This window comes from Homarus americanus, unplaced genomic scaffold (assembly GCF_018991925.1).
Source record: "Homarus americanus isolate GMGI-L3 unplaced genomic scaffold, GMGI_Hamer_2.0 scaffold25827, whole genome shotgun sequence".
Classification (NCBI taxonomy): domain Eukaryota; kingdom Metazoa; phylum Arthropoda; class Malacostraca; order Decapoda; family Nephropidae; genus Homarus; species Homarus americanus.
The window spans coordinates 694,255-762,760 of record NW_024738300.1 but is presented as its reverse complement, the minus strand read 5'-3'; the positions used below and the strand labels follow the sequence as shown (position 1 = coordinate 762,760).

At 42.1% G+C, this 68,506-nt stretch overlaps 1 protein-coding gene across 1 annotated transcript; it reads right to left on the bottom strand.

The window, feature by feature from the left end:
* Positions 1 to 7,770: 7,770 nt before the first annotated feature.
* LOC121873771 lies at positions 7,771 to 46,860 on the bottom strand. Its single transcript, XM_042377471.1, has 12 exons — positions 46,745 to 46,860; positions 45,629 to 45,890; positions 42,455 to 42,685; positions 40,586 to 40,791; positions 39,811 to 39,939; positions 39,392 to 39,554; positions 31,704 to 31,945; positions 30,806 to 30,990; positions 29,664 to 29,894; positions 10,473 to 10,651; positions 8,359 to 8,512; positions 7,771 to 8,092 (listed from the first exon to the last, which is right to left on the bottom strand). Exons 2-12 carry the CDS (start codon positions 45,883 to 45,885, stop codon positions 7,922 to 7,924), a joined length of 2,148 nt encoding a protein of 715 aa, XP_042233405.1. The 5' UTR covers positions 45,886 to 45,890; positions 46,745 to 46,860; the 3' UTR covers positions 7,771 to 7,921.
* Between the last annotated feature and the right edge of the window lie 21,646 nt (positions 46,861 to 68,506).

Sequence of the window (68,506 nt, the reverse complement as noted above, 5' to 3'; positions counted from 1 at the left end):
AAGCTGCGGGGAACTAAGTAACCAATCACCGATCACGTTTACATTCATTCATAATTTTTACTACGTAGTATAGTAAACAAACGGCCTTGAGTTGCCAGCTGTCTCCAGCAGTGTTCGAAGAATCTTGAACGTGACTGTACATTCATATAGAAAAATTAATTCATCCCGACCGTCTATAATCAATATGGAAGGTAACATAGGAAGTGGAAAATCAACTTTGATTTCCTATTTAAAGGAAAAACTTTTTCTTACATATTTTGAATTTGTTTCTGAACCTCTTGGAAATTGGGGAAATGTTTTAAATTTAATGTACGAAGATCCCCAAAAGTCGGCATCCATTTTTCAATTTACGGTTTTGATTTCATTTATGCCAACTTATTTTAATGTGCATATGAAAAATGTGAAACACATTATCATAATGGGAAGATCAGCACACAGTGTAATGTGTTTTGTCGACTCGTTAGTTCGAGAGGGAAAAATATCAAATACCGAAAAGACCATTTATGAACACGCGTACAAAATCCTAGAACCATATTGCGATTCAAGTTTGAATCTCTATTTGAAGTGTCAACCCGAAATTTGTTTACAAGGAATATTGAAAAGACAACGAAAGGGTGAACAAAATATATCGGTATTATATTTAAATAATTTGCATGAGTGTCACGAAAAGTGGTTATCTTCAAAATCGACGAGAGTGGAAATACAAATTCAGGATAAGGTAGACAATGTGGGTATGAACTGGTTAATGTCTTAAGAGAGCATCAAGAATATCCTAACATAAATAGTATTTTGGCAGATACAAAAATAATAATTTTTTAAAGAGTTGTTGTGGTTGTTGTTGTGGTTGTAAGTATCATCATCAGTCATAATTCGTCATCGTTCTGTCAGTCAAGTAACGTCATCATCATTCTGTCATCATCATCATTCGGTCATCATTCTCCGTCTGCTACTTCCGGTCATCGTCGCATCATCAAGTATCTCGTCATCATCAATAAGTATCATCATCATCATCTATCTGGCCTCATTCTACCGCTGGTCAGTCATCCGGTACCGTCAGTCAGCTCGGTCGTCATTGCTATCAGCTCGCGGTCTTATCGGGTCAGTCATTCGTTATCGGGGCTCGCTCGTCAGCCCGTATTCGTCATCAAGTACTGCCGGTCATTTCGTCAAGTATCGTCATCGCTTCGTCATACTACCGGTCATACTGGTCATCGTCACCGTCATCGGGTTTCGCCTGTCAGCTCATTGCGCCGTCGGCTCTGTCATTCGTCACGTATTCGTCATTCTGTCAGTCGTCGTCATTTCGTCTGCGGTCACCGTCACTGTCGCGGTCGTCGCGGCCTGCTTCGTCGCTACCGTCGTCGGCCGTCAGTACTGGGTTGGTACCGGTCGGCTTGCCGTCATTCGTCATTGCTCACGTTGCAATGTCGTCTGCGTATTGCCGTCGTCTGCCTGCGGGTTGTTGTTGTTGTTGTTGTTGTTGTTGTGGTTGTTGTTGTTGTTGTGGTTGTTGTTGTTGTTGTGGTTGTTGTTGTGGTTGTTGTTGTTGTTGTTGTTGTTGTTGTGGTTGTTGTTGTTGTTGTTGTGGTTGTTGTTGTGGTTGTTGTTGTTGTTGTGGTTGTTGTTGTGGTTGTTGTTGTTGTTGTGGTTGTTGTTGTTGTTGTGGTTGTTGTTGTGGTTGTGGTTGAGGCTGGTGGTGATTTTGTAAAGTGTACCAGCGATAATATGATAAATAATTATTATTGTCATCTAGTGTTTTTCTTTGTATATTGAATAAATTACGGAAACGATCATCAAGAGTATCTTGGAGTTTGTTATTCTTATCAGTACTTTCCTGATACTTTTTCTCGTCTGATTCATCATTATAATTTTTAATATAGTCTTGTATATTTTTTACTCTGGGTATCTCTTATATCCTCAGTTAGATCCATGGTTGGACGTAAAGGAAATCGTGGAAGATTTTTAATTAAATCGCCAACGGTTTTATAACAAGAAAAAAATTGTCCAAATTTACAGTGTTTAAATCTTCAACATCAATTTGGGGTAATTTTATGGGAGGTTCTATAATATTAGTATAAAACTCTTCTAAATTTACAGGATTTATTGTTTGTTCCTTTCCCATGAAAAAATTTGATCCAGTTTTATATAATGATTTTTTTTCAGAACGTTTTACACTTAGTAATATGATATTAAATATATATAGATGAGAGAGAGAAAGGCAGACATTCGCATTTGAATCAACCTCCCAGTTTTAGTTAATTAATCTAGTTACCTGTACCAGAACATAGTATAATCAGAAGACTAGCGAGGCCATCCTAAAACTGTATCTTGCTCTTGTGAGACCACACCTGCATTATGCAGTTCAGTTCTGGTCACCGTATTACAGAATGGATATAGAATCCTTGGAAAGAATTCAGAGGAGAATGACAAGACTAATCCCGGGCATTAGGAACCTTGAGTATAGAGACAGGTTAAAGCATCTTAATTTGCACTCCCTCCAGAGACGTAGAGAGGGCGACCTGATAGAGGTGTATAAGTGGAAGGCAGGGCTAAAAAAGGGTCAGGTCAGGTAAAAATAAGGGACCCACTAAATAACTATCATACATCTAGATCAAAGGTTTTCAAAGCATTTTTAACCTTGGCCACTGACAAATAAATTTATGTAACATATTATCAGTTTTGAACTGACCATCACTAAGGTTTATTGATTTTAATTCCTTAATCAAACTAGCTTCAACCAGAAGTCTTTCTGTGACACAAGATGATTTGAACATCAGTTTTTTCCCAAGCAATGGGATGATTATTATTCTAACATGAACGAACAAGGCACTGCTTTCAGATGCTGTTCTGATATTGTACTTATGTTGTCTGATTCTGAACTGCAGTGTTTTTCCTGTCTGTCCTACATAATTACAGTTACATTTGCTACATGGAATACAATAAACACTTCCATTTACATTCAAACTTGGACTATTTCTTATTAACATATTGGTAATGGTTGAGTCATACTTGAAAACAACATTAATATTTAGAAGCTTGAGGGACCGAACTAACGGGACAAATTCATTTTTTACCTTACATGACTAGTCACGTCACCCCCCTTCTCTTAAGCTCCTCTACGTGTGTGTTGGTGTGGGGATTAGTAGATGACATCATTATGACCTGACCTCATGTTTTTAAAGTCACCCTGTATATTTAAGCCTCTCTCTGTCCATGTAATCCAGTTGCCTCTGAAGATGTCTTGAAAAAAGACGAAAGCTAAGGTGCTCCGTTGTTTCCCTTTTCCCGTGTGAGTTTATCAAGATATATATAAATATATATATATATATATATATATATATATATATATATATATATATATATATATATATATATATATATATATATATATATATATATATATATATATATATATTTACATATACATATATTGACAAATTCAGTATGTTTAATGCGACTGGATTCTATAATGTTCCTACTGACAATTGAATTACAAGGTAATATTGAGGAGGCATTATCCCAGCCAATGCAATGCTTATTATCTCTCATATGAATGAACAAAGCATTGGATTCCTGGCCTGTCCAAACACTATATTTATGTTGTTTAAGTCTAGTTATAAGAACTGCAGTCTGGCCTAAGTAGAATATATTACATTCCTCTCAAGAAACCTTGTGTCTGCAGCCACCTGCATTGCTGGGGAAGCTAATTATTAACATTTGTTTCACAGTGCATCAATTATTAAAGGGTTACATTTACGTTCCAGGTTTTCAATTGTACAGGAAATTGAGATTTTTTTGTGAAATGTTAAGTGTAAGAGATTCTTACGGTCATGGAGTGGTTTAGGATCAGTTTTATAAAAATATTTCTTTGCGATGTTATGGCATTTGCCCATAATAAGAGTCAAATAGTCAGTATTCTTATTAATGTTTTACGTGCTCTTAGAATATGCAATCCGGAATGCATTGATGAGGAATATAATATATATCTATAATATTGGCTAGAAACTTAAATACCCTAGCTCGTTTATAGACAAATCATTGTAATTCAATTGTCAGTAGAAACATTATATAATCCAGTCTCATTAAACATATCGAGTCTGTCAACATGAATTTAAGAAATGTCAAACTGGATAATTTTGGTATTAAAAAGAAGTGTAACCAGGTGAAAGGGTTGGGTCACTAGGGTGTGTCATAGGAGGGAAGATCAGCTAAAACTAATGGCCCATCACTTTTTTGGTAGATTTTAGTGTATATAAACACAAAATAATTTCAGTTTCAATATTTTGAAACATTTTGCTAGGTAAATTTTAGCGTGAAATTTATCGAAAATCTAACGTACAGCTGCATTAGTGCATTACAATTAAATAGTGAACATTGCTTTCTGACTTCATTCTTTAACAACCCAACTAACAATATTTTTTTCTGTTTCAGTTTCTGATGCATTTATAAGTTGATAATATTTGCGATGGCTGCTTGTGTCAGGACGAGGAACCAAAAATCCAGCCATCTCAGTCACTATCTTGGGTCTGGGAGAGAGCTCCTGAAGTCGGAGTTGCCTACATTGAGAGATGCTTTGAGATACGGTGTTTTAATCAGGCAAATCAGTGAAAAGAACCAAAGAACTTACACAAACAAAGACATTGCCAGTGATATGACCAAAGCTGTCTTGGCACAGTACACTCTGGCTAACGCTCAGTTCAAGCCTCCAGTCATAACAAGTCAGAAGAAGATTAGTGAGAGACTGCTAGCCAGTTGGGAAAAGGCAAGAGATATCTCTCTTGGGAGAGGAAAACTTGCAGTTAAGGACAGCTTTGCCAAGCAACTGGACCAGTTATTTGACATAATTACTTGCAAGTGCCCAATTGTTCTCTGTCCTGAGTTTGGATGCGATCGTGACTGTAAATCCGAGGCCCACATCTCCTGTATTTGCAAGCGTGAACTGAAGATTCCTGTGATCGAACTGGCATTTGTCAAAGCACAGAGAGAGAAGACTGGCAGTATAGGGGCTCTCATGATTTCTAGCCAAGATATTCCGGAGTCCAAGAGACAGGAGGCTGCCACAGAGAGACAGAAGAGGAGAAGAGTTGCCGAGGAAAAGAGACTTGAGAAGGCCCAGGGTGAGGTAAAAAGGCCGATGATTGGAGTCAAGCTGATTCAGAGTTTAATGACTTCCCCATGGCTGATCCGAGTGCTGACCAGGAGAATGGTGACTTTGTCCCTAACCCAGAAAATAATGATCCCAAACCTTCCAGGCATAAGATTCGAAATAGGAAAGATATCGAGCATAGCTCTGGCCAGCATACGACACCACACTGGTCTCCAGAGAAACTGCAGAGATAGCAACAGCTGCCTGGATTGACGGTGGTTTGATAACACCTGATGATGTTCACCTGGTGATGAATCATAACAAAGTAAGGAGAGCTCAGGAGAAACTTGTCAGTAACCTAGAAGAAGGATTTTGATAAGGGGATAAGAGAGAAAATGGAATCAATTGTTTGTTCTTTGATGGGAGAAGGGATGACACTAAAGTGTTCATGAAAGTTGGAGATTCTGACAAGTTGTTCCTTACCATGGTGAAGGAGGAACACTACTCCTGCTGCAGTGAACCAGGAGGGAAGTATTTGTGGCATTTCACTCCAGAGAAAGATGACATCAGGAAACCAGCTGAGATAGTGGTAGATAACATTGTGAACTGGCTCAGAGAGAGGAACGTAGACCAGAACCTGCAGGCCATTGGAGGGGACAGCACCAACACGAACACAGGGTGGCAAGGGGGGGTCATACAGTGGATAGAGCGGAAGATTGGGAGGAAGCTGGTCTGGATTGTTTGTGACCTCTACACCAACGAGTTGCCACTCAGACATCTTATCCAGGAGCTGGATGGCAAGACTCTTTCAAACAACAGATGGTCTGGTCCTCTTGGCAAGATGCTGGACTCTGCCACTGAGTTAGAAATAAATCCGAGCTTTGAAAAAATCACAGTTGGCCCTCCACTCGTTGAGCTTGCACATACTGTCATTGACGACCTGAGTACTGACCACAGTACTATGGTTACATGATTTGCAGTGCCATCAAAACTGGGGTCATGCCTGATAGACTTGCTACCTGCAGATAGGTCCAGTCTCACATTCTAGGTGGCTCACAACGGCTCTCAGGTTCTGCAGAATTTGGGTCGCTCATCATAAACTGAAAGGGAACCAGCTTCACAACCTGAGACTTATTGTCCAATTCATCGTGAGTGTCTACTTGCCAAATTGGTTCAACACCAAGGTCAAGTCATCGTTCTCCGAAGGTCCGAGGCATGTTCTCTTCCAGCTTGAGCTCCTCAGGAGTCAGCCAAGGTAGGTTGTTCAGATTGTGGAGCAGACTTTGAGGAGATCTTCCTGGTATGCTCATCCCGAGGCAGTTCTGCAGACAATGCTCTGCAGTAAGGATGAGGAGGAGAGAAGAGTGGCAGTCAAAAAGATCTTGGATATGAGACTTATGAGAGGATCTGGGCATGACGAATCAGTTGGTGACGATTCCTTCAGGGTCAGGAAGACTCCTGAAGTCAATCTAGGTGCCAAGACCCTCACTGATCTTATAGATCTGGATAACATCCAGGCTGGCAGTGAGCCCCCTCTCACCTGCAGCCTCACCAATATTCAAGTCAGAGCTTTCCTGGACAACCCCATGCATGTCCCTGCCTGGCCCTCGCACACCCAGAGTATAGAGCGTTGTGTACATCAAGTGAGCGAGGCCAGCAGTCACGAGTACAGCCAGGAGAGGAGGGAAGGCTACATCCGAGCTCAGGTGGTCAGCAGGGAGGTGATGAGTAGAAACAGAAGCAAGAAAGACATGTTCTCTATGGTGTGCAGCAACACCGGGTCGTAGTAGTAAAACCGGTTTTTGTATTTGATGATTTTGTTTTCTAAAGGAATATTAAATTTAATAAATGTGTCAAGATAATTCGTTTCACTATTCTGGATCATTTTCATCCTAATAAATTAACCTGATACATTTACTTTACTTTAAATAAGCTATTTAGTGGTGTTGGTAAAAGGGTGGAAATACTGAATTTTCATAAGATTTCAAGTTAAAATTTACCTAGCAAAAAATGAAAACTTTTCAAATCTGAAGATATCACATGATTCTGCACATAGAACTACATCATTAATACCATGGGCCGATTTTTCAAACTAAAAAAAAAAAAATTCGCCTCCGTATGACACCCTATTGGGTCACTCTACCTCATGACCTGAATATAGTGGACACCTGCTGTCCCTAGGGACTTGATCTCACTCTCCTTTATTGTATATATTATCTTTGTCAAGAATTATTCCTTTGTCTGTGCTCGCCCTGAGCTGATGAATATTTACCAATGACGCAATTCTTTTTTTGTCTTTTCTTACGGGAATTAGCCTACATGGGGGCAGGTCGAACGGCCCACAACGGGTCCTAGGGGGCAAATACATCATATATAACTTTTTCTCTGAAATACAAAATTCTCTCAGTATAAGACCATTCTTCTGAGGTGAATACTTTCACGAACTTTATTACTTAAGGATGTTCGTCCTATTTCCTGTTATTTGGTCCCATTTTTGCTGAACAACACAAGTGCCCAACTGTGACATCTCATATTACTACAGAGCAGAAACGTGTCCTAATTTAATTACGGGATCCCTTTATTGGCCAATGATATTGTGTATGTATTGTCAGGGTCTTTAGAATTCTCACTGATTTCCATAAGTAATTATTTGATGAAAAGAGTTAATATAAAACGGCATAGAATGAACTTAATTTAATTTTATTTAATTCCAGTAAGTCTGTTACATTTTAGATATTTTTACATAGTAATATAATAACTATGTTTTTTCGCCAAGTTTAAACATCCAAAAAGGTTCTTTGTATATCCAGTATCTTTAATAGTAACTGATCTATATTACATAATGTTATGTCGAGCAGTGGTAGCCAAATCTTGATCTTGTATATAATAATAGTGGAAGAAGATTTCAATAAGGAAGACACCGAAGGCGAGGCAACAACCAAGCAGCGACAGGTAGAAGGCTCCCTGAAGGTGATCCAACGTCAGCACCACTTGACCGCTCTCTTGCTGAAAGATGAGGCAAGTATAATGCGTCCCCTGTATTGAGATCTTTTATATGATGAACATCATGTCCCAGCTATAAGATCTGATGTATTGCTGCGACCATAATAGGTTGATGGATACCAAGACGTTGTCATGATTTAGTATAGTCATACACCATGACACTGTTGGAAGAGTTGATCAGTTGTAATAATCAAGACATAGTTAACAGTGAGCTTAACTATACCGAGCAATACAAGTTACTTATGGAGCTACGTTATAACATTCCTTACCTCAGTGTACAGTGGCCGCTCCTTCCCTTCTTTTTCTGTGTTGTTCCGTTTAACCTCATTCTTTATGACTTGATCCAACCAGAGGCTCAGGAGTCCAGCCTCGACGAGTCGTTGTTTCACCTTGCTGATCTGCTTCGTAAATGGTGCACCTTGTCTGTGTGAACATGTTGTCTCACTTGATGAAAAAGTTGGTGTTATTCATTTGGGTGAATATTTATATAAAGCAAAGGTGCTGTTACACCGCCCAGCCACCACCGACCGAGTTCTTCATATCAACACCCGAGAATGAGTCACTGCACCATGTGTACTTAAGCCTCTCTCGGTCCTTGTAATTCAGTTGCCTCTGAAGATGTCTTGAATAAAGACGAAAGCTAAGGTGCTCCATTGTTTCACTTTTTCCTGTGTGATTTTATCAAGATTTATCTGATTCACGTTTTCATTGTGGATCTACATGATATATATATATATATATATATATATATATATATATATATATATATATATATATATATATATATATATATATATATATATATATATATATATATATATATATATGCAAGAAAATCACTGTAGGTGCACGTGATCCAGGTATATGCTGATAACCACAGGAAAGAAGAAAACACGAAGTTCCCAAGCGCTTTTGTGTAATTCACATCTTCAGGGGTAAGTACAGACTAAGGAAAAATACATAACAAGGCAAATATATATAAAGTAGAGGAAGGTGAGATCAAGTCTACAATGGTCAGTTATTAGGTAATGACCCTACTAATCTTCAAAAAGCACCACAGCAGTTGGTAGTCAGGTCAGAGGGTAAGCTGACCCAACCTTTTCACCTGGTTACAAATCTTAATTACGAAATTATCCAGTTTGTACATACCATTACTCAAATTCATGTTAACGGATTCGGTATGTTTAATGAGACTGGATTCTATAATGTTCCTACTGTCAATTGAATTACAAGGTAATATTGAGGAGGCATTATCCCAGTGCTTTCAAGTACCTAGCTAGGAAATTCCTACAGATCAATGAAGCGAAGTTGAAATCTAGAATTTTCGTGGGACCACAAATTCGTGACCTATAAAAAAACTTCTACTATTGAGAGCAATATGAATGACATGGAGTTGAAAGCTTGGCTTGCTTTCGGGGCTGATGTCCAGAGATTTCTGAGAAACTTTAGAGCTCTGGAATAAAAACAGCTAATTCAGAATATGATAGACGGTTTTCACGATCTAGGATGCCGCAATAGTGTGAAAATGCACTTTTTGAACTCCCACTTGGAATATTTTCCTGATAACTGTGGAAAATACAGTGAAGAGCAAGGTGAGCGGTTACACCAGGACCCTCATGGAGCAGATGCATCCAGGGAAATGAAAAGGCAGCATGATGGCTGACTACTGCTGGTGCCTAAAAACGTGATGAATCGTACGCAGCAAACATTCAAAAGACAAACGGATAGCAATTCTAAACATCCAACTAACTCCGAGTTCATACATTTTATCTTAGAGTACATTTTCATATCCCATTTCAATTATAAAACAAGCAATGCTACATTGTTATTTGTTTCCCAAATACAGTACTTGCTTCAAATACACTATTCTTCTAAAAATCTAATGTGATTTTTTAATGAAAACCGGATGTGAATGACAAAATTTGCTTACATATTCTGGAAGAGTTTCCAAAAATTGTGTGAATTAACCTATTTTCGTAAAGAAAAAATGAAAGTGTTTAAATGCAGGCCAGTGTTATTTGTAGACACATTTTCTCTAGTTGTGGGACCACAAACTGTTCCAGTATGTCAATGTATCTGCGACGATGAATTGGTCAGGGTGGACTTCATCCCTGTCTGATACCACTATTAGACTTCTTTCTTTAGGGGTATGTTAAAGACATTACGTATCACACATTTGTAACAGCCATTGCGGAATTACGTTCAATACCAGGATAACGGACGCCATTGCCACTGTGACAGTGAGCCTGTTGCGACGAAAGTGGACTCGAATCGAATGTCGGACAGACGATCTGCGAACCACTAACAGTGCTAATTGGAAGTCTACTGGCATGCTTTGGAAAAAAACTTTGAGTTGGGCTACATGATTGTGAATGTAACTTACCTGAAACCCCACACGTTGCCTCCGAAAACTGGATATTCGGTGGTGCTGAAGTGATAAGGTGTGTTGCCGTTCTTGTCGGTGTAGTGCTTCGCCACTTCAATCTGGATTACCGTATTGACGAAAAAGAACGAGAAACGGCCAGCCAGTACACGCTCCAGCCATTCTTCTGTGTGGAAAACCTGTTTGCGACATTTTAAAAAAAATTCTTTTAAATGAGGGGGTATTTCAGTTATACTTTTCTTACCATGCTGTTGCAAGCTTTATACAAACAATACCTCACTAGTCAGGAATCCAACCCGGGACCATATGTGTGCGATCAGGGATCGCTACCACGGCACCACTAGGGAAACAAAAGCCTTGATAGGTTTTGTTTTATTTCCCACACTTTTTCACACTGAACCTGGACCTCGGCGAGGTACCACGTGAACATGATACTGCCATGGGGCCAAGTTAAGGTGGTTCGACAGTACCCAGTCAAATCCACCTCCCCCAAGTAACTACACCTCCTTGTCCTGAGGAACTTTTTCGACTCCTCAGGGATCAAAGGAGTTACGAAGGTCGTCCACAGACAGATGAGAAGTGGCCTTATGGCCATCTTCTCCGAATGGGGAGAGGCCAGGCAAGTGGTGGACGCCATCGTCATGAACGGCATCCCAGTCGTGGTAGAAATTCGTGAAGAAGATAATTTGGTGAGGGGAGTGACATCTCACGCCGAAATTCAACACCTCGAACAACACGAGCTGACCCAACTGATCGGTAACCAGCTCCATCTTGCTAAGAAGCTGACCAGTATAGCAGCCCTGGGCCCAGATTCTGACCTCATCAGTTGTGTTCTGACCTCACTCAGTTGTGTTCTGACCTCACTCAGTTGCGTTCTGACCTCACTCAGTTGTGTTCTGACCTCACTTGGGGAAAGTTCACGGCAGGGTTAGCTCCCAAGGGATAATTATCAGATATGGCCAGTGCTATGTGTGGTCTTGGGTGTGCGAGTTTGTTGACCAAACTAGAGTGGTCCATGGAAGAATTGGCGAGGGCCAAGGAAGAAAATGAGAGGGCCACGTTGGAGAACCTGAAATTAAAGGAAGAGCTGGCGAGGTTAAAAGGGGAGGCGGGACATGGAAAGCCAGTGTCTGACGAAAACTCAAGCGAGTGGAAGGTTGTGAGGAGTGGGAAGACGAAGCTGGTGGTGAAGAAATACACCAAGGATACGACAACAACAGCTAAGTGTACCAACTCCTTCAGTCCCTTGATACACGAATTGGACGTTAGTACAGTCAGGGACAGGGATGACAAGGAAGGTATAAAAACTTTAATTGTTGGTGACTCACAGGTAAGGTACATGGACAGGGCCTTTTGTGGTAAAAACAAAAATAGGATGAGGGTGTGTTTGCCAGGAGCTGGGGTGGGGGCTATAATTGACAGGATGGACAATATCTTGTCTGGTAATGGGAACAAACCCATTATCTGCCTCAGTGCAGGAGGCAATGATATTGGCAGGTGTAGGAGCGAGGAGCTTCTTGATAAGTTCAAGGCAGCTATAGATCGTATTAGGTCTAAGGGAGGGATCCCTCTCATATGCTGTGTCCTGCAAGTCAATATCTGTCCCATTCATTAACAACTGGGACAACTTCTAAGGCAGAAGGGACCTTTATACTAGGGATGGGGTGCACCTGTCTCGGGATGGGGTGGCAACCCTGGATGGGTCTCTAGAGGGGGCAGTTCAAAGGATATCGAAGTCTTTAAACTGCTAGGGGAACATATGGGCACGGGGGTGGGGGAAACTGCAGTGGGAGCGGGTAAACAAAGTAAAAGATTACAGGGAAATAGTGTTAGGAATGATGACAAAACTAAATTAAACAGGGAGTTTAAAACTAAACGCGGTAAAGGGAGGACTCAGAACACGACTAACAAAAATGTCTACTACGCGAACAGTAGAAGTATGAGAAACAAAATGGATGATATTAGAGCCTTGGTATGTACCGAAAAAATCGATATAATAGCATTCACTGCAACATGGATCAACCTAGACTCACGTGAGTTGCCGGTCGAATAACCAAATTACTGGTTACAAATTGTTCCATACCGATAGGCAGACCAGGAAAGGAGGAGGAGTAGCAATCTATGTAAAGGATAATCTGAAGTGTGAAATAAATAAGGAAATAAAAACTGAGCGGAATACAGGAACAATTTGGATAGAATTAAGCGACGGTAGGGAAAAATTAATCACAGGAGTAATATATAGACCTCCCAATCTTGATAGAGTCAATGAGCGACTTATATGGGATGAAATGCGCAGGGCTTCCATACACAACAAAGTCTGTATAGTAGGCGACTTTAACCTTGGCCAAATAGATTAGACTGGCCTTACGGGTAACTCAGAATCAGAGGATTTTCTCGAGACGATCCAGGACTGTTTCCTAAGTCAACATATAAGCGAACCCACACGGAGTAATATTATACTCGATTTAGTTCTGTCGAACAGAGAAAACCTCATTAGCAATGTCGAGGTAGGGAACGAACTTGCAAACAGCGATCCCAAAGAAATTAGATTCCAGTTAGATTTTTAGGGCAGACGTAAGGAAAATTCCACTGAAGTACCAGATTTCAGAAGGGCAAACATTGACAGTTTAAAGAGGCAGCTGAGAGAGGGTGTGTCGCGCTTGGCCGTGTACCTGACAGATGACTCCGACCTGATAACGAGATCTGAGACTGCCGAGTTCCACGACAATTTAAATAATGAGTTTCTTAATGCACAAAGGCAGAACATACCATACAAAAAACTCAGATCAGACAAGAATGACCCTAAATGGATAAATAATTATTTAAAGAACATCATTGGCCAAAGGAAGGCTATAGGTAAAAGGATAAAGCGTGGCGAAATTTACCTCCAGGATTATTATAAGATATTGGCGAGTAGGGTTAAAACCGAGATAAGGAAAGCCAAGAGGAATAATGAGGTAAGGATAGCAAGGGAGGCGAAGACAAAACCCAAAGGATTCTACCAAATGTATCAAACTAAACCACGAGAAAAGATTGGACCAATATGGTCAGATACCGGCGAGCTCACTCATAACGACAGAGAAATGAGCAATAATTTGAATAAATATTTTTCAACAGTTTTCACCACTGAAAATTTAAACATAATACCCGAGGCACCGACTCTATTCAGAGATAGTGAAGAAAATAAATTAAGCGAGATAGTAGTGACTAGTAACGATGTTAGTAAGCAAATAGACAAACTAAAGCCTAATAAGTCACATGGTCCCGATGAGATATTTGCCAGAGTATTAAAGGAACGTAAGGAAGAGCTTAGTATGCCCTTAGCAAAGTTGTTTAACATGTCCTTAAAAACAGGTGTAGTACCAGAATCCTGGAGGATAGGGAATGTAATACCGATTTTCAAGAAGGGGGATAGATCACTATCCTCTAACTACCGCCCAATCAGTCTAACATCAATAGTAGGCAAATTACTGGAAGCAATCATTTCAAACTCTATACGAAATCACCTGGAGAAACGCTGATTGATCAATGATTCCCAGCATGGCTTCACAAGCGGACGTTCTTGTCTAACTAATCTATTAACATTCTTTCATCAGTTTTCGAATAGGTGGACGAGGGGCACAATTATGATGTGGTATATCTCAACTTTAGCAAAGCCTTCGACAGAGTCCCCCACGAAAGACTAATTAGAAAGGTAGAAGCACATGGCATCAAAGGTAACATCCTTAAATGGATTAGGGCGTGGTTACAGGACAGGAAACAGCGAGTGAGCATTAACGGCACTAAGTCCCATTGGAGCAATGTCACAAGTGGAGTTCCCCAAGGCTCAGTACTTGGACCATTATCATTTATTATATACATAAACGACATAGATATCGGCATAGACAGCAACATAAGTAAATTTGCTGAAGACACTAAAATAGGAGGTGTTATTAAATCTGACGAGGTCTCCGCAAAACTACAGGAAGATGTAAAAAAAATTTTCGAATGGTCTGAAAAATGGCAGATGAAATTCAATGTGGACAAATGTAAAGTACTCAGTATAGGACATGTAAACAGGGAAACCAGATACCAGATGAACAACGATGCCATAGAGAAATCCGACTGCGAGAGAGATTTAGGAGTAATGATAAGTAGGAACCTTAAGCCAAGTAAACAATGTGTTTTTGCTCGTAACAAGTCTAATAAAGTACTTAGGTTCATACAAAGGAGTGTTAGTTACAAGACTAGTGAGCTCATCCTAAAACTGTATCTTGGGCTTGTGAGACCACACCTGGATTACGCAGTTCAATTCTGGTCACCGTATTACAGGATGGATATAGAATCATTGGAAAGAATTCAGAGGAGAATGACAAGACTAATCCCGGGCATTAAGAACCTTGAGTATAGAGACAGGTTAAGGCATCTTAATTTGCACTCCCTCGAGAGACGTAGAGCGAGGGGCGACCTGATAGAGGTGTATAAGCGGAAGTCAGGGCTAAATAAAGGGACATTACAAAGGTACTCAAACTATCCAACCAGGAGCGAACTCGTAACAATGGTTTTAAATTAGACAAATTTAGATTTAGGCGTGAAATAGGTAAACACTGGTTTGGAAACAGAGTAGTGGATGAATGGAACAAGTTACCAAATATCATCATTAACTCGAATACGCTGAATAGCTTCAAACATAGGTTGGATGCATATATGAGCAATAGGGGTTGGGTGTAAACGGGACTGCCCAGTATGGGCCAATAGGCCCGCTGCAGTTTCCTCCATTCTTATGTTGTTATGTTAACACTGCTAACATACGAAGTTCCTTACTGACTGGAATCTTAAATCCATACGTACTATCATAAGAACGATTCACTAAGGGTTCGTAAGTTAGCTATGCTGCAGATACGAATTCTGGCATTAGTTCATAAAATGCCGTCAAGTGGCGGTGGTGTATTTCCTTCCAGCCAATCACTACGACTGAGACATAACTGAGTAGGAGAAGTAAGCCAATCATGTCACAACATTAGACCCCATAAGGTTGCACCTGTTACCACCTTAGACATTTATAGAAGAAAATGGTGTAAATTTGGATGATGCACATTTTGGCAATGTGTTTTGCCGGTTTCTTTTTAATTTGGTAATCGATTTTCTTCTTTGGCGATTTTGGTGAAAATATATATTTTTCAAATATTTTAAATGATAAGACTTCTCCAATTATTAACAATATTGGTTGCTCAAGTGGGCAGGGCTTTGAAGTAGAGAGAAAATGTGGGGTAAAATATTAAAAAGATGACCAAACCGACCTTTGAAAACCTTACCTTATCTAACCTAACCTAACCTAACCTAACCTAACCTAACCTAACCTAACCTTACCTTATCTAAACTAATCTTACCTCACCTATAAAAAGGTTAAGAATTGATTTCGAGTCCATAGATCCCCCCCCCCCTCCTCATCTGAACAACAACACAACACCGAAAACAAGAATATTAATTTTTCTGACAATATTTTCCTTGGTAAAGTTTTTATGTCAAACGTTTCAAAGATAGCTTACATCTTTCTCTGCAACTGATGATAGTAGTTACTGTGGCCTCTTAGGAAAAACCTGAAAGAAATTAATTGGTATATATGCCATATATGACTCATTTATATGTGCCAACAGTGTTCTATGTAGGACCATTGGTATTGGTGAATTTGGAGATTCTTATCAGCTTTTTCACTTGAATTTGTGAGGCACCGAACAAGTGGTTTACAGTCAACACTTCCACAATTATCATTATAATGGGTAAAGACAAAGAAGTTAAACACTGAAGTCATAGTTAAATAATACCTAACCCAATCCAAGTTCGTCAAACCTATTTAAAAATGGGAGGTAAAAATTCATAACATATTTTTTCTTAGACAAAGTATTATCATAGAATTTTGATTTGTTAATTAAGTAGTGATGTGTTTTGGCCACAAAATTAGTGAAATGTATCTTAACCTAACCTAACCTAACCTAAGAGTATTGTAGTACAATTATCTTGATAGACTTCCTCCAAGCATTTAAAATACTTAACTTTACAGTCGTAGAAAGGCAACATGTTCAAACCAGACTATTGTTGGAGCACCTCCGTATATCACATAAAACAGCGATGCACATGAAAAACAATTAAGTTCTCTGGAAAAATTTAATGACATAATCTTTTAAAAATACATAATTCTCCCATATATTGGAGTGATTTTATGGAATTTTCTCGAAAAAATACTGATTTTACACCCCGGAAACTCGTTCGCACACCAGGAATGGAGAGAGTTTACCCATAAAAAAATTCCGAGCCAAATACAATTCCAGGTATGGGAAAGTTTCAGCAAATGATGATTCCAGCTTTTTTTTTACGGGGAATAGCCCACCCGGGCATAGGTCATTGACTCACAACGGGGCCTGGAGGGCGAAAAATTACGAGTAAAAATAAATACAAAATTGAAGAGAAAAAATCTATATAAATCTACTCCAAAGAAGATGCCGGAAAACCAACTTTTTGAAGTGAGACAGATTGTACGAGTATGGAAACACAGAAGAAGGCAGAGCATTCCACAGTTAGGCTGTGTAAGGAAAGAAGGATGCACTATAACGGGTTATTATAGTGTGACCGACATCCACACGGAAACGGTACCCACCGCGGGCAAGGCGAGTGTTACAAGCCCATTGCCTTCCCGGTGGTACACAGGATGCCAAATCCGCCGAACATTGCCGTTAAAGTACCTGTAAAAGAGAGAGAGTGAAGCAACATTATGGCGAAGAGAAAGAGAAGAGAGATTATCGACTACAACAAGAGAGTTAATAAGACGAAATGCTATAAATTCCACCCTATCTAACAGTTGGATAGAAGGAGAGTCACCCCAGATATAAGAGCAGTACTCCAAGTTAGGACGAATTAATCCCTTATATACTTAGAGCAACTGCTCACGATCAAAGTAACTACGGCATCTGTACAACATTCTCACCTCTCGAGAGGCAGCTTTCGCAATATTGTGGATGTGTGGCTTCCATGACATATTAGAGAAAATGGTGAGGCCTAGCACATCTATTTTCGAATTTGACAAAATAATTGCGTCCTGAAATATGATTGGTGGGAAAGACATTGTGGAGAGTGTAATTAGTAAATACTGTTATGTGTTTTTTTACTATCAAATTTAACCAAAATTTTTACCTCCCCATTCGGAGATGCTGCACAGATCCGTATTGATAGATGAAACGATATCAGCTTTAGACATAGATCAAGTTTGAGAGTTAAGGAAAAGGGGAAAATCAGAAGAAGAGTGAAGAGTAGACTCATCAGGGTAAGAACGGATAGAATTAGTATTAGTGGGAAGTAAATTATTGGTAAAAAGAAGGAAGAGAGTAGGTGAAAGAGCAGATCCCTGTGGGACAAAGCTTTTCGTAGAGAAAGAGCGAGATATCGATCCCTGGACAACCACTACATTGGATCGGTTCTCAAGGAAGCTAGAAATTAGAGAACAAAGTGGGGGAAGAGAGCCACGACGAAAGTTTCCCCATAATCCCTAAGAGAGGATGACCAAAGATGGGTGCAATAGGAGAGCAGATCACCAGTAGATCTCGCCTGGCAAAAACCATACTGGTGATCCGACAAAAGAAAATGGCGTTCAAGGTGACGAGGAAAGTGGGAGTTCAAGGTAGTTTCGAAAATCTTAGAGAGGGATGAAGTTATGGAAATGGGACGATAGTTAGAGGGATTAGAATGGTCACCCTTCTTCGGGATGGGGTGAACCAAGGCATGCTTCCAAGAAGAAGGAAAAGCTTAGGTTTTGAGGCAAAGGCGCAAGAGGCGAGCAAGCACAGGGGCCAGAACTTCAAAACACTCCTTCAGAACAGGGGGGGGGTGGTATTCCGCTCTGTCCACGTGCCAAACTCCCAGCCAAATTGGATAACTCACCAGCAACCCTACGAGTGGAGATTATAGGAAAGTGCATAGGTTCAGTAGGAGTAGGAGGGGTAGAGTTAGAATCGTCTAAGGTGGAGTTAAAGGAAAATAGGGTGCCAAAGAGATTGGCTTTATCAGGCCGGAAGAGAGGAGGAAAAGAGGGAGTGCAGAAGTTATTACAGAAGTTTTTGGTTAAGGATCAGAAGGATTTACTGAAAGAAGAGATAGTCAGGTCAGCGGTGTTTCTTTTTATAGAATTCCGCTTGGTTCTACGAAGAATAGCCTAACAACGATTACTAGAAGTAATGAAAGAGGAGTGGGTAATAGGAGAAGGAGATAGTTTCATAACTTGATACGCCCTATCTCTCTCTCCCTACATGCAAGAGAACAGGAGCGATCAAACCATAATTGTAAAATGAAAGATTTGGTAGAAGATGGGATAAATCGACTCATACCACCCTGTATAACCCCAACAATGCTGTCAGCACATACCGAGGCATCCCGAGTGGAAAAGCAACATTCATCCCCTTAAGAGGAAACCAGCGATGAAGTCTCTGTGTAATAATTTGACACCAAAATATGATGGTTCAAGGTTATCCTGAGATGCAGTTCGAGTACACAGGGAAGTAATGAAGTCTGACTCAAAAGCATAATAATTTTTGGTATACAGTACATACATACTCTCCGCTTAAATGTCACATTATCTCCACATTAATGAATTATGGTATACATTTGGGTAATTGTCACACCATCTCCCCTAAAATTAATTAATCAATATATTACACTGCCCTGCATAGTTTTTGAGGTTTGTGTATTATTAAGCTTTTCTGGGTGTATTTTGCATGCTGATCTCAAAAATGTTATCCATTTTGCTCAATCAGGTCAGAATTTTGTGCTATAGCATTTTAAGCGGAGATTCAGGTAAAATATTGGCATTTTTCGCTCAAAATGGGGTCCTCATATTCGTTCATTAAAAAAATCATCCGAGACATTGGCAAGCCTCACAGAAAAGATTTCGGTCAGTTTTAATGCCCTTACGATGCATTTAAATACACCCACGTGCTCGCCGGCCATTTAAATGTCCGCCATGACGCAAAGGAAAAGAGTATATGTCCGTGTTTTTTTACATATATTTTTTCACAATTAAATTTCTTTTTCATCTGGTGGTACATGGCATGTTTCCTCTGTCTGTGGGATAGTCGAGCAGACAAGCAGCACTACATGCAATGTGACTGGCCTGCAAGAAGTGGACTTACTCCAGGTTCTCTCCGCAGAACATTCTTCTTCCGCCACTGCACATGAAGCTCAGTCTGTTCAAAAACTTTGTAAAGGCACTGGACAAAAAAAGCCAGGCTTTCAATTTTCTGAAAGAAAAATTTCCAAAAGTCAGTGAGGCAAAGCTGAATGCAGGAATTTTTGATGGCCCTCAGATCAGAGAGCTTTTCAAAGATCACAAGTTTGATTGCAGCATGGATGTAAATGAGAAGAAAGCCTGGCATGCCTTTAAGTCTATTGTCTCCAATTTTCTTGGCAACTACAGAAGTCCAGAGTATGAACGAGTTGTTGAGGACCTACTTCTGAGCTACAAAGTTCTTGGTGTACGCATGTTCATCAAGATGCACTTCCTTAGCTCCCACTTGGACTACTTTCCAGAGAACTGTGGTGATGTAAGTGAGGAACAAGGAGAACGCTTCCATCAAGATATCCGTGTAATGGAGGAGCGGTACCAGGGTCGCTGGGATATCAACATGCTCGCTGACTACTGTTGGTGTCTGAAACGGGACGCCCCAGACACCAACCACCAAAGAAATTTTCTGCGACAGCCATTTATGCATGTCTAACTGTAAAGGCATCTATGTAGTTGACATATTTTGGTCCTATGTGTTGTGTTTACATTTCTTATGATATATTTTTGCATAAAAATTTTGACATCATATTTAAGAATTTCGATTTTTTCCTAATTCCCATAGCATAAAAATCTGACCTGATTGGGCAAAATGATTGGCATTTTTGGAATCAGCACGCAAAATACATGAAGAATCAGCTAAGAAACCCCGCACCTCATGAATTTTTTTCAAATGCAGCCCAGTGTTATTAGTGTGTATGTAACGAGTAACGATTTTTTTTAATTGTATTGGAGTAAAAGTATTAGAAAACCATACTTAAGTAAAGGTAAAAGTACTAAAAAACAATTAGTACTTTTCAAAAAGTAAATACCCAAAAAATGTTACTTGAGAACAGTACTCATGCAAATTTATTTAGTTACTTTACAACTCTGGGTAAGGTTAGGTTATGTGAGGTTAGGTTATGTAAGGTTAGGTTAGGTTAAGATACATTTCACTAATCTTGCTGGAACAAAAGAACATCTCTACTGATTGTAATAAATAAAAAACCTATGAAAAAAATGTGATGCTACTATTATGCAGGTTTACCACCCATATATATATATATATATATATATATATATATATATATATTAGTGTTGGATTGCTTTGGTCAGAGGTCAACTTTTGTTCTCCATTTTTACCCAATCATGAGTTTTTGGTACGGGTTGTACAATAACGAAAAAGGCCTTTAGTGCAGAAGCTTATGAGACCTTCATAGTCACCGTAAATTAAAAGGAAAGACAGCCATTTTACAACAAATGTGGACCGTCCAAAAGAGCAAAAAGACCAAACACAAAAGCAACGAAATATCAACATGACAAGACGAATGAACAAGCTTTTTGTTAAATAAAACAAAGCTTAGATTTGCTTTAGTTGCCTTATAGTGCCTTCGTAACGCTCCTTGTTCACGCACAGAGGTCCCGAGTTCAATTCCTGACGTGAAGGTATTGTTTATACAAGGTGGGAAGGGACAGACGAGCCAGGCTGGCGATACAGGATATACAGCCCTGGTATCTTGTTACAGTTGGTTTGCACTCAAGATATACAGTATATATATGGAGATCAGTGGTTTATTCTTTTGTACTGCTAAAGTATATAGTAAGGCTGAGGTTAGGGTTTAGTTTAATTAAGGCTGTGGTTGTTTGTATTTAAATTGTTCTTTTATTTGTGTTTATAATTCGTTCCTAATTTTATTATAATACCAAATTATGCAGCGTCTGATTCCTCCTCAATATGAGTTAATCGGAGGCTCATTAAGGACCTGGTAGATATAATGTTAGAGTCATTATAGTGTTTACCCTGGTTGTTGTTGTGACCACCAGTGGCAGGGGTTTGTTTCTTTATGCTTTCACGACCAAGCCTCACCTCTTATTTGAATAGTGACAAACTCTTGAATGAGAGGAGTATTGGTATAATATATATATATATATATATATATATATATATATATATATATATATATATATATATATATATATATATATATATATATATATTTATTTATTTATTTATTTATATATATATATATACACTAGCGGAATCGCCGCCCTCCAGGCAGTTCTTTCGCTAGGCCACGGTAGGACGCCACCTTCCGGGAGGCTCCACATTGTCTCACTGTAGTGCATTAAGGTAGACCACATTTTTGGTTTTGCCATTAGCAGCAAGTATGTACAGATTTTTGCCAGTTCCCACTCTGGAGCATCCAACATAGAAATGTCCATGAGAGAAGCAAGGAAACACCAGGTTTAGGCCAACCATCTTTAGGGACTGTCCCTGGCTTTGTAGATGGTCATGGCAAAGCTCACTTTAACCGGGAACTGAAGTCGCTTGAACTCAAATGGCAGGTCAGTGGTGATGAGAGGTATCCTTGGTATAAAAACGTCCTCTCCTTTAGCTTTTCCTGTCAGTATTGTAGCTTCCAGTACATGTGGCATCAGGTTCTTCACCACCAGTCTTGTGCCATTGCAGAGGATTGGTGGTTCAAGATTTCTTAAGAGCATTATAGGAGTTCCAATCTTGAGAGTGAGGTGGTGAGGAGGCATTCCAGCGGGCTCCAAAGAATTAAGGAATTCTGCAGGGTACTGGACTACTTGGTCCTGGTCGATTATTGTATCAACAGATTTAAATGAGGTCTCACTGCCTGGAAGCTGTCTGAGTAGAGTCATGTTGATTTCAGCCACTGTTTCATGCTTTAGTGCCAGAATTGCGCGTTCACGCAATCACTTGTGATCCTTGTAGTGGTGGATAATGTTTGGGTAGACCATGCTAGTGAGCTCAGTTGAGGATTTTACAACATTTCCACAATCTTGAGGAATGATTATTTGTCCTTCTGAATCAACAGAGAAAGTTCCATTCCCAATCTGTAGTAGAAGGTTTGCTGGAGTGCTTCGAGGAATGACAGGTAGGGTCTAGCGAAAGTCGCCAGCAATGACCATTGTAATGCCACCCATTAGCTGGTCATTTTCTCGTATGTCTTGCAAGGTCCTGTCCAATGCTTCAAACGCTAACTTGTGAGACATAGTGCATTCATCCCAGACTATGAGGCTGCATTTTTCTAAGAGTTTTGCCTTTGCCGATCCTTTTTTGATGTTGCACACTGGAGTCTCATTGTGAGCGAGGTTGAGAGGCAGTTTAAAAGTTGAGTGTGCAGTACGTTCTCCTTCTAGTAGTGTTGCAGCAATGACTGAGGATGCCACAGCAAGAGCAATTTTCCCCTGATGACGTACTTTGGCCAACAGAAGGTTGATCAGGAATGTTTTTTCTGTCCCGCCAGGTGCATCGAGAAAGATCATACCTACCTGTTCCGCTTGTATCGCTTGCAAGATCTGTTCATAAGCATTTGCTTGATGAGGCACCAAGTGAGGCTCATTTTCTTCAAGAAAATTCACCAGAACTTCAACTGAGTAGTCTGTCTCTCTGAGCAACTCCCTGTTTGCAACTACTGGTTCTTCTCGGTTTGGGGAAGGCAATCCAAAATCAGTCAGGTTTTCTACCGCATAGCTCCATCACTTTGTCTTCCAGCATGATCAGAGCCCTGTTGAACATGTTTTCCATGAACTCAATCTCTTGACCAGGATGTTCTCTTCTTGGTTGATGAAGCAGATCCTCTGAAAGACTTTCTTGGTGGTTTTTCCTGAGCTGGCTTGGGTTGGAAAGTCCACATGTAGCAATCATGATGACAAACAGGTTCCTCATTCTCATTGGCGATTGAGTAGCTGCTGCCTCTTCTAATGTGTCATTCCAGTGACCATCATCTTCCAGTAGGCCAAGGAGATTGCATGCTTCCTGATAGGTTCTGCAGAGTTGTCCATTCACTGTCTTCAGTGCTGCATATGATGTTGGGCCACGGATGTGGTGCAAAAGTAGTCTCAAACAATAGCATTCAAAGTTGTTGGGGTGAACCGTGTAGACACGTCCCAAAGCACTTTATCCCTGGATATCCTTCAACATCGGATCCTTGCGCTCTTCTCGGGAACTTTTTCATTGAAGCCTGGCATATGTAGAACTTGGGTACGTCAACATACAGGAGTTTTTGAGCAAACTCATCTTCCTGTGAAAGCTTGAAGAATGCAGTGAGGGTCGTATCAGCAGGATTTGCCATTTGATTTTGGAGGGACTCTTCTGTGAAGTATACTCTTTGTCCATTTTCCAGGTGAATAGCCAGATGAACTACTGTTGGACATTGTTCGTGTATGGGAAAATGAATAATTCTCCATAGGGCTTCATTGCTGCATATGTAACGGCCCTGCTGAAACTGTGTCACCTCATCATGATTTCCATCCTTTTCCAATGCAAAGATCGCTTGGTCAGAGCCTTTGTTGACGTATTTGCAGACATACTTGATGGACTTGACTGAATTGCAGAACTCCACATTGATGCACGCATTGAATGCTTTACTCAAAAGAGGATTGTAGGGGACCACCCATTTGTTGTCTACTATTATTTCACTGTCTGTTCCAGGTCGCAACTATAATGAAACAGAACACATAAGTAGAGATTAAGATATTATATATATATAAGGAGAAGTATAGAGAGTAGGAATGTAAAGATAGGAAACTTGGTAGCGGGGCCGGGGTGTTATTTACTCAGCGTCAATACGCTTATCTTATCTCGTATGTCAATACACATATATCGCTTCTTATAGGAACAACTTGTTAAACACCTCTTCGATACAACTATTTATTAATTCACTCAATGACATGGACACATTAATATCACCATTATTTCGGGGTACTAACACATTATGCTTTACGTTACTTGACACTGACTCTCGGACACACCTGAATGAATACACTTCCCACAGTAGGTAACTCACCCTAGGGCGTTCTGACAAGACTCACGTGTACCCTGACGTAGGCCCAGTGAGTGCTGGCTGGGCTGCCTCCTATGGGAGAGTCTGCTTAGCTGGCGATGCCGTGGTCTGGTCGGGAAGTCTCCCTCCCGACCTGGGGAGGGAACGTGCGTGACTCTCCATAGTGAACCGAGTGACGACCCGAACGGGAGAGAGATGACAGCAACCAGAATGAGAATCAGTATGACCAGAATAAGAATGGAATCCAGAATGATGATGGGCGGGACTGTAGGGCCTTTATATGGGGTCGGTCCAACCGGCCTCTGACCTCTAACCAAATATCACTAAACTGGTTAGATCGGGATAGCTGTGTGCAGGTGTGGTCCTGCCCAGGTGTCTTGGTTAGGTGAGGTTGTAGGTCAAGTCACCTGCTAACTCAAGTAATTAGCGGATGAGATCAGGTCCCTTGGGTCCTGACCCAAGGTGTGTCAACCCGGAATGTGGTGGTACCATGAGGTCTGTAGTGTACTTGCTGTTATATGTGACATAATTCTGGGCTGTAAGCTTCGGTCTGACAATCATTCATTACACAACGCTGCTGTAAAACTTCTATCGCATGGCGCTCTTCTCCTGTACTAAGGATAGCCGTCTTCTCCACTCTGAGTATCCGTTCTCAGGTCTTTTGGGAAGTTTTTGGTGCAACGTCCATCTTTCATGCATAGAGAGTGTCTGTTGAATGGTCCACATGGCCCATGAATCATTTTCTTCTTGATAATCTCATAGAGAACTGGATCTTCTTCTGGATCAGGAAACTCTGCTCGTATGCAGTTGTCAATCATGTTCGGTCGAAGTTTCTCTTTCAGCTGTGTCAAATGGTGTAGCTCTTATTGGCGACCTGGGGTGCAATGGTAAGAATGCTCGCCGCGCCAGCAAGCGGACCCGGGTTTGATACCAGAGAAAGGTAAACAAATAGACAGACAGACTTCTTTGTCTATATATATATATATATATATATATATATATATATATATATATATATATATATATATATATATATATATAGATCATCACTATATATAACACCATCCACCATCACTACATATAACATCATCCATCATCACTACATATAACACCATCCACCATCACTACATATAACACCATCCATCATCACTACATATAACACCATCCACCATCACTACATATAACACCATCCACCATCACTACATATAACACCATCCACCATCACTACATATAACACCATCCACCAGCACTACATATAACACCATCCATCATCACTACATATAACACCATCCACCATCACTACATATAACACCATCTACCATCACTACATATAACACCATCCACCATCACTACATATAACACCATCCATCATCACTACATATAACACCATCCACCATCACTACATGTAACACCATCCACCATCACTACATATAACACCATCCATCATCACTACATATAACACCATCCACCATCACTACATATAACACCATCTACCATCACTACATATAACACCATCCACCATCACTACATATAACACCATCCACCATCACTACATATAACACCATCCACCATCACTACATATAACACCATCGACCATCACTACATATAACGCCATCCACCATCACTACATGTAACACCATCCACCATCACTACATATAACACCATCCACCATCACTACATATAACACCACCCACCATCACTACATATAACAACATCCACCATCACTACATATAACACTATCCACCATCACTACATATAACACCATCCATCATCATTACATATAACACCATCCATCATCACTACATATAACACCATCCATCATCACTACAATATAACACCATCCACCATCACTACATATAACACCATCCACCATCACTACCTATAACACCATCCACAATCACTACATATAACACCATCCATCAACACTATGGATTGGTAAAGTAGTTTCCGAGATTCTCGTGCGGACACACACACAAACAAACACACAGACATGCCAGGTGACAAGGCTAATAGGAGAGGACAGCACGTGTCCACAATGTTCCGGTCATAAGGCAGTGACCCTTACTAATCTTCTTAATAAAAAAAAAATTACCATGCCATCTCTTACAAAGTTGCTAAGCTTGTTCCACTCATCCACTACCTTGTTTGTGAACCAGTTTCTTCCTATCTCCCTCCTAAACCTAAACTTATCCAACTTAAATCCGTTACTCCGAGTCCTATCCTGCTCGGATATTATAAGAACTTTATCTATATCCCCTTTATTGATTTCTTTCACCCACTTAAATACTTCTATCATATCTCCCCGCACTCTTCGTCTTTCTAGGGAATGCAAGTTTAGTTTCTTTAACCTATCCTGATGTGGAAGGTTTCTAAGTCCCGGAATCATTTTCGTCATTCTTCGCTGCATCGACTCTAGTGAATTGATATCCATTCTATAATAAGGGCACCAGAACTGAACCGCATAATCGAGGTGCGGCCTGACTAGCGCAAGATATAGTTGCAATAAGACCTCTGCACTCCTATTACTTCCACTTCTAGATATAGAACCCAATACTCTGTTTGCCTTATTTCGAACATTAACGCACTGTTTTCTAGGCCGTAGGTCCGGGCTTACAAGTACCCCTAGGTCTCTTTCACAAGTCGACTTCTCTAGGTTGATGTTATTAAGGCTGTATACATTGTCAGTATTTGTTCTTCCAATATTAAGTACGCTGCACTTGCTGGTGTTGAATTTCATTCGCCATTGGAATGCTTTGGTGAATCTTTCTGGACAATTTGGAACACAAGGATTAGACATAGATGCATACACAATGCCTTTACACATGTTCACTTCTTCATTTGTCAAATTACTGAATTTCTCCAAATTACCAAATGCTCTGGCTGGCTCTGGCCATCAAAACTTAAACCATAACCGAGGGCACACAAGGTATAATTGTCTAGTTGTTTACAGGAGAGATTCACAACACAGTTGTGATTGGCATCTTATCCTATGACCTGACTACGGACATCTGATGTGCTTAGAGATGGCATGGTCATTTTTTTTTCTATTTAGAAGACTAGTAAGCGTCACTGCTTTATGACCGGAGCATTGTGGACACCTGATGTCCCCTAGGGACTTGATCTCACTCTCCTCTACTGTATATATTAGCCGTGTCAAGTATTACTCCTTAGTCTGTACTCACCCCTGAAGATGTGAATTACACGAAAGCGCTTGGGAACTTCGTGTTTTCTTGTTTCCTTGTGGTTATCAGCATATACCTGGATCACGCGCACCTACAGTGATTTTCTTGCATATCGATCTGTAGTGATGATGGATGGTGTTATATGTAGTGATGATGGATGGTGTTATATGTAGTGATGATGGATGGTGTTATATGTAGTGATGATGGATGTTTGTTATATGTAGTGATGATGGATGCTGTTATATGTAGTGATGATGGATGGTGTTATATGTAGTGATGATGGGTGGTGTTATATGTAGTGATGATTAGACAATAAAATGATAACAGTTTAATGCTAAAAAAATATACTTTGCTGTACCGTTGTAGTGAAAAACATGTTGGAACTTACATACACCGTTAATGAACAATTGATGGAAGAAGAAGTTTTGGGGACTGAACAGTGAGACAATGTGGAGCCTCCCGGAGGGTGGCGTCCTACCATTGCCTAGCGAAAATGAGGCTTCGGCTGATGAAAAGGAATTTAAATTAAGAATTACTCTTTAAATGTATATTTCCAGTTACTTAAGTATTTTACTTGTGTAAATAAGACTTGACCATTATTACGGAACCTGCAAATACAAATCCTGTAGAACTCTTGCAGAAAATGTCCTTTATTCCTTAGGTCACTATCATCAAACTACCATCCAATCATTTTAATATTGTGGGAAAACATCTTGAAACCCGCAAGCTGATTAATGAATATGAGTGCGGCTTTACCAGAGGGTGTACTTGTCTGACTAATCAATCAATTATGAATATTTTCAAGAGTTGATGGACACGATTATGATGTGATATACATCGACTTTAGTAAATCTTTCCACGGGATCCCTTATGAAGGATTAATACGGAACGTGGAGTCACATGGCATTTGAAAGGCTATTCTAAACTGGATTAGCCTATGGATAACTAATAGGAAACAGAGTCAGCATATTTGATACAAAATTCGATTTGGGTAACGCTATGAGTGGCGTACCCCAAGGCTCAGTATTCGGACTGATACTATTTCTTATACAGTATATATTAACAGTAGATGGTAACAGTAGCATAAGTAAATTTGCTGACGACACAAAAGTAGAGGGAGTAATTAAATCTAATGAGGACTTAGAATAATTGCATGAAGACCTAAACAAACATTTAGTATGCACTGGTAAATTGCAGATGCAATTTAATGTGGAAAAATTGAATTTTTTTAGGTGAGGGGCGGAAACAGGGGAAAAAACTGTATGAGCTGAACAATATAGACAAAGAGACATCCGATTGCGAGAAGATTTAGGGATACTGATAAGTAATCACCTAAAATCAAGAGAGAAATGCACTTACGTACGAAAAAAGGCTAACAAAATACTAGGGTTTTTATCTAGGAGCATTACGTTAGTAACAGGAGAAGTGATGATATCGTCCCTGTGAAACCATACTTGAATTATGCGGTTCAGTGTTGGTCACCGTACAAAGGAATGGATATTGATTCACGAGAAAGCACTCAGCAAAAGACAACAAAGTTAATTCCGTGTATTAGGAAGCTTGAATATAGAGACATATTAAGATTTTTTTTTTATTTCCTTGAGAGACACAGAGTGAGGGACGAGATGATAAAGGGAGTTTCCTTCATTCATGTGTTCTAAGATAATCTCGTTTACCATCCTAGCCTCTCTTTCCTTCTAACTTTTCGTTGTTCTCATCTTTCTGTCTCATGTCAGACCCATTTAGTTCTCTGGAACTATATAAACGTATAACAACTTCAAGTGTACGTTGAAGTATTTTGGTACTAACTAGTAGGTGTACAGTATGTGACTAATTAGAAGAAGAAATATAGCTTTGATCTCATATAAAAGTATGTGATAGCATCAACGTAAGGTACTTCGTTTTCACTAACCTCCATATTTTTATATATTTCTTGAACATCAGGGTCAGAACTTCCGTTGAAGTAGAGGAAATTGGTTCCTATTAATTCATTGGAACCCCAGGACCAGTCGTCTCGGTCGAGGAGATCCTGGAAGGTGTTAATGGGCGGGTACTTGCTCTGGACGGAGAGGTGGGCGATGAGGGAGGAGCGGTAGGCTGTAGTGACGATCACACACACCAGGAGCCACCACCCCAACAGTACCTGCATCAGGAGCTACTGTATTATTGTTTGACATAAACATACAGTAAGGTTTAAAATGCCTTCACAATTACCATAACATGAGAGTATAGCCAGGTAAGTTGCAGGTGAACTCGCTACACGTCAACAGTAACCATGAGTTTTGAATAGCATGTTATTTTTAAACTAATCGATTTTAAATTGTACTACATTGATTAATTCCATTGTAGATTTATGTCGTATAAAGTTACTAAACATATGATTTAACCTATAAAGTTATCATATGAATTACCAAGGATATCTTAAGCTGATATCACTCCAAATATATGAAAAAAATATAGTTAATCCATTTTGTGGAAACTACCCAAATTAACACTGAGAACATGGGAATAATTGGCCTTTAAATCATTGCTTGGTGAAGAAACACAAAAATCACAGACAGGAAAATAATGTTATCTACATGAGATAGCGATGATATTTTTGGAACAAGTCACATTAGATACAGTTTTATTTCACACTTTACACTTTTTTTCATATGCCAGTGCAAGCACATGTATGGTAAGGTTTGTTCTTCGCAAGAGAAAAAATTAAATAAAAGTAAACTAATTATAAAAGCAAAGGTTAGTAGTCATGTTAAAAGTCTTAGGGACACGAGAGGTCATTTTATTGAATAATGTTATAAGATCGTAGTACAATAAAAAGAATTTTAGTAACTATTTAATTATCTTTAAATAGGTTATTCAAATGACAATTTAGTTTATCAGTTAACCAAATAAATAGGACCTAATTAACGTTATTTTTATTGCCCAATCCAATTAATGTTTTTTCTTCTATAACTCAGCCCTTTGTTCATATTAACATCGTCTTGTTCTTCTTTATGATAAAATTAGGGTAAATCTTAACATATGGTAACTAATATACTACATAGTTCCTACCCGGCCAGTGGTGTTGGTGGGCAGTGTAGGGATGGGCTCTAACAGCATTATTCCCCAGATGTGGATAACTGTGGTCACCAGGCTGACACCAAGCTTACCTGACGCCCACGACCATGCCATCTGCAGTAGCCAGAGGATGATGCCCAGGACTGATGTGCACACTGTGATCGACATCCAGACCTCACCTGAGGTGAAAAGAAATGTCATGTAAATGACATTAGAGTGTGATATTATTTTTTCCTTTTATTCACTTATCTACATCTCCAATCATGAATATAGTCAGAATTTAAGATTTAATATATTTTGCTCGTTTGAACTGATGAATCACACATGTGCCAAATCTTTCATTTGGTTAAGGTCATTCTTCAATATATTAATTTTCTACAAGCTCATTTATAAGTGTTATTTTCTTATATAACCACAATCAAATTATTTTGGAAAGATAATTTTTATAGGTGATATTTTTCATTAAAAAATACAAATTAAAAGACTAATAGTTAGCAGGTATGTGTTCCGTTATTATAATTCCTCACCAAGAATTAATTTGGGCGGCCGAATTATTAATATCTTAAAAACCCTCTTTTTCTAGACCAGAGTACCACATAGTTTAGTGCGACGGTCGCAGTAATGATCGCAGGTTTATGATATGTTCCAAGTAGCCTTACAGTTACTTAAATTTTCATCAACACAGATAACTTTGTTTTCCGTTCAGAAGTCACTTAATATTATTTTATGTTCACACATATGCTCGAGTCAATGTTACGTTCACCATAAAAGTATAAAACATCACAGGAAGTCATATAATTCATCTACCAATCAGAGTGACATAAAGCTCAACAACAGAAGCGGCAATAAACACCTCCAGAACAGACCAGCGATGGGAAATACAGGTCTTTACCTTTAAAGGGTCTGGTGAGCGACAGGTGCCGAGGTAGAGATGAGGGCTTAAGAGACAAAATAATATAAGGATCGTAATTGTAAACCCTTGAGTGGTCCATGACGCGGCTTCTTGACTCTGAGAGCGTCAGATCGAGGGAGAAGTCCGCCTTCTGGTGCTGCAAGTCGCCCACGATCCCTGTCCAGTTGCCGTCGTCTGCTGGAGTCCCCCACTTCTCATCCAGGGGCTGACGCAAGACGTACCTTGATGGGTCATGTAATGCAATTAGAAATAACAAAAAATAATAATTATATAACTATTCAAATTCTCTGTTACTCTTTCCTTGAACACCATTACAGTAGTAAATGTACATAATGAAATAAAACTAAAATAAATAGATATATACGCATACACACTTATACTTAATATATATATATATATATATATATATATATATATATATATATATATATATATATATATATATATATATATATATATATATATATATATATATATATATATATATATATATATATATATATATATATATATATGAGAAAATCGCCCTAAACGTTCCAAAATAACTGCTGATTGGAATAAACAATGAAAAAAAATCTAGTTTACAATTATTATAATACAAAATTATGCCTCGGCTTAACACTACCCCCTCCCTAATCCTTGTGTCGCCCCGACACAACTGTTCACGAAATACATAATAATACTGATCTTGGTAGGTCTCTTCTTCTTCCGCTGCTACCGCCGACGTACTAGAATGTCTTCAGAGTTCTTCCTTGGCGCGGCAACCTCCGTCACATCTTCAGATTGGTCCCCCTCTCCTGTCACGTCCAATTCTGCTGAGAGGGAACAGTGTTCCTCTTCCTGGTCCATGGTCGGGTTCTCTGGATCGTCCTGAGTTCTTCCAGGATCTCCAGTCTGGTCCTCGTCGGTGGTAGGTGGCTGCTCCTCAGAGTCTTCCCAGGTGTACTGCCCTGGCCCATGATACTGCCACAGACGATTGACGTAGACTACCTTCGGCTGAGACTTCTTTCCTTCCCTGATCCGGTAGGTCACATCTGAAAGGCCCTTCCCATGGATACTGCAGCTTCGGTGACTGGCCCTTCTTCCACTGAGGGTTATACCGCCAGACTTTACCACCGTCCTTGTAACAGACCTGGCTTGCTTTGACATCAAGGTTGCGCTTCATCACTTCACTCGAGAACTCAAGAGCTCCTCGAACTTGATGGTGGACCTCCGTCAACCTTTCTTGGAGGCTTTTGACGTAACTGGTGGTTTCTTCAGGAAGCTCTTCATCAGGTGATCTCCCTGTCAACAGGTCCACTGGCAGCCGCAGTTGGTGACCCAACATCAATTTTGCCAGTATGTATCCAGTTGACTATTGGGCAGCCTACCAATACACCATCAGCAGACCAGGCAGCTTTTGGTCCCATTCTGTCTGCCCCGCATCACACTACTTGGCCAGTTCTTGTCCCAAGGTCCAATTAAACTTCCCTACCAATCCGTCTGACTGTGGTCGATATAGAGTGGTCTTATTCCTTCTTTTGCCCAATAGGTTACACCACTCGTTGAACACAGCTGCCTCGGAGTTTCTGCCCTGGTCCTAGTGCAACTCGTGGGGCACACCAAACCGGCAGAAAAACTGGTCAACCATCACCTTGGCAACAGTTTTGGCTTCCTGATTAGAGATGGCATATGCTTTTGACCTTTTAGTGAAATAATCCATGGCCACACAGATGTACTTATTCCCATCTGCAGTGAGTGGCAGAGGACCCGCAATATCCACGGCTACCCTTTCAAATGGTGAGCTTGCAAGGCACACCTGCAGTGGGATGCGCGGGTGTTGCTTTGGTCCCTCCTTAGCGCAGCAGACATCGCATGAACGGCACCATTCTTCTACATCCTTACGCATGTCGACCCAGTGAAATCTTTGCCGCAGACGACTCAGGGTCCTCTTCACTCCTAGATGTTCACTGGCTGAATTGTTGTGTATCTTTTTCAGGATTTCTGACCTCATCTTCCGGGGAAGTACTGTCCTTTTGGATTCTTTAGGGTCATAAGCCTTTTCAGTGCTCTGCGTGGTCAGTCCGGATAGTGTAGCTAGATCCATACATGGAGGGATGAAAAAAAATCTAAACTCCTTACCACAGCCAAGAATTCCTTCCTGGTCGCACAATAATTTCTCTCTGGAGGGTTAAACTTTTTGCTATAATATGCCACTACGTACTATGCCCTGTGGTACAGGGACCCCGCCAAGGACGGGCGGGTCCTCACAGAGACTGCCTGACTACTCCGACTCGGACCAGGGGCCGGTCTCAGCAACATCTACAGTCCTTAAAAGGCCCAGGCCTTCGTCAGGAGAAGGGAACTTCCGTGCACCTACGGACGCTCCCCTTTCTTTTAAGACACCTGAGGACATCATCAGCCAGGGAGCATACAAGTGGGCCCAGGTCCCACCAGACATGTTTGTGAACTGGCACCAGGGAAGACTGGCAATTTTTATAAGTGTAAAGCAGGGGGTGTAGGTTATGTATATAAGCTACTGTGCCGAGTAGCAACCCTGTATATAAGCTACTGTGCCGAGTAGCAACCCTGTATATAAGCTACTGTGCCGAGTAGCATTTATATATATCATCACGTGGCAACACTGCACGTTATGTGGCAACATTGCCCCGAGGCTGCCATATGGCAAGGCAGCCTTAGTCTGACTGTGTGAGCCGTGCATGGCACACGCGAGTCACCACTTGTATTTCTCTCATCCATAATAAACGGACTTCAGTGTTACACAGTGTTTCCCTACCCATCACTGCATTCTTTGGGGGACACTAGTAACTTTCAGGGGGAGGACATAATTCTCTCTCCACGTTCTGACCTAGAGGTCCAACGACGGGCGGACGACTTAGGTTCGGAGTACTTCGAGTTCCGACAGCTCCGCATGTCGAGAGGAGAGATGGTCCCAGCCACGTCAGGAACGTCCCCGATCGTGGCCCTGGACCCCTTCGACTCTCTGGCCTCCTGTTTTGTGCTGTCCACGGCAGGTTCGTCCCGAATGGCAGCGCTGCATGGCGGTAGGAGGGGTGCCCGGGCGGCCGGCCAGGACCTCTTTCCATGGGAAAAGGTGAGCCTGAACCTCCAGTAGATCTGGACGGCGGTTGCTGCAAGAAACAGCTCTCACATTACCTCCCCCTCACCGGCCCCTGTAGTTTTATCCGCCCACGACGACTGAGTGACAGACGAGTTGAGGGAGTTCTTGTGGGCTCTGAAATTAATCCAGTCCTCTCTCTCTCTCTCATGGCAGGCCTCTCAAGTAGCTCAGACCACCCTGACCAAGGATGCCATAGAGAGGCAGAAGGCGGTCCTCGCCTTCTCCACTACGGCAGGACTGGGCCATCTTAGCGCCTGGTTGAAGGCACTTGCCGACATCCCCAACTCCCTCCACCCAGACTCCGCATCCGGCGTCTACGAGGCCCTTTCTACACTCGCTTCCGGACTCGCCTCGGCCTCGGTCTTCAACCATCTCAATCAGCTGGATAAGGCGGTAGGGACCCGGCTGAATCTCCGGCGGGAGGCCTTCAGACACCGGGATGCGGAAGTGTGGCAAGGCCTGTTGTGGTTGGCACCCTTTGCCCCGTCCCTGATCCCAGAGGAGGCCCTGAGGGAATTCTTGGCCGCGCAACCGACCTTCACCACGGTCGCTGCCTCCTCCAGTCGCCAGCCCAGACCAGGCACCCTAAGCCATCTGCTTCAAAATGGACAGCACAGCAGCCTTTTTTCTGTCTTAACAGACAGGGCACAGCCCGCTCAACCTAATTGCTGTCATTCTCGGAGCAGATCTTCAAGGAAGCACACCACCTGTCCTCTCGCCATGTCCCGGGAATCGAGAATGGCTGGGTTGACGCTCTCTCCTGCTTCAAGGGGACGTCATTAGAGTGGACACTACGCCAGAGTGTGTTTCACCCACTGATAGAGCAGTGTGGTCGTCCGGAAATGGACCTCTTTGCCTCTCAGACTTCCGAAGCTCCCAGTTTACATGAATCGGATGACACCGACACCAGAAGGGAGCCTAGACGCTTTCATGGAGGACTGGAACAGGTGGACCTACAATTACTTTTTTTTTTTACGGGGAATAGTCCACCCGGGCACAGGTCACTGACCCACATCAGGGCCTGGGGGGCGAAAATGTAATAATAATAATAATAATAATAATAATAATAATAATAATAATAATAATAATAATAATAATAATAATAATAATAATAATAATAATAATAATAATCAAGAAATACAAAAATGAAAAAAAAATCAATATTGAGAAATTATATAATGTATGTATGTTGCGCTGTCAATAGTAAGAGAAACAACTGAGACCCTGCAATTGTTAAATGAGGCAGAAAGTCAGATCAGAAACCTGGGACTTGGTCACAATTTGTGTGATGCCATATGGCAGCAGGGTCTACCATAAGACTATACATTATGCTTCCAATATCTTCCCAGGCGGTAGTACCTCCCTGTTTGGTAGCTGCCTACTACCTTGCTCCAAGTTCCTGCTGCGGGTCTGCCACAAGCTTTGCAGCTCCTAGGGAAAGGTCCTCTTCCTGGCCCCCTACTGACCGGCTCAACCATGGTTCTCAGAGCTCCTCGGCTGGTGTCCCATATGGGGAACGGGCCGGCTCAATCATGGTTCTCAGAGCTCCTCGGCTGGTGTCCCATATGGGGAACAGGCCGGCTCAACCATGGTTCTCAGAGCTCCTCAGCTGGTGTCCCATATGGGGAACGGGCTGGCTCAACCATGGTTCTCAGAGCTCCTCGGCTGGTGCCCCATATGGGGAACGGGCTACCAACCATGGTTCTCAGAGCTACTCGGCTGTTGTCCCATATGCGGAATGGGCCGGCTCAACCATGGTTCTCAGAGCTCCTCGGCTGGTGCCCCATATGGGGAACGGGCCGGCTCAACCATGGTTCTCAGAGCTACTCGGCTGTTGTCCCATATGGGGAACGGGCCGGCTCAACCATGGTTCTCAGAACTCCTCGGCTGATGTCCCATATGGGGAACGGGCTGGCTCAACCATGGTTCTCAGAACTCCTCGGCTGGTGTCCTATATGGGGAACAGGCTGGCTCAACCATGGTTCTCAGAGCTACTCGGCTGTTGTCCTATATGGGGAACCTGCCGGCTCAACCATGGTTCTCAGAGCTACTCGGCTGTTGTCCCATATGGTACCTGCTACAGAGATCACTTCACTTACACGCATGGAGTTTCTTCGTGCCTCCCTGGGCTGACTGTATTCGCCTAGAGTTGTGGAGAACATGTTGTGAAGACTAAGACCTTCCACTACTCGAAAATAAGAGTCCCGTTGGAAAGCCTTCCAGCAGTATCTCAAGGAGCAAGGATCCTCCACGCCCAGTGAAAGTGTAGTTCTAGAGTTCCTATCATCTTTAGCGCTCGAGTGAAGCAGGTCTATCCCGACCCTCTCCGTCCAGTTGGCTGCCCTCACCGACCCCCTGAATTACGGGTGCGGGTTGAAGGTTAACAACAGGTCGGTTACCCTGCTGAAGCTGGGCCTGTCCCACCAGTGACCACCTGCTAGACCAACCCGGACCTTCTGGTCCTTGAAGAAAGTCCTCTCTCTTCTGGGCTCGGTAAGTACTACTCCTTCAGTCCTGTGAACTATACTGACAACCTAGCCTGAGGACCACTGGCCTTATGTTGTCTGTTTTTCCTAAGTTCTTGTTACTATGAAGGTTTTACCAGGACATGGATTAATCTGATATCTGCCTCACCCCAGGATCCATTCACCATCCGACCGTCAAAAGACCGACTATTACAGAAGGCTCTCTTCCTCTTAGCGCTGGCCACGGGCTTCAGGTCTTCCCAGCTCAAGGCATTCACAATCTCCTTCGCCCAAGGAGATTCTGCAGTGTCCTTGGTACCTTGTCCCACTTCCCTGGCGAAAAATAAGCGGGAAAACCACAGGCTCCAGCCAGTAGCGGTTTACCAAAGGGCACTAGCGAGCTCAACTCACTAAAATAGGGGCTTTAAGGCTTGCTGAAAAGCCTATCATGGTGAGTGAGCGAAGCTAGTGCATGCACTTATCCAGCCCTTCCTTCGGCTCTACCCCCCTGCTATTCCTGATGTAGGTTTTGGAAAGTAATGACCACCTGAATCTAACTCTGGTACACCCTGCACGGCGCAGGCAGTGAGGAGCCCTTCTGCGCAGGTACTCATTCTCTCAAGTTTACAGTTTTCTTCAAACTAGTAGCAGCCTATACTGATATAGATGTGTTAATATTGGCCTTGTCACCTCCAAGGGTGATATCTTAAGGTCTAATATAGCAAAGTGCACTAGCTTTGCTCATTCACCAAAAATAGTCTTTTCGGCAAACTTCGAAGCCCCTATTTGCTTGTGTTTGTGCTGATTTCGTATTTTGAATGGCCCTTCCGCTGTGTTTGACATACTTTTACTTTTACTTTTATCCTCTTCGCCACTGATCGGCTTGTTAGCCGCTTGGGCGATCGGTCACGACTCTTTTCCTTTATATTCTTCACCAAAAGGTCGGCTCGCTAGCCGCCCGGGCGATCGGTCACGTGTCACGTGTTGGCATAGTTCCTGAATGTACCTGAACCCGCTCCACGAAAGAGCTCACAGTATGTCAAGAGTTTACAACCCTCACTCCGCTCACGGTTTTCCGGACTTCAATCTTGAGCTTGACCCCTTCGATCCGCTGGTGCCCCCTGAGATGCTTATAAACCTCAACTAGGTCCCCCCTTGCCCGTCTGTAGTATAAGCTAGGCAAGTTCAGGCGCTCCAATCTCGCAGGGTAGCTGAGATGCCGAAGTGCAGGCACCAGCTTGGTGGCCCTCCTTTGAACATTTTCAACCAACTGACAGTCCCTAGCATATCTCGGGGACCAGATGGGGTGACAGTACTCCAGATATCCATCCCCAGTGTGCATGACGATCTACAGTATCTGTGGTATAGTTAGGATACGATACAGTATGTCAGATTACGCTGGATTCAAGTTATTCATGCTGGTGCATTTTTCATAGTGATTAACTAACTCAAAGAAAATTTATTTTGGCGCCTCTAGGAAATAAAACTGTTATATGTCTGAATAACCATATTTTTTCATGTTAATTACCTTTTTTTGTAATACAGTATTAAGGAACTGGGGCACGCGTTAAACAGTTACTTAAAAAGCAAAATAGAATATAACTTTCTTCTTACCTCAAAAATATCCCCTCAAATTTTGAGGATTTGCTATTTTCGTTTTATTATTGTGATGATTTTTGTTCGTCCTTAAGACGATTTCTTATAGATAAAATGAAACAACCAAACCTATCAAACTTAGCTATATCCTAATGAAAGTTCATTATTTTCGTTTAGGTCAAGTTCAGACTAGGTAGAATTTGTTACGTAAAAAGGTCACTGCGAACTGTCCAGTCGCTCGATGTGAACGGTTTGTCAGCAGCAGAGGCGTTTTTGGGTGGAAGGAACAGATTCATATGTAACGAAAACTATGGAAATACATTACAAAAACTGTAAATTCTCATAAATTGGGAGGATATTCTTGAGCTAAGAGAGAAACTCTTTAATACAAAAACTTCGAAAGTTGCTCATAACCCGTCCCCCTGTCTCAGGGTACATAGCTTTTTGGGTGGCCTGTGGAAGTGTGTTGAAAAAAAAGAACCTACGTAAAGTTAAGACTACTGGCGATGGTGTGGAGCATACGAGTGTTGAGGGAGTCTCGAGGAGCCACCGGGGTGCCCGGCTCTTTGTCCAACTCTATGTCTATGAATGGTAGGTATTGATTCACCACCAGCTGGAATGTGTGGCCCAGGAAGTTGCCCAGATGCTCTGGAAATGCATGTGTGTATAAGTATGTGTACACCGCTATGTCTCTTGATTTTTGTTAAACAGTATTACATAAAAGTTTTCTTATCATAAATTAATTTACACTTGTTATTAAAATAATATAACTCGAGGTACAAAATGAAATGACTGTCCTCTTTGTGCTTATGAACAGGACCTTGAACATAAAACTTGCTGACACACAAAAAAAAAAAAAAGTTTGGCATTGGTGAAAATGTACATTGTTGTATAGCCGACGCACCTGGGAAGAGGTTTACACTAAGCTGGAGTCCATAGGTCAAGTTCCCCCGGTGGAGGAGTTGGACCTGAGCATCACCTTTCTTACAGTACAAACATCGCCCGTACAGCCACACTTGTTCACTCTTACTTCCTGTATAAATTAAAACAACTATTTTCTAAAAGGTTCTGAATAATGTACTCATGGCTGAAATATTGTATACTGAAGATGATAACGAGCATAGAAAGTAATTATAAGTTCATGGCTTTACAATCGTTTTCTTCGGCTAAGTATAATTACTTTATATGGATATCAGCTTATAAATCTATCGTAGCTAAGAAACTTTACAGTGCGTGCAAATGGATAATATTATAATAAATATGAAAACATGAAAATCCAATTTGGGCATAGTGCCTGTTGTTATCAAGCCAGTCTAAATGACCGAGGGTATTTCCCGAGTTGCAACAAACTACCTGACAAGCTAGAGTGCCACAGCGTATGTTAGCTCACATCAGGGATTGGTGAACTGTGGGTTTCTGAGTGGTCATGTCTCACCTTTTCCGGGCTCAGACTCGAAATTGCCTAGCAATCGTATTCGAGTTTGTTTTACAAGAAGACAGCAATGAAGTTATCCCATTTTGTATACATTGAACTTTGCAAGTTACGAAGAAATCTACTGAAAATACGCATTTTAATTTACAGGATAAAGATTAATTTATTCTAAGAGGACTTGTCGTTCCATGAATGAAGATGGAACAATACACAAACGCTGCGTTGTGTGTTTTGCCTAACTTCTTACCTCTAATGATATTTTTCTTCCTCGATCTCATGTTGAGCGATGGTCCCTGGCCTCTGTGGAGGGGGAGGTCATGGAGGGCGAGGTAAAGGGTGTGAATAGTGTTACGAAGACTGTGGTGAAGGAGGACGGTCTCCACTCCATCCCTCTCACCCACCACCACCACAGGAATCTCTGGTCGTCGCCACACTTCACACCACTCCAGGAACCTGCGTCAAAATTCATAAATTGAAATTACTGGACAAGAATCATACACTCACGCATAGGTCAACTCTAGTCCACTTCTTTCCTCAGGATTTAATTTACTTTCAACAAATTTATAAGCTAAGATGGGACCAACTGTTAGATACATGTTATGACAATGGTCAAGTCATTAACATGCAGTGAGATATTATAAGAACAAACACACATATATGATACACTTACAACCTTTTCATACGCATGACCTCCCAATCAAAATATACAAGGAGTTTGCAGTCGAACTTGCCACCCCTCTCTGTTCTATTATTAATGCATCCCTCAGACAAAGCAAATGCCCTAATGAATGGAAAACCGCATTTGTCACCCCTATCCCCAAGGTCACCAACCCACAGTCCCCTAACGACCTCAGGCCAGTTGGCATTACCCCAATACCCAGTCTACTTTGTGAGGACTTTGTTTTTGAGTGGGCATTTGCCAGTATCTATCAGTCAATTGATCCACAGCAATTTGGCAATATGAGGACCTCCTCTACATCACACTGCTTGGTGACCTTTCTGGACTTTCTGCATAAAAACTTGCAGAAACGTAAGACATCACTGGCCGTTGCCCTTGTGGACTTCAGGAAGGCCTTTGACCTTGTTGATCACTGCACTGTTATCAACAAGGCTATTGCACTAGGGCTGCCCACCAACCTAGTCTCATGGCTCACTGATTTCTTGAGTGGACGTCGCCAGGCAGTGAGGTATCAGGGCTTGGTCTCCACATTCCAACACCTCACCTGTGGTGTTCCCCAGGGTACCAAGATGGGACCACTGTGCTTCCTCATCCTGATCAACGAAGCTCTATCGGACACTCCTCACAGGTGGAAGTACGTGGATGACTGCACTGTAGGGGTTTCAGTGGACAACACCGCACCAGACTACTCATCGCTACAACGCACCCTGGACAGGCTACAGGCATGGACTACAGAGAATAAGGTCACCATCAACCACACCAAAACCGTAGTTATGCACATCAATACCGCTACCACTCCAGTGCAAGCCCCAGCAGTCACAATGGGTGCCCATCCTCTCCAGCTGGTTACTGAGTTGACTCAGGCCCATGTAAATAACACAGTCAAGGCAGCCTCGTGCCGTCTCTACATGCTACGACGACTTGGGTCTTGGGACACCCACGCCAGAGCTGAGGACCATCTACAACGCCTATTCTCCTAAACTTATATGCGTCACCAGCCTGGTCGTCTTCTCCTCATCCACCCAACAACGTCAGCTAGAAAGGTACAGAAAAGGCCTGCAGAATCATGCTCGGCGCAGAATATCCGGCTACCCAACGCTCTCTCCACCCTGGAAATGCCATCTAAGCACTGGAAAGGTTTGGCAGTGGACTACTGCACCACCTCATCATACCCCTGCCACCTGCAGCCCCAGCCCAACTCACGCAGTCACTACAACAAAATACAGCCCATAAGAGCCGCACCGATAGATATAAAAACAGCACCATCCCATCTATTGTTAAAATAATAAACAACTCTGATTTATGTACTGTACAGCCCTGTAAGTATTCAATGCATATTATATCATTATGTCTAAATCAAATGTAAGTCTGTATATTTTACCACTGGCCGCTACAATAATAATAAACCGTTTATTATTTTTAGGTTTCAATATTTACATGAAAAAGAGGCTGTTGTTGTTGCCGAGGTTTATGATGAGGGCGCGGCAGGTGAGTGTACCGTTCTCCATCCACAACCCCTGCAGGAGCTGGTCCCTGGCTAGCTGGTCCATGACTATTTCATCTCTGATATTCCAGTCACTTACTGACTCGTTCCTGAATACTTGTTTGTATAAGAACATCCGCCACGCCTCGACAACCATCACACTTTCTCCGCTGCTTACCAACTGCCTGAAAACAACGTCTCGCATCTGCATTTTATAAAGATATCAGACCTCTTTCCACAGGTAACATATGACAACCATACATTCCTTTAGCGGGATGACATAAAAGAGCCTACTATAAACACAATAAATAGCCCACACCGTGAGTTACCTTCTCTATGCATGACTTTTTGCACACATTCAACACACATTTCTGACAAATGATAGCCATTAATATTTAAGACGAACGAGCAGCCCAAAACATGATAGTCCGTGTTCAACTTAAATATGATGTAAATTCGTTTCCCTCATTCCTCCTAATGGCCTAACAACTCTCTAGGGGCAGTGTAGATACAGTACACGAGGCCTATGGTACACACAGAGACAATTTACTCGGAACTACACTCGACCATCCAGATTCCCACAACACTTTCCTGGCCTCAGCAGTATTGGCCCTTGCTGATCCAGTCTGTCCTTGTGGGCAAAGGCCGTTCCACTTACTTGTCCCTAACCTGCTCTCAGCAAAACGAGTATTCTGTGGTCAAGGAAGCCATTTTGAAATCTTACCTGTTGACAACAGAGTCATATGGAGATAAGTTTAGAAATACATTCAAATTGCCCGATGAGTCATATAACGAATATGGTCACACTGTCAATAAGAGCAGTATTTGAGAGGTGTCCCCACAGACGTCCGTATGTACGTTTGTGACAAGGAAGTTACAACTATTGAGAGAGCTGCCTTTTTGGCGGAAAATTTCAGTCTTATTCATAAACATAAAGTTAATGAGGTTCCAGGCCCAGCCGTGACTCCACCTCAAGGGGGTAAGCTCCCGTTTGGTAACAGCGATAATAAACCCTCTTTTGAGAATGTTGGCAGAGGTTCTGATGGTCATGGTGGTAATGGATCTAGGGGGGTTACGACTTGTGTGTGTTTTTATTGTAGAAAGCCTAGTCACTATATTGCCCAATATCCTAAGCTCAAAGTAAGGAGTCCCATGACACGCCTGTTGTTAGTTTTGCATTTGTCTCAGCAGATAGTGTTGGTGTAGATGATGTTGTTGTGGTTTCTGACCCAGTTTGCGTGGACCCTAAGGATTTGTTCCAGCCCTTTCAGTTTCCTGGTTTTGTGTCCGTGTCCGAGGGTAGACCTGCTGTCCCTGTGAGTATTTTGAGGGATACTGGTGCTTCACTTAGTATTTTTTTGAAAAGTTCTCTTCCATCTGTGTAAGAGGCTTATACTGGTGAGCATGTTGTGTTACAGGGCGTTAGTGGACCCACTTGCGTTCCTTTGTGTAAAGTATGTCGTCGGACGGACATTTTGTCTCAGCCAGTTACAGTAGGGGTTCAGGAGGTTTTGCCAGTGGCGGGAGTAACGTTCCTCTTGGGAAATAATATAGCTGGTAGCCTTGTTGTTCCAGATCCAGTTGTGTGCTCTGCACCTTTGAGTAATAACCCTGCTGCAGACCTTGTGAGTAAGTGTGTTGGGTTATTCCCTTCTTGTGCTGTAACCCGTAGTCAAGCTAAAATGGTGACATATGGGACAGACGTGAGTGATCAGTGTGATGTTTTTCCTGATTATGATTGGAATGGACTGTTTGATGTTAAGCCAGAGCAGTTAGATGCAGGTTTAGTAGATCAACCTGTGAGTGATGTGTCAAGTGATGTAAAGAGAGACTCTAATGATCGTATGAATGTTGATTTCAGTAGCCTTCCTGTCACAAGAGAGATGTTGATTTCTGCTCAAGAGTCTGACCAGTCGTTGGTTCCATTATTTGTTAGGGCCGTATCAAAACCAGAGAGCCATTATGAATCTCGTGTTTCCTCAGGAAAGCAGATTTTTGCCGTACCTGTCATATATGCCAGTTTGCTGGTAAGCCCAATGAAGTGGTGCCACCTGCACCTTTAAAACCTATACCTGTTGTTGATGAACCATTTGTAAAAGTAATCATTGAATGTGTGGGACCTCTTCCTAAAACAGAATGAGATAATGAATATTTGTTACCGGTGATGTGTACTTCCACTAGATACCCGGAAGCTATACCTGTGCGGGCACTTGGTATCTATTATATTATATCTTGGTTTATATTATATCTATTGTATGTTGTCAGATGTACTACACAGTCTAGTTTGGGATTCTCACCAAGTGAACTGATATTTGGCCGAGATATCCGTGGTCCCTTGAAACTATTATATGAGAATTGGGTTGAAGAAGATGAAACTGCAGAAGATAAAAAATTTAATGTCGGGGATAATATGCATTTGTTCTTGCCTAGGGGGAAGTTTCCTCTACAAGCTAAGTGTCAGGGTCCCTTTGAAGTTTTGAGTAAGGTAGGAGATGTTAACTATATCATAGCCACGCCTGATAATATGTTACATAAATTTATTGGTCAGTGGCCCAAGGTTAAAAATGCTTTGAAAACCTTTGATCTAGATGTATGATAGTTATTTTGTGGGTCCCTTTTTTCTGACCTGACCTGGCTAGTCACGTCACCACCCTTCTCTTAAGCTCCTCTACGTGTGTGTTGGTGTGGGGATATATGGATGTCATCATTATGACCTGACCTCATGTTCTTAGGTCACCCTGTATATTTAAGCCTCTCTCTGTCCATGTAATCCAGTTGCCTCTGAAGATGTCTTGAATAAAGACGAAAGCTAAGGTACTCCGTTGTTTTCCATTTTCCCGTGTGATTTTATCAAGATATATATATATATATATATATATATATATATATATATATATATATATATATATCAGACGGGAAAAGGGAAAAGATGGAACACCTGTATATATAAAACTTAAATATCGTCAACTACTTTAATGTCGGCATTTATTATATGAATTAAGTAATTGTATTAATGTGAAGTAGACAACAAGAGGAACCCAGGGACTAATAGTGTCAGTTCCTCTCTCCAGTATATCCTTTACCCGCACCTCAATTAATGATATATAAACTATAAACGTTTGACTCACCTGATCATAATTGAGAACAGGGGGCTTTGTGTTGTGTCGACCAGCACCAAGTGACATCCAGCTAGGTGCTGCTCCACCACCTGGCCCACCATTTCACTTACATGGTATGCGAAGCCTCCCTTCTCGAAGGCCATTGTCACACCTTCCTCATAAACAGAGTCGACAGCCAACACGGCCATATGATTCACAGGGCCACTAACATATTCCCTCACTATCAACAATGATATTAGTGCAAACATAAGTGAAGATATCGTCATATCTGCTGTAAAAGTGAATAAAGATCTTGTCAATCCTCGAATACTACAGGAAAATTAAAGAATATTACCTCGGACAAAAACCATGAAAGTTTAAACAACTCGTTTGTATTGAAGAATTAGAAATTAACTCTTCTATAAATCCAAAACCAAGATCCATCGTAGGATGTTTTGTTGGGTTGGGGATTAGTCATCATTTGTATACACAGCAAAACTTAAATCTTGAAAGCGTACAACGTTTTTTTTTCCGTTAACTAAAGCCATTTTCTACATGAGGATGAATATTGATATTTAAGAGGTTGTAAATTACATCCACAGTACATGGGGTAAATGCCATACTTCCAAGTTAACGGAGGCTGAAATGCTGAAGGAATGGTCACACTGTGCAAAATCCTAGTTTTAAACGGTCTGCCAATACGAGGTTTGGTGTTGACGTTGCCCTCTCGTTTCCACCGTGTTATCCACCTACATACAGTTGACACGCTTTTGCCAGTCTGCCTCGCAATGTTACGACAAGATATCCCGTCCACCCACATAGACACTAACTTGGCCCGTTCACTCAAATCAGTGGGCTTGTTAGGGCGTCGATATTTCATAATTTTAATCTGTTTAGAAAAGAATATTGTTCCTAATCGAAATCCTAGTGGTTATCACATTCCGATGGTTAAGTAATGAAACGTAATTAGGCTTAATTTTGTCACCAAACACAATGGTTAAATAAGGATCATATCCTTGACCGTTCATGTATTATATTTTTGGGGAGGGGCAACAAAAGTAATATATTAAGGTGATAGTAATGTAGCCTTAAGTCAGAATTAAAAACTTTAACCATGGGACATCTAGACCATGACACTCGCTTTACCAAGTCACGTTTTGGCAAGTAGCTCACAAAACTTCAAATTTTGTGGATGAACTGGCAAGAGAATGCGTCGAGTGAGTCAGTGTTAACTGTGGGTCACGGGAGACACTTGGTGACTGGGCGCGTTGGACGGGAACACTGAAGTTATATCTACCGCGCCACTCCATTTATTTGCTCGCTCAGGTACTCACTAATTGCCAGGTATAAGCAAATTTCCATTGAAAGTTTCAGTACGTTCTTGTATTTTTACACTTTAAAGGAAAAACGAAGCAGGTAGTAGGTAGTAGGCAGCTACCAAATAGGGAGATACTACCGCCTGGGAAGATATTGGAAGCATAATGTATTGTCTAATGGTAGATCCCGCTGCCATATGGCATCACTAATTTGTGACCAAGTCCCAGGCTACTGATCTGACTTTCTGCCTCATTTACACACAATTGCAGGGTCTCAATTGTTTCTCTTACTTCACAACACACATTCTGTATATCGTTTCTCACTTCTGATTTATTTTTTTCATTTTTGTATTTATGGTTATTATTATTGTTTTGTTATTTTTATTTTTTATTATATATTTTTGTTTACTTTTATTATTTTTTTATTAGTTTCAATTGATTATTATTATTATTATTATTATTATTATTATTATTATTATTATTGTTATTATTATTATTATTATTATTATTATTATTATTATTATTATTATTATTATTATTATTATTATTATATTTTCGCCACCCCAGGCCCTGATGTGGGTCAGTGACCTGTGCCCGGGTGGGCTACTCCCTGTAAAAAAAAAAAGTTGTTACTTAAGATAAATATGACTTCTTAAAATTCTAAATGATGTCTCCTGCATCATCAGTAAGTCACATCAGGTTTACCCATAAGCAGTATTGTACAGTCAACCAAAGCTGCATCGATCCCCACCAAGACTATTGTACTCGCTATTTTACTTGGCAATACTTGGTGGAGTAAGGCTGTATGCAATGGGATTATTATTGGTGGATCTACTGTATATTAAACTATACAAAAGTAGTATTTCTATTATAATAAACTATTCATCGCTCTTTAAGATCATTAAAAATTTTCAACTTTTCGTATATTTGCTTAAATAATGAGGAAATTATACTGTATTAATGAATTGACAACCAGGGCTGCCACAAGATTTTCACATCAAATTTTAAAGAATGCATGTTCCACATTTAATCTTGTTTTTCATGAAGAAAATAATTTTCTTTACAATTTGAGCATTACATAATATGATTTGACGTACGTTACACAGCATATACTTCGTTTAATCTAGTTATCAGTGTGTGTGTGTGTGAGGATTTATCAAATAACGTAAACTACTGCACAATAACTGTGTGACCTAATGACTGATATATTTAGTCTGAGTGTAAGTGCAGCAACACGTAGCATATGAACCTAATTCATCATTTGGAATAAATATCCATAAATAAATTACGAAGAAAATCAGTGGCAAAGAACTGTGAAATACTGAATACATTTTTATTGTTCACTGTAAAGGTTTTGAGAGGTAAATAAATATTTGGCGATGATGTATGACGTGTAGATATATTTAAATCAACTAAATTTGCAGTTATGGCAATTATAACACGAATTATAATGTGAAATGTCTCACATTGGAAAAATGAAGTATCAAAATGGCCACTGATGTATGGCCTATAACTTATGTCAAATTATATTATATAATGTTTATATTCCTAAAACAATTAATTCTTTCATGGAATATTCAAGATTAAATGTGGAACGTGTATTTTTTTAAATTAATGTGAGAATCTCGTTGTAGTCGTGTTGCCAATTCATTAATATAATTTTCTTCATTATTTAAGCAAATATACGAACATTTGGAAACTTATCGTAATATTAAATAACGATGAATAGTTTATTTTATAAAATTGTTACCTTTGAATTGAATTGTTTAATATTTATCCACTATTCACAATCGCCATTACATACAGCCTTACTTCACCAAGTATTGCCAGTTAAAATTGCGAATGCGAAAGCCAGGGTGAGGTGTGCTGCGTGCGGCCACCACCCCAACATATCAACTCGCCTCTGCTAGGTGGACAGCCCACCTGCTATCTACCCCTCCTACTTTTCTTCCCGTTTCTATGCTTTACTTCTCTCTCCTCTCCTTTCCCAGTGCAAAGTCATTTCCCACATTATTTCATTATCATCGTCATCATCATCATCAGGGTGAGGTCGTTGCATCTTTGGCTGTCTACACATCACATATAAAGGAATTCAGTTAGTCAAATTTCGTCGCTGAAGTCACTCTGTTTTACCTTGTAGTGAAAGTTTCCCTTTTTCTTCTTGGTCTTAAGTCTTCATAAGTCTTCTACCCCTTACTCTAAAAAAGTTCAAAGTGGAATATAAACTTCTATGGTCTGGCAAAGGTTCTGTTGCCACATTGCGATCTGGATTATTTTGGTCGTGTCCACAACGCGATGGTTCGTTGTTCACAAAGAATTAGAAATGAACTTAGGTTTTTATTGAGACCTGGAGGAAAAAATAAATACAAAATATTTGATTTTACAATCACTGTGAGCCGTTTGGTTAATTCCCATTTAACCAGGTTGGTTCACATATACTATATTAAGCTTTAGTAACGAAACCCAATTGAAGTTTCTTGTTTTATTAGAAAAGTATTATGTTTCTATAATTCCTGAGTGTAGATCAACCGTAAGTTCCACTATTTTTGAGTGTGATGAGAAAGGACGGCGTTTATGTATATAAACGTGAATCAACGTCCTTTCTATATTGAGTAGTGAGTGAGACTGCCTGAAGGAGTCGCCTTGGTGCGCGCTTACATAGATGCTGACATATGGGCTTCGCCCTCTTGGGAAAGCTACCGTTCACGTGTTCAGTTCATGTCCTCACAGACAGTGGAAAATTACAGGGGTGGAATCTGAATATAAATCAGATGTAAATAACCCATTTATATAATACTTTTGTTGATGAGACAGGGGCCATTACATCGCTCGGTCACCACAGGCAAAGCTCCGTGAGGCCTAAATAAGCTCACAGGGTACAGTACATCCTACACAACCCTAACCATGTTATAAACAAAGGTTTAGACACTAAGCTGGGGATTCAGTGACTGTAGGGGTTTTATCTATTACAGGGGCTCTATACTTTAGTGTCTTACAGGTTAAAATGTTATGAACAACTTTCATTTTGGATGACACTGACTTATAATAACAAAACAGAAACATGATTGCCAAAATTAACATAATAGTAGGAATTGTGAGACCAGGTATAGCAAATTCCCTTGATAATTAAATTGGCAAATTATTATTCATATCAGCAAATTTTGTCTCCTTGAAGAATGCAATGACCTTTAGTTTCTCTGAAACAATCTGAATATCCTTTACAGTGAAATTCATGACAGGAAGTGGAATTAAAGAAGACTTGAGTTTTATATTTAAGGCAAAGTGCAAATGAGTAGGCAAGGTCTGTAATGAACCACAAGTGATTTCACAATAATCCCGAGCCTTATAATGACCTTTCGCAACTAGTTGCTTAACAAACCAGGGGAAGGGTTCTAAATGGCATGCATTAAACTGATGTTGCCCTCGCATAGGGATGTGGATGAGAATAGCACTGTGCGTGAGAGTCGACTCCAACTGAGGGTAATAATATTCTACCTCATTATCATTAAAAATAGGAGTTAATTGATACTGCAACTTGGCAATCTGTAAAGCATCAAGAAGCGTCTGCACAGGCACAAACTTTGCATCCACACGCCCTATCCCGGCATCTACTATGCTGTCAATTAGTTCGATATTACAGGTAACAACCTTCTGAACTGAAATTTCCGCAGCATGCAAATATTCTGTGAAATAAAGGAGCCACTCTAACGTTGGGATTGATTTCTGTAAGTTAATAACAACCCTCGATACATGGTTAGACTCCGATATTATCGCATTAACTTTTGACTCTAAAGCAGTAATCACATGAAATGTTTGAGAGATAACGCGATTCTGCTGAGATACAGCTTGATCTACAATGTTCATTCGGCCCCCCAATTTAGCTACATCGTCGGCCGTTGCCGTGCCAAATAGAGTGCTTTGGATAAGACCCACCAAATTAAATAAACCCCTTTTTCGTCGTGTCTGAGAACGCACTTCTTTTGCAAGATCAACCTCAGGCGCTGGTATGCTTTTTCCAACAGCAACGAGAAGCTTGCGAAGGTTCAAGAGACGAAAGTGTAGAAGTTCAATAGTTTGTGAAGCCATCGTCGATACGTTAGTAGCTGAACTGAGACTCTGTAAGATGTCCAATGCTGATTGTAGTTGCGCGTCGACGTTTTCCATCTGACGGGGAAGTTGGAGCAGTCCATGTAACTCATACTTGATGTTCACCACGTCCTCCACTATGAGAACGCGTCCAAGGGGTGCAACAAGCGCACCTGGTTTGAGGACTGATGTGGACATGTCTGTCAACACAACGGTGCCACAAGACAGTAGAAGCAACGCAATGATGTTCCAAGCCATTCTGTAAGAGATTACACACGTGTTAATATCTACTTGCAGAACGAAGTTTCATACAATAGTCATTTGGCACACACTGCTTCTGTACAGTCTGTAAAGAGGTGTCTATCACATCATCATCAACTGTGGGCAATAAATTCTCATGGGTCTTCTTAAGACGGCCCGCATGCACGACATCTGCAATCTTTGCGCTAGGCTTCCAAATTTTAAATTTGTTGCCTGTTTCTTTGGCAATAATGCGGAATTGACCCAAAAATTTAGCCGAAAGCTTGGAGTTCCTTTCAGGTTCTCGTACCATAACAGCATGTCCTACGTTAAACACCACAGGTTTAGCATGTTTATGTTGCTTGACCATCATTTAAGCGCGGGACGTTGCAAAATGTGATCGTACTTGGGTATGAATATCCGTAAAAACACGGATTTGTTTTGCCGCGAAATCATCCATATTATAGATAGGGTTGGGCGTGTCCGTAAGTACATCATAAGGCAGACGTTTATCTGTACCATAGACAATGTAGTCGGGTGATCTGCCCGTAGAGCTATTAATCGACCCATTAATAGACGGTGCAACCTGCGGTAACCAATCCTCCCAAGTGTATTGCAAATCACACACAATCGGGCGAAGTATCTCCAGGATCTTGCGATTGGTTCTCTCAACAAGGCCATTAGCCTGTGGATGATAAGCTGTCACAAAACTTTGCTTAATTCCATATTGCGCACATATTTGAACTACCAACTGATTCTTGAACACTGTCCCATTGTCAGAGAGAAGAACTTTAGGCGTAATATATGGACATATAAGATTCATCACTAATGCATAGGCCACCGAATCGGCCGTTTTATCATTTAGTGGGACCAAGACCACGAATCTAGAAAAATGATCCACACACACACTAAGACGTACGCTGATCCCTGATGACTCCTCGGGAGTTGTAACAAGTCAATAGCGACTGTGTCAAATGGAAGGGTCTGATGTAGGATATTGTAGAATCGGGGCAGGTGATCCTATTGAACCTTTATGTTGAGCACATGCCAAACAATTAGCAATGTGTAATTCTATATCTTTCTTCATTGTGTTCCAGAAACACTTCTTTCTTAATCCCGCCAAGCATTTGCCACGACCCTGGTGACCTGCCTGTGGGACATCATGGAACAATGTTATAACCGTTTCACACAACGTGTCAGGTACGACTATTTGAGAAACAATATCCTCTGGCGTCTTTTTCGACCTATGGAGTATGTTATGTCGTAATTCAAACTGACTTAAGGGACGAATTGATTTGGAGAGTTTAACATCCTCTCCCGATTCGAGAGCAAAAATGACTGCTGACCATAATGGGTCGCGTCGTTGCTCATCTTCCAGTTGCGAAAGAGTGAACATTGATACAGGCATCACTGGTGCTATATTTCTTGACAAAGCGTCGGCGACAACATTCGCCCTTCCCGGTAAATACCTAAACTCGGGGTCAAATTCCTGAATTGTCAGATACCAGCGTGCTAATCTGCCTGATAAGTTTCTGCCATGGAATAGCTCAGTTACTGCCGCATGATCCGTAAAAAACAGTTATCTTATATCCAAAGATATTGTCTTTAAATTACTTAAGTGCCCACACAACGGCTAACGTTTCCAAATGCGTTACCGAGTAACGTGTTTCAGCATCAATAAGCCTACGGCTGGCGTAAGCTATCACTCTAAACTTTCCACGCGTATCCTCCTGCATGAGTACAGCTCCGATTCCAAGTCCAGAAGTGTCAGTACAGAGGGTTAAAGGTTGAGTGTAGTCAGGGAATGCTAGAACAGGGGCATTGGTAAGCGCTATCTTCAATGCCGCAAAACTATTTTCTTGTTCAGCATCCCAAATAAACATTGCATCTTTCTTGAGCAACCTTGTTATGGGCTATGCTAATGTTGCATAGTTCTTGATAAAAGAACGAAAATATCCAGATAAGCCAAGAAAACTACGCACATGATCAACTGAGAACATAAGAACATAAGAAAATAAGGAGTCTGCAATAGGCCGGTTGGCCTGTGCATGGCAGCTCCTGTCCAGAGTTACTACCACTCTCTATCATCCATGAATCTATCTAGCCTCCTTTTGAAACTTTCCAGAGTTCCCGCACTTACTACAAAGTTGCTAAGCTTGTTCCACTCGTCCACCACCCTATTTGTGAACCAGTTTCTTCCTATCTCCCTCCTAAACCTAAACTTATCCAACTTGAATCCGTTGCTCCGAGTCCTATCCTGCTCGGATATTATAAGAACTTTATCTATATCCCCTTTATTGATTCCTTTCACCCACTTAAATACTTCTATCATATCTCCCCGCACTCTTCGTCTTTCTAGGGAATGCAAGTTAAGTTTCTTTAACCTATCCTGATATGGAAGGTTTCTAAGTCCCTGAATCATTTTTGTCATTCTTCGCTGCACCGACTCTAGTGAATTTATATCCATTCTATAATAGGGGCACCAGAACTGAACCGCATAATCGAGGTGCGGCCTAACTAGCGCAAGATATAGTTGCAATAAGACCTCTGCACTCTTGTTACTTACACTTCTAGATATAAAACCCAATACTCTGTTTGCCTTATTTCGAACATTAACGCACTGTTTTCTAGGCCGTAGGTCCGGGCTTACAAGTACCCCTAGGTCTCTTTCACAAGTCGACTTCTCTAGGTTGATGTTGTTCAGGCTGTATACATTATAAGTATTTGTTCTTCCAATATTAAGTACGCTGCACTTGCTGGTGTTGAATTTCATTTGCCATTTTTCAGACCACCCCTGCAGTTTATTTAGTTCCTCCTGTGATGCATTTGCATCCTGCCCTGAATTAATTTGCCGCCCTATTTTGGTGTCATCCGCAAACTTGCTTATGTCACTGCTGATCCCAGCATCTAAATCGTTTATGTAGATTATGAACAAGAGTGGGCCTAGTACTGACCCCTGGGGAACCCCACTGGTTACACGGCCCCACTCAGATTTAACACCATCTACGCTGACCCTCTGCGTTCTATCGGTGAGCCATGATTTTATCCAATTTAAAACTTTCCCCTCGATACCATGAGCCTTGATTTTTCTCAGAAGCCTCTGATGCGGTACTCTGTCAAATGGTTTGCTAAAGTCTAAGTGAATAACATCGTAATTTTCGTCATTATCTACTACCTCGAAGACTTTCCTAAAAAAACGTTAGCAGATTTGTTAGACAAGATTTTCCCTTTGTAAACCCATGTTGAGAGTCGTAGGTTAATTTGCTTTTCTCTAGATGCGATCGGATGCTATCTGCTATAATTGATTCAAGAAATTTCCCCACTACTGACGTCAAACTGATCGGCCGGTAATTTGACGCTGATGCTCTGTCTCCCTTTTTAAATATGGGTACTACATTCGCCTGTTTCCACAACTCTGGCACAACTCCAGTGTCTAATGATTTTGTAAATAAATTTACGAGGGGTCCGCTAATCTGTTCCCTACACTCTTTTAAGACTCGAGGAAAAATTTCATCCGGCCCTGGGGATTTTGTGTTCTTTAGTTTATTTATCTTCTTAAGAACATCCTCTTTTCTGATGGTGATATTCTTTAATTTCTCTTCTTCCTTTCCCTTAAATATCAGTTCCACCTCCGGAATTTCATCGCAAATTTCTTCTGTGAAAACTGATAAGAAGTAGCTGTTCAATGCTTTGCTCATGTCTTCACTGCCATTTATCAATTCTCCCCTCCCTGACTTTAAAGGCCCAACTTTGTCCTTGACCTTTGTCCTATATACCTGGAAAAATCCCTTGGGATTCGCCTTGGATTCTGTTGCTATTTTGATTTCATAGTCTCTCTTTGCTTTCCTTACATTTTTCTTAACATTCCTAGATAGTTCATTATACCTGTTTCTGAGCTGCTCCTCCCCTCCATTTAATTTCTTATATATTCCTTTCTTTATTCCTATGTCATGTTTAAGTTTTCTGGTCATCCACCTTGGCTCATTCTTATTTGACCTAATTTTTCTGTATGGTATATTTTGTTCTTGTGCTTTATGTAGTATACTGGTGAATATATTATAGTCATGATCAATTGTTGTGTCATCTATGACCTCACCATTTCCTACTGGGAACTGACGTGACTGTTCCCAGGTGACCTCACCTAGGTACCTTCTTAACCCCTGATAATCCGCCAACCGAAAGTTTGGGACTCTGACCATATTGTCATTGTTTTTCGTTTCCCAATTTTGGGTGAACCTGATTTCTCTGTGATCACTGTTACCTAGTTCTTCCCCTACTGTGATATCTCTGATAATATTTTCTTTATTTGTTAATACTAGGTCTAATATATTGTCACCTCTAGTAGAGGTAGGATGCGGGAACTTAGATACAGCTTTTACCTTATCATCTACTGTATGTATGCCCTCACCGTCAACTACATGACCAAGGAAATGGATTCTGGATTTTAGAAACTCGCATTTTGAGAGTTTAATTTTAAGACCTGCTGTGGAAAGTTTTCCAACACTTCACGCAGTTTAATCAGATGAGAATCAACGTCCTTACTGACTACTATTAGACCATCCAAATAAGCGCAGACTGTGGTACCAATCAATCCGGCAAACAGGGTGTTGATCATTCTTTGAAATGTTAGTGGGGCATTCCTGAGACCAAATGGCATCCGGAGGAACTCAAAGTGGCCCAGTGGCTTGCTAAACGCAGTGACCTCTCGTGATTTCTCATCGTGTGGTATCTGCCAATACCCACTAAGCAATTCTAAGTTGCTAAATATTGCATTATCCTTACCTAAGGACTGCAATATGTCACTCAAGACAGGCATAGGGTACCTATCTGGGATCGTTTTTTCATTAACGCGCCTGAAATCAATATCAGGGCGCAATCCACCATCCTTTTTCGGGACGAGGAATAAGGGGCTATTAAAAGGACTACAGCGTGCTGGCTATGAGGTAGTCTGTAAGCTGGTACATAGATAGGATTTGTTCCCTCCTTTAACGCTATATAATCAGATGTCAAGTCTGTCTGACCTAGCTACAATATTTCTGTAGTCAGCAAGCAGCTCTAAAAGGCGTGTCTTGCCCTGAGGATGATTGGGATTGCGTAACAATACTACCAATTGGGAAGTGTGTAGGCTGTACTTCGACATTGTTGTGATATACTAGAAAATCACACAAATAACATCCTTTCTTTACTATACGCTGAACGCCTGTTCTATTCAGAATCAGTACGTCTGTCAAACCACCAGGGCGTATCGTGCTTAACGTAGATTCGCATGACAACCCTTTTACCTTGCACGTTTCCGGGAGACATACTACATCAGTGCCCATGTACAAGTCAGGTTATTCGACAGTTGCTTTTGTGAATTCCTCATTCTGGTAATGGAGAGTAACTCTTCAGAACTGCATGTACTATCTTCCAACTGTTGCTGCTATAATTACGCTGGGAAAGTGAGGGTGTGAAGTCTTGGTTTAGCTCTGACACATTTTCTGCCTTCCTCTGAGTGGGAATGGTGGACAACACTTTCGACCTAGCGGTGAGCAAAGGTGTAGAATGACGCATAACGCTGTAGGAAACACTTTTAAACGTAATAGTATTATTACGTGGATGAACATCTATTTTATGAGTTCTAAGGGTTGGGAGACCAAGTAACCCGTCAGCTGGCAAATTAAACTGCTGAACCACATAAAAGTCTGCGTAGAAGGGAGCACCACGTCTTGAGAATCTGAGTGGTAACGTCACCATTCCGTTAATGCTCAACTGCGCGCCGGATACTCCTTCGAGATCAGCGTCGGTAGGTCTCCATTTGAAATCACGGTGAGGGAATTTACGTTGTAACTCCTGATAGGATGTCAAGGCCAAAACATTAGCGCAAGCACCCGTATCTATATCAAGAGCCAATCGTGAACTATCCACTCTCACCGGCACTGACAACACTTCCACTTTGCTAAGAGCCTCTACTAATGAGGCCGCTATAGAAGTGTTGTGGGGAGAAGCAGGAAACAATGTATTTTTCCCTCTCCTTGTTGTGGCGGGCTCATGTAGGTGGCAGCAACAGTGGTTAACGGATATCTCTTTCCGGCCTACATACCAAGACGTCAGTATTTTGTGAAACAAGAATAACAAAAAACAGTGACGTATTACATAACGAATCTGAGTGTTGAGGCTACATCCTATATTGAGACAATATTTCGTGAGTGTTTCTCATTCTGTAGCCAAGAAAAGGGTGCAGAATTATGAAAAAATAACCGCAACTGAATTATTAAATAATACAGCCTGGTGAAATCCCTGTTAGTAACAAGTAAGGAAGCTCCAAGAAAGCATAGTATCAGCGATCTACGAATGTGTGGTCTACAGTGATGCAGATGATTTCATAAACTTTACTAACAAGTGACATTTCACAAGTAGCTGGACGGTTGTGTGGTTTCGCGAGCGTTGATTGCAGTATATCCAGTGTCATCGGACAGTTCTCCATATATACGAGACTGAAGAAGTTTGGCACACGGCAGAGGCGACATCGACTCAGCAGAAGCAAGAACCTTTCCGTCTTAGGTCAGCAGCATTTGTTCTCCAGTGGAAGTATTCTCCTGTAGTGAAGTGGACTCACCCGCCTTCGTGATTGCAGCCCGTCATTCTCGTTGCCAGGGAAACCCGCCAGAGGCGTGCGCATTGAAGGACGATTGAAGAGGCCCCACCTAGCATCCCACCGCTGCCACCTATATTAACCAGGTTGGTTCACATATATTATATCGGGCTTTAGTAACGAAACCCAATTGAAGTTTCTTGTTTTATTAGAAAAGTATTATGTTTATATAATTCCTGAGTGTAGGTCAACCGTAAGTTCCACTATTTATGAGTGTGATGAGAAAGGACGGCATTTATGTATATAAACGTGAATCAACGTCCGTTCGATATTGAGTAGTGAGTGAGACTGCCTGAAGGCGTCACCTTGGTGAGCGCTTACATAGATGCTGACATATGGGCTTCTCCCTCTTGGGAAAGCTACCGTTCATGTGTTCAGTTCATGTCCTCACAGATAGTGGAAATTTACAGGGGATGAATCTGAATATAAATCAGATGTAAATAACCCATTTATATAATACTTCTGTTGATGAGACAGGGGCCGTTACAACTGCTGTACTGTACCAAATCAAATAACGGAACTCATTAATTCTAGAGAACTTTACAGTTCAAAAGTATACACAGATTCGGTTACTCTACTTTGTAATGTAAAATAGAGAGCACTCTATTTCATGAATAAATATGCTTGCCTATATTTTTACTGTAAAAAGACATTCATACTCCATAGGAAAACATATTCTCTGTATTCTGTGCTTTCTAATGCTGAGGTCGATATACTTCAGTTACAAATAATTACTTTAATCTACAAATAGGAATATATTGGAAACTAATTAAATAGCATAAATTCACTTAATCTTGTTTAATATTGAAAAAACGCACTATATAAAGAAGCAAAGTAATAGTCACTGTTAATGTATTCAGGAAATAAAAGTACCAACATAAGAAATCAATGGCAAACATCGAGTAACTTATTTGTTTTTACAGGCACTATTATTGTGACACTTAGAGGCGCACTTCACGGTACGAAAACGGCACTTGCACTTGCTGTCTATACAGTATTGTTTGCAGTGACAAAGTATGAATCCTTGTTTGGATCCAGACGTGATACTTGATACAGAATGAAGGGATATGGAAGAAGAAGGAACTTATTCCGTCTCGATAAACTTAGAATCCGCCAATGTGAATTCATTCCGTGCATACAGCCTTTGTAAAACACCTTCCTTCGTACCTAGTTGGTATAGTCCAGATTTATTCACACTCATGACGACAGCTAGCACATTCCTGGGGGCAAGTCTTTGCCTGTCGACATTTGGGACTCTTACAACAACGCTTTTCCCCAGCTCAACAGGAGGTAAATTTTTAATCATAACTTGGCACCTTGGCGTTCACTGTCAATATATTTTTTTTGAGGCACAGATTACATGTTAATTGTCCTCCTTAGATACCTTCCGCAGATGACATGTACATAAAGTTTACAAATACAACACCTGTGTGCTCATGTAGTTTCCTTCTCACATACGCCACATAATATTTCTTTGTCATTTTGAGTTATTTCTGTGTTATCTTCGTCTTCATGTTCAGGTCTATCTACATGTGAACTTAGAGATTTCTCTAAATCCTCTTCTGTTTCTAGAGAGGTGTAAATTTCCTCTGGCAGAGAAGAATCCGCCAGCTCGATTCTTTGGGGGTACCCAAACACACTGTTGCCTCATGTGGACCTCTTTTTAATTCCTTTATGTAGAGACCGATTCTTCTTACTCTGAACAAACCTTAATCCCTCTGACAATTTCTTTGTTTTGTTATCAGTCATACATAGCACAAGCATATCTCTAACATCCTGATTCGATCTTTCTACCGACCCTTGGCTTTGAGAATGACGTGGCTTTCCATGAATAATCTTCATTCCTGTCCATATTCCAGCAAGGTTTTCAAATACTTTATTCGAGAATTCTCTGTGATTATCACTTTGGAGGATATATGGTGCCCCAAAATACAGAAGAGGTCCATTAGATGATTTGACACTTCTTCAGCCGTCTTCGTTTTCAGTGGGCGAAGAATTGTGAATTTAGTGAGATTGTCTTGGTAATGAAACTGTAGTCTCCATCTGGTTCAGTTTGCATGTCAATTAGATCAACTCGGTCATACTACCAATCCTTATTTTGCCATTTTTATCTTCAGCTGGTATTGTAGTGCTTTGACGACAGAGGCTCCTTATTTGCTTTTAGTCTCTTTGCTTCTTTCACTTCTTCCTTTACAAGATCATACCTTTCATTGATGAAAAAATCACTACGATCACAACTTTTATCAACCAACGTCTTTACCTTTTCTTCAGATAAAGACTTCACTTTACTGCGGAGGACGACGTGGGTGTTTCTTCGTCACTAGCCATTGGAAATAAACCAGCATTCTTAAAGAGAGGAAAAAAAAGAATCGTAGAAAAATGCTCTTAAATATCACAAACATTACTCACATATAGTGACAATAAAGTGAGCTTAAACACTAATATAGGGTAATCTGTGGTTCTCACTTGTTCACTCAATGCAAGCCGGAGTGATACTGACTATCCAAGTAGACACGTTGTGGACAAAACCAAAATAAACCAGATCGCAATGTGACTACGAGATAATAAAACACCAGCCAGCAGAGTGAGGTACTGTGACACCACCCCACCTCACACCACACGGTGTCTCTATAACCATGTGAGGTAATTCATATCAACACCCGAGGATGAGTTACTACACCACGTGAAAACCACACCACCCGGTGTCAATATGACCACGTGAGGTCCTTCATATCAACACCCGAGGATGCGTTACTACACTACGTGAACACCACACCACCTGGTGTCTCAATAACCACGTGAAGTCCTTCATATCAACACCCGAGGACGAGTTACTACACCACGTGAACACCACACCACCTGATGTCTTCATGACCACGTGAGGTCCCTCATATCAACCCCCGAGGACGAGTTACTGCACCACGTGAACACCACACCACCTGATGCCTTCATGACCACGTGAGGTCCCTCATATCAACCCCCGAGGACGAGTTACTACACCATGTGAACACCACACCACCTGATGTCTTCATGACCACGTGAGGTCCCTTATATCAACCCCCGAGGACGAGTTACTACACCATGTGAACACCACACCACCTGATGTCTTCATGACCACGTGAGATCCCTCATATCAACCCCCAAGGACGAGTTACTACACCATGTGAACACCACACCACCCAATGTGTCAATGACCACGTGAGGTCCCTCATATCAACCCCCGAAGACGAGTTACTACACCACGTGAACACCACACCACCTGGTGTCTAAATGACCAGCCCATACACGGGCCATCAACTGTAAACTATAATAATTTGTATGTTCAATTCATGTTCTTTCTTCTTTTAGTAAGGAAAGCTTCTGTTAAACGACCCACCCACCCCATGTCTTTGTATATAATAAATCATTTTTGTCCAATGTATATTTTCAACCTTCGGGCTGCAGAATTTTTTCAGTAAACCTTTAATTATTATTATTATTATTATTATTGTTATTATTATTATTATTATTATTATTATTATTACTGTTATTATTATTATTATTATTATTATTATTGTTATTATTATTATTATTATTATTATTATTATTATTATTATTATTATTATTATTGTTATTATTATTATTATTATTATTACATGATAGCTCAGAATGCAACAGGCGAGGAGGATACCAGCGAAGTAAACAAGATTCGACGGTACATTATGCCTTATTTCGAACATTAACGCACTGTTTTCTAGGCCGTAGGTCCGGGCTTACAAGTACCCCTAAGTCTCTTTCACAAGTCGATTTCTCTAGGTTGATGTTGTTAAGGCTGCATACATTGACAGTATTTGTTCTTCCAATATTAAGTATGCTGCACTTGCTGGTGTTGAATTTCATTACCATTTTTCTGACCACTCCTGCAGTTTATTTAAATCCTCCTGTAGTGCATTTGCATCCTGCCCTGAAATAATCTGCCGCCCTATTTTAGTGTCATCAGCAAAAACTTGCTTATGTCACTCCTGATCCCAGTATCGAGATCGTTTAGTAGATTATGAACAAGAGTGGGCCCAGTACTGACTCCTGGGGAACCCCACTAGTTACACAGCCCCACTCAGATTTAACACCATCTACGCTGACCCTCTGCATTCTATCGGTGAGCCATGATTTTATCCAATTTAAAACTTTCCCTCGATACCATGAGCCTTAGCTTTTCTCAGAAGCCTCTGATGTGGTACTCTATCAAATGCTTTGCTAAAGTCTAAGTAAATAACATCGTAATTTTCGTCATTATCTACTACCTCAAAGACTTTCCTAAAAAACGTCAGTAGATTTGATAGACAAGATTTTCCCCTTGTAAACCCATGTTGAGAGTCGTAGATTAATTTGCTTTTCTCTAAATGCGATCAGATGCTATCTATTATAATTTATTCAAGAAATTTCCCCACTACTGACGTCAAACTGATCGGCCGGTAATTTGACTCTGATGCTCAGTCACCCTTTTCGAATATGGGTACTACATTTGCCTGTTTCCACAAGTTCGGCACAACTCCCGTGTCTAATGATTTTGTAAATAAATTTATAAATTTACGAGGGGTCAGCTAATCTGTTCCCTACACTCTTTCAAGACTCGAGGGAAAATTTCATCCAGATCTAGGGATTTTGTCACCTTTAATTTATTTATCCTCATAAGAACATCCTCTTTTCTGATAGTGATATTCTTTAATTTCTCTTCTTCTGTAGGTTATGCATCTAAGCTACTGTGCCGAGTAGCAACCCTGTACATAAGCTACTGTGCCGAGTAGCATTTATATATATAATCACGTGGCAACACTGCACGTGTTATGTGGCAACATTGCCCCGAGGCTGCCATATGGCAAGGCAGCCTTAGTCTGACTGTGTGAGCCGTGCATGGCACACGCGAGTCACCACTTGTATTTCTCTCATCCATAATAAACGGACTCAGTGTTACTCAGTGTTTCCCTAGCCATCACTGCATTCTTCAGGGCACACTAGTAACCTTCATGGCGCAGTGGGTAGGATCTGTGGACTTACAAAGTGTGTGAACTATGCCGAGACAGTTACGTCTGCCGGTGATGGGCGTCATGCGCGTCGACTCATAGTGTGTTGTGTTGTGTTGCGCTGTGTTTCGCCGCGATGTGCAGTGTTGCTCCGTCACAGTGCGTTTTAGTGACGGTGGCAGTGTTTGTTAGATGTTCAAACGTCTGTGAGCTTCATCCTCGCGTCTCTCATCTCTCATAAACTTCATTAAAGCAATTATCTCTGGAGATAACGCTGAATGTTGAGGTGAAGGGCTGCGCGATGTTGTGGGAGCTGGGCCGGCCTGGTCATCCATCTCTGGGGGACTATCATCCGCTTGACTCATCCAGGCGCTGGGTCCACGGCTACGTAAGGCATGAGACATAACTACTTTATCTGTGTACTGTGTCTTAAATCAGTGTTGACCGGTCAGCCCGTCGTATCAACAAGATTTCAGACAAAAAATTTAATTAAATACACAGATAAGTAGGTTATATATAAAAAATATATATAAGAACCGCGCGGTCAGCAAGTGTTAGTACATGTATGTGTGTGTGTCCCAGGCAGGCAGCGTCTCGCCCCAGCTGTGAGGGGGGGTGGAGGCGGCGCTGTGAGGGAGGGGGGTGGAGATAGGAGTAGCTCAGTCGCTCTCTGTAAACGGTCAGAGGAGGGTGCGCTGAGCTCTACACCCCACAAATGCCCAGAACATGCCGTATACCTTGGAAATCCGTTCGAACAAGGTCACACATGAATGGCACGAAACACACAATGCACTAAACACTTCACAGAAAATCACTGTCACTGACACTGCTCAAAGTTGCGAAATTCTTCGAGGGATGACGCGGGGTTGACCCAAGGCGGGAATCCATCAGCCGGCTTTCCACAAACTTGCACTAATCACTCGTAATAATCCAGTAAAACTACGCACTGCGCCATGTTAGATGTTCTGGGTAATAAGTTCTATATACAGGAGAGAACACAAACACCTGTATAGTTTTGTAGGTTCAGTTTACTGGATAAGAGTATGTACACAGAGGTGGATAGCACTCTCACTAGAGGCTCCTGGTCAATACCATAGACGACGATGGCAAGTGATACATTAGCAGCTTCCATACGTCGCCAGGCATAATAATTGCCGTGTGGGATATGGTAATAACATTGCCACACGCCGTTAGCTAGGCTGAATAAATCTAAATGGAGCACATACATAATATATACATAATACATAATCCAGCATATAATATACATACAGTGTTAGTGTCAGTGTATTAGTGTGTGTCTAGAGCTGAGAGTTGAGCATTGGCCTGTTTTTGTGGTTCCACTTCCTACAAGTTTCTCAAGAGAAGGAAGCCCAAAGACGTCAATTAGAGGAGGAAAAACGACGTCAAGAGGAATTGTCAAGACAGTCAGAGGAATCAGCTTACCGCCTTCAACTTCAACAACAACACCAAGCTGATAACCGCAAATTCCTGGACCTATTGGAATTGCTGGCAACGAGGACGACTTCACCAGCTGCCACAACCAACTCGCCAGCTTCAGCCTCTTCATCTATCCTTCAGACAACGCTTCCTCACACGTCACCTATCTCCCCTAGGTATGCCTCAGTGTCTTCTCAACCACCCGTTTCAGTCTCAACTCTCGTCGACCTCTCCGTGCCTCCTCCACCGCCTGCCGTCTCGAGTACACCCCTGCACAGCAAGTCTTCAGTTCCCAGTCCCCCACCTCTTCAATCTGATGCAACATATCAAGTATACCGTCAATGGCGACGTCGTTTCGAAGACTTTGCTGTTATGTCTGACCTCTACCGAATGCCCCCTCATAAACAACTCATCCAATTAAGATCGTGCATTTCCCTCGATGTTCAACGCCTCCTAGAGCACATGCTAGCCATCCCCCCCTGACTCCCCCAGGTCAGTGACAGAGGTTTTAAACGCCTTGCAGAGTCATTTCCGTGGCCTCCGCAATGAAGCTCTGCGTCGTAGGGAACTGCTATCCTGCAAACAAGCTTCTGGGGAATCATTCTCAGACTTCTATGCACGACTTAAGGACCTAGCAACCGAGGTGGACCTATGTACAGGCGATCCTGTAACCTGTGCTGAGATCCAGCTCAAGATGATTTTGCTGATGGGTGTACGTGACGAGGACCTGCTTCAGAAACTCCTCACCCTCGACGCCGCCTCTTCCCTCACCGACTTCGTCACCTGTTGCAGGTCGTATGAGGCCACAAGAGAGGCTGCCTCAGCCATACACTCATCGCCATCTCAAGTCCACGCCGTCTCCACCTACAAGAGGAATCAACGCCAGATGCAGACGACGTCCTCTCCACAGCCCCCGTCACAGTCACCAGTTTCTTCTCCCGAATCCTGCAGAAACTGTCAGCGCCAGCATGGTCCAGGAAAGTGCCCTGCGGCTGATAGTACATGTCGAAACTGTGGGTTTCAAGGCCATTGGCCCCGCACACCTCGATGTCCCGCCAACAAGGTCTCATGCAACGCTTGCAACAAGCAAGGACACTTCGCCAAGTGTTGCAGGTCCACCAAGAAGCCTCCATCTCCAGGTCAAAACGTCTCTTCACAGCCCGACAGAACGTCCACACCACCGTCTCCCAAGAACAACAAAGGATGCCGACGCGTGGATGATACCTCGAGTGACAGGTCCCCCAAGCCCGTCAATGTTCGTCTGTCCTACGGTACTAACTCTTCCAACCTCCTGATGATACCTGACACGGGCGCGGACATCACGGTGATTGGACCAACACACCTGGACGCCCTCAACATCCCCAGGAGTAGCCTGTCACCCACAGCCATGAACGACGTGCTCACAGCGGACGGGTCCCCGATGTCTCCACCTTTGGGTTGCTTCAAGGCAACACTACAGCTCGATCCCAAGTCTTGCCTTGCCACAGTCCACGCCCATGAGGGCATCCAAACCCCTCTCTTGTCATGTGGCCATTGTCAGGACTTGGCCATCGTCTCATCCGAGTTCCCAAAGCCCATCCTCGCCGTGACACACCTCAACAGGTGTGCAGAGATACCTGTTTCAGCCATGACCACACCTGCTGCCGCCCGGGAGTTCTTTCTTCGTCAGTTCAGCGACGTCCTTGTCTCCAAGCCCGACCTCCAGAAGACGCCGCTCAAGAAGATGACAGGCCCCCCGATGAGAATCCACCTCAAGCCTGGCGCGACGCCTTTCGCCATCCACACACCCAGGCCTATCCTCTTTGCCATACGGGACAAGGTGAAGGCGGAGCTCGATTCTCTGGTGCAGCAGGGGATCATCAGACACGCCGGTGAGGAGCCCTCCGAGTGGTGCCACCCTATGGTCTTGGCACCCAAGCCTGTAGGTGTTCGCATCACAGTGGACCTCACCCATCTCAACTCGCAGGTCTCCCGTCCCGCCCATCCATCGCCTACGCCCATTCAAGCAGTCCGCAGCGTCACCCCGTCTGCAAAGTTCTTTACCACGGCGGATGCACTACATGGGTACTGGCAAGTCGACCTGGCGGAAGATCGCCACCTCACTACATTCATCACGCCCCACGGCCGCTTCCAACACTGCCGCGGACCCATGGGTTTCGCAGCAACGGGGGATGCGTACTGCCTCCGTGGGGATATGGCTCTGCAGGGTGTCACCAACTGCGTGAAGGTCGTAGATGACATCCTGCTCTTCGACGATGATCTCCCGGCCCACTTGAACCGAGTTCATCTGATGCTCACAAGATGTCGTGCCCACGGTATCACCCTGAACAAAGATAAATTTGTGGTCGCCGCCTCCCAAGTTAACTACTGCGGCTACAACATCTCGCCAGAAGGGATCTCAGCTGATGAGGAGAAGGTCAAGGCCATCAGGGACTTCCCTACTCCAGCGAACCTGACCGACCTTCGCTCATTTATGGGCCTGGTAAATCAGCTGGCCGCCTTCTCCCCTAAAATCGCCACATCAGCCCAACCTCTACGCCCCCTCATGAGCCCCAAGCGCTCTTTCCTCTGGACTCCTGACCACGACCTAGCGTTCAGGAATGTTAAGAAGGCGTTGCTGTCACCACCAGTCCTGGCACCCTTCGACCCGTCCTTACCAGTGGTCCTCCAGACCGACGCCTCCCGTCTATACGGCCTCGGATATGCCCTCCTTCAAGACCACGGCCAGGGTAGACTGTGCTTAGTTCAGTGTGGCTCCAGGTTTTGACGGACACGGAGACCAGATACGCCACCATTGAACTAGAGATGCTGGCAGTCGCCTGGGCTATGGCCAAGTGCCGCCTTTACCTGTTCGGCCTTGGGCATTTCACCCTCATGACGGACCATCGCCCGCTCATACCCATTCTTAATCACTACACGTTGGACGCCATCGAAAACCCTCGCCTCCAACGTCTCAAAGAGAAGACCGCCCCTTACGTCTTTACAGCTGTGTGGCGCGCCGGGAAGCTTCTGTGCATACCAGACGCCCTCTCCCGAGCCCCTGTTAGTCGCCCCACACCTGAAGATGAAGTCGACTGTACCACGGCCGCTGCTCACGTTCGGTCTTTAGTGACACACACAGCCACTTCTCTTGCTGACAAGACGACGACGACGCCCTCCATCGAAGACGATAAGACTCTCCAGGAGCTTCGCATCGCCGCCGCTCAAGACCCGGCATACGTTCAACTCCTCGACTACGTCTCCGCTGGATTCCCCACCAACCGCTACGACATTCACGCCTCCGCCCTCCCCTTCTGGAAGCTAAGGGATAGCCTCTATGCGGACGGAGAGCTGGTGTTGTACGGCCCCAGGATCGTCGTTCCCGCTGCCCTCCGCCGGCGCACCTTATCCCGCCTCCATGACAGCCACCGCGGCGTTGAAGCCACCAGGCGCAGAGCCCGCCAGACCGTCTTCTGGCCTGGTATTGACGCCGATATTAAGAGCACGGTTGAGGCCTGTGAGCCTTGCCAGCAACTCCAGCCCAGCCAGCAACAAGAGCCGTACCTGTGCAATGACCTCCCAAAGCGGCCCTTTGAGTCCGTGTCCGCCGACTTCTTTAATGTGGCCGGAAAGTCTTTCCTGGTGGTCGCCGACAGGCTCTCTGGATGGCCCGTGGTAGTTCCCTGTGGTCGGGACACCACCTCTTCCAGGGTCATCCGGATGTTTTGTTGCTTCTTCCGGGAAGTCGGAGTGCCTCTCCGCCTCCGAACCGACGGTGGGCCCCTGTTCAATAGCCACGAGTTCAAGAGCTTCGCCGAACGCTGGGGCGTCCACCACATCGTCACCTCCCCTCATTACCCGCAGGCGAATGGCCATGCCGGGGCAGCGGTAAAGTCCGTAAAATACCTCATCCTCAAGACAGCACCGACGGGGAACCTGGACTGCGAGGAGTTCGACAGGGGCCTACTGGAACTCCGTAACACCCCTACCCCTGCCGGACGCTCTCCTGCCCAGGTATTGTATGGCCGCCCCCTTCGTACTTGTGTGCCTGCCCACCCCCAGTCCTTCTTAGATGAATGGCAGATCAAGGCGGACGAGTGTGACCGCCGTGAGGCTGCCCGGATGGCCCAAGTGACAAGCCACTATGACGCCCACGCCCGCCCCCTCCCCAGGTTGACCGTCGGCCAGCAAGTACGAATCCAGGACCCGACGTCAC

Excerpts from the sequence above, each read along its gene's own strand:
- LOC121873771 (XM_042377471.1), bottom strand. The coding sequence starts at position 45,885 with ATGACGATATCTTCACTTATGTTTGCACTAATATCATTGTTGATAGTG. Across the intron at positions 40,792-42,454 it reads AACAACAGCCTCTTTTTCAT|GTTCCTGGAGTGGTGTGAAG; the intron begins GTAAATATTGAA and ends ATTTTGACGCAG. Across the intron at positions 31,946-39,391 it reads GCCAGTAGTCTTAACTTTAC|GTACGTCTTGCGTCAGCCCC; the intron begins GTAGGTTCTTTT and ends TGACCCATCAAG.